Source organism: Cervus canadensis, chromosome 20, assembly GCF_019320065.1.
Source record: "Cervus canadensis isolate Bull #8, Minnesota chromosome 20, ASM1932006v1, whole genome shotgun sequence".
NCBI lineage: Eukaryota > Metazoa > Chordata > Mammalia > Artiodactyla > Cervidae > Cervus > Cervus canadensis.
In genome coordinates this window covers 33,311,133-33,383,221 of record NC_057405.1, presented here as the reverse complement: position 1 = coordinate 33,383,221, position 72,089 = coordinate 33,311,133, and positions in this window count along the sequence as shown.

Genomic DNA, 72,089 nt, shown 5'->3' with positions numbered 1-72,089 from the left:
TCATGTATTAACAGAACTCCTTTCACACCACGATTATAAACCAAACATCATTGATTTGACCAAAGAGTTCCTCATTTCACAGTAAAGTAGATCCAACACAGTAAATAACTATGGAAAATTATGTTACTTGGAGATAGAAACCAGTGAAGATGGTACCTTTGAGTCATCCTTTAGGGGGGATTGGTAATAGCACTTTCATGTGAATTTTGGTTGCTTCTGTTTAGATAAAAACAAGAACTTGTCTGGAAGTTAGAAGTTGGTGGTAGTGTAAGAATAAATTCTGAGCAAAAATACAAAATATTTCTAAAATTCAGGCAGAAAAAGAGGCATACACTGCAAAAGAAAGGTGAGGAAAGATTCAAATAGGTGCTTTGCAAAAGATGAAATTCAGTTGGCAATGTATTGAAAAAGATATTCCTATCTTTGAACTTGGGCTTGGATGTGTGGTTTATTTTGGCAGTAGTATAGGATAGAAGCCTTGCATATTTTTGCCTGACTCTTGTATTTTTACCATTGTCTTGAAAATAAAAAAATACCTAGGAGTGATCAGTAGTCTAGCGAGGATAAGAGATACAAGAAGCAGAAATCTCCCCTTGACTCTATCTCCACTCCCACCCTGTTCCACTCACAAATCTGCAGCAAGAAACAGCTTCTCAGCCACTGTTGCTAAAACCAAGCTACCTAGCTGAAACTAGTATAAATCACCTGACCCTCAGTAACTAATATTTCTGTAAAAATAAATGCTTATTGCTGCATACTGCTGAGGTATGTTATTGTTGTTTATTATGCAGAAATAGCTGATTGACACAAATGAATAAATTTCTTTTGATTATATGGTCAGTAAGTGCAAAGTTACCCAGTGAAGGTCATGAATAGGGTGATGGCTGAAACCAATAATCTACCACCACTACAGGAAAGAGCTTGCATGTATACTCATGTGCACATATAGGTACAAAACAAATATTGAGAAGCACACTCATTGAAAGAAATACTTCCACAAGAGACTCTGGAATTCTGGAAGATGGTTGAGAACCAGAAACAGATATAACTGTACTCTAGAGATTTAATGAAAATCTGGACAAAAATCAATATCTGCTTTATAGACTAGGTGACAAATGAGGTCATTTTTCTTTTCCCTGTCTAGACTCTGAAGGGGAAAGCAAATATGGAGAATGTAACTTTGCCTGGGACATCGCTGTTCCTATGATAGGTGTCATCATCAGTAACAGCAGGAAGACTTCCAAACTGAGTTATTGGTCACTAGGACCCAAGAAAGCCAGATTCTGCACAGTGACTATGGTTTAGAAACTTTAGTGTGAGCAGTCCTTAGGAATTACAGTATATGACTAGAGAACTAAGTAAGAGTGCTAACTTCCTGCTGAAGAGTGCAATGGATACAGAAATATAATATTGGGGGCACAGTTTTAGCCCATGTTGTAACCATTACCAATGAGATTATATACTCTTCTGCTGCCCTGACAAATAAGATTATATATATATATATATATATATATATATATATATATATATATATATACATACACACACACACATAAATACTATAGGTATTTTTCAATCTCATTTTTATTTATGATCCATTTCTTCCATATCATATGAAAAACAGGCAAAATATCACTCTAATTCATTTTGAAGAGAAAGCTCTCTCCTATAATAAAAGCATCTTAGCACTCATAGATTTTATTCAGTTAAAATAGAACTGTAATACAAAACTTTAAATTCTAAGTGTAATCCCCAAACACAACTTATATTGTGAGTAGTTATTTTCTTCCTGGTACACAGTTCCATTGTTCTCATGAAAAGAAAATTTTAATTGCAGGGAAGTAAAATAAATTGTCTTAGAAACAAATGAGTCACCCTTTGAGGAAATATAGTTACTGATGTGTTCAAAAAAACTCCATCTGATATATTCCCTTCATCTCAACCCACATAAATTATAATCTTTCCCCTCAAAGAGTGATTTGTTAAAAATATAGAGAAAGGAATATAATCATGAAATGTGAAAACCCAAGTTAACTATAAAAAAAATCTGCACATTGTCTACACTTTTTCTTGAAACTCCCATTAGAGGAAGTATAAATGCATTATTTACTCTCAAAGCAACATCAAAATAGACCACACATGTAATGGCTGAGCTTGGATGGGATAATTTATATATTGGCTATATGGACTGGAAAATCAAATGAATGTGCCATGTCAGACACAAACAAAAGTGGGCAACTTGATATATATACCATGTGATATGAAACAGAGCAGCTATTTGAAGATAAGGAAAATAATCATTCATCTAAGTAAGAAATAAAATAAACAGTGATGAGGTGATCAGTCGAGCAACAAAGGGAAGTTCAGCAGCTATTCAAGATCTTAAAGGCTTGTGAAACCAGGAAAATGGCTATTACTATTACTTATTATTATTATTTCTTATTCTGTGCAATGAATAATTTTAGGTTTATGGGTAAAAAAAGTGATGAATAAGGATGAAATATAATAGGACAGGACAAGAACATAACTTTTTGCAATCTGCAGCCAAACAAATATAATTCAAGAAAGCCAATAGGTTCCAAGTCAGAATGAGAACATATCGAGCTTGGAGTCAGGAGATGCCTCTTACTGAAAGTAGAATTTTGGTCAGCATGTGACTGCTTGATGTTATTAAACCAAAGTGTAAGCTGATACGAAAAAGTGGATTCAGAATGATCAGCAAAATCCGTTAACAATAAATAAGTGTTGCAATCCTCAATTTTTAAAGTTATGAGTTACTTCAAGAAAAACAAAAACTTCAAATAGTCTTGGGTTAGTTGAAATTTCAAAATCAGTTGAATATTATGTTGACAAAAGAAATCAAACCAAATATGCATTTGTGAATCCCCTTTCTAAGGATTCTAATATACCCCTTTCCAATTTCTATTTCCTAGATTTATTCCTTCCCATTTAGAATCATAAAACTGTACACAAACTCATGAGGAATTGTCTGTGACTGTAAATTACCCATCAAATATTTTAATGAGAAATTACTATTTCTAAGGGCTTCCCAGGTGGTGCTAGTGGTAAAGAACCTGCCTGCCAATGCAGGAGACATTGAGACGTGGCTTCAATCCCTGAGTCAGGAAGATCCCTTCAAGGAAGCATGGCTACCCACTCCAGTACTCTTGCCTGGAGAATCCCATAGACAGAGGATCCTGGCGGGCTACAGTCCATAGGGTCGCAAAGAGTTGGACACGACTGAAGTGACTTAGCACCACACACTATTTGTAAAGCAATATTAAATTAAGAAAAGACTCATACATATATATGAAAAAGAGAGATATAGAAATGGGTATCACTAGTACAACTAGGCATAGAATAGTGAATGAAGACAGTGTTTTCAAAAGTATTATGAAGACCTTTGAGTACTAATATTTGAGCTGAGCCTTGAAGTGTGGATATGATTTGATGTATACAGATTTGGGAAAATGTAATTGGAAAGACATCTCTGAAAACTTTCTCAGAAAAAAACAGAAATGTCAATCACACCCAGGTACATCAATAGGGAACACTATGGAGACAGTTGCTGGAACATAAACTTTGGAAAAAATAATGAGAATTATTTTTGGAAAATAATATTTGAGCCTGATTATAAGGCGAGGGAAAGAACACAGTGGTGATAGAGATTGCAAGATGAATACAAGGCATGAAGGAATGCCCTGTTCATCTTGTTTCTTAGAGCCCAGTTTCAAAAGAATCCCATTTTGATAGTTTGCTCTCCCAACTCTGCTTTCACCCACCATATGAAGGCCTCCAAACCTTGTAAGCCTCTAGGAAATCATTGCTGTTTCTTTGACATTTGTTGGTAGAGATACTGAATGTCAGAGCTGAAAGTTGTCTCATCTGTCATTCAGGTGTCTCCCAATTTTAGATGAAGACACTGAGGCTCAGAAAAATTATCTTATTCAAAATTACACAGGTGATATTGACAATGACCTAATGAAAATCTGAGTCCCCAGCCTTGCTAGTTGAGAGCTCTTATGAATCTTTATGCACCTTGCCTGTCAGTTCAGTTCAGTCGCTCAGTCATGACTGACTCTGCAACCCTATGGACTGCAGCATGCCAGGCTTCCCTGTCAATCACCAACTCCCAGAGCTTGCTCAGACTCATGTCCATTGAGTCAGTGATGCCATCCAACAATCTCATCCTCTGTTGCCCCCTTCTCCACCTGCCTTCAATCTTTCTCAGCATCAGGGCCCTTTCCAATAAGTCATCTCTTCCCATCAAGGAGCCAAGTATTGGAGTCTCAGTTTCAGCATCTGTCCTTCCAATTCAGGACTGAATTCCTTTAGGATGGACTGGTTGGATCTCCTTGCAGTCCAAAGGACTCTCGAGAGCCTTCTCCAACACCACAGTTCAAAAGCATCAATTCTTTAGCACTCAGCTTTCTTTATGGTCCAACTCTTACATCCATACATGACTACTGGGAAAACCATAGCTTTGACTACACAGACCTTTGTTGGCAAAATAATGTCTCTGCTTTTTAATATGCTGTCTAGGTTGGTCATAACTTTTCTTCCCAGGAGCAAGCGTCTTTTGATTTCATGGCTGCAGTCACCATCTTCAGTGATTTTGGAGCCCCCAAAAATAAAGTCTCTCACTTTATTTCCACATCTATTTGCCATGAAGTTTACCTTGCCTGTAGCTTGCCTCAGTCTACATCTGAAGTTATCAAGGAACCCCTGAAGAGGAAAACAGAAAGTGTTTGGAAGGGTGATGACAATGGAGAAAGTCCTTTTAAATACAACACTCAGGGTGTAGATGACACATAGATATTAATTCTAAGGCTGTTAGCTTCTACCCACCTGATGGAGTCGATACAAACATTGATAAGTCATCTCTATTGAAAAGCTCATATTTTTGGAAGGAGGGTTATGGAGGCATTGGCATTATGTTTATGAGGCAACTATGCTTCAACAATCCCTTTAATTGCCTCCCCAATCATTCTTTAACAAAACCAGGAACATGGCGGCCATCTGCATCAAGCCTGCACCACTCATCAATCCGCAAGGATCCATGGGCTGGCCAACCCCAGTGACATGAGTTATAGGTAAGAACAGAAGAACACTATAGCATATAAACTTCAGTTATATCCAACAGGGAAAAGTCTGTTCATAGAGACTCAGACAATGGTTGAATGTAATGCAAACTTCCTGGTCTCTGTATTTGCCAGGATTATTTGGCTTTATGTATTCTGCCAGATCCAAGGTAAACATGGGATAGTACAGGGGTAACCCCCTCTGTACTTTGAACAGAAAGGCAGACAGGCTGCCAAAGCACCACATGTAAAAGGCCTAACTGAGGGGGAGGGAATGATTTAGTCATCTGCTCCTAGAGACTTTCTGTACTTAATGAGAGTGCAAACCTACTACAGTACTACATAACCGAGTCAGTAAGACTTGTGGTCCAAGGCATCTACAGAAGTGACTTTACACAGAATTCACAAAGGTGAAGTGTTCATTGAAAGAGGACTCTATATATAAACCCCAAATTAGCTAGTAGCACCAATGAATGATCTCTTTTGACTCACTCTTCCTTACCCCAAACTGAGCGTACTTTTGTAAGAATATAAAAGATCCAGCACCTACCAAAGTACTTCAGAATCTGACAGCTTTGAGTTTATATTCTGGTTTTCTGCCATTTATGAGCTTTTTCCTCATGATGCAGGGAAAATTACTAAGCCTAATTTCCTCTTCTGTAAAAAGGAGCTGCAAGGTATCTTTATAAACACTGCATGTAAAACATCTAGAAAAAAGTCTCATACATGATAGACACTCAGGAAATTACAGTAAATTGTGGCTCCTTTTATTACTCAGGATTGTATTGCAGCATGGATCCTAGGCTCTTAAATATTATTTGGTCTTCCTTTAACACAATCTGTGTGTAATTGATTAGAATAAATCATAAATCTAGAAATGATAATAACACATCATCTTTATTTCCTTCTCTCTGGGAGGTAGATATTATTAAATTGCTGCAAGTAGATCTACCTTCTCAGTTATCACAATTTGTTACTTTATAATTTGAGAGAAGATGAATGAGTTCAGATAGTGAGAAAGAGAAATAAAGTCACTTGTGGAACTGTAACAATAAATTATTCAAATTCATAGATTCACTTAATCCACTTTTTTTATTAAGAGAAGTAATTAAGAGGCCACAGCTCCTGCCTTTTGGAAGTCACAACTTAGCAGTGGAAGCAGAAAGCTAAACAAATGTGTGTGTGTGTGTGTGTGTGTGTGTGTGTGTGTGTGTGTGTGTTTGAGAGAGAAAGCAGAATGATGTACAAAGTTTTATGAAAACACTGAAGATGGAGCAAGTTCCTGTTCAGATACCATTTCAAACCACCCTTGTTAATATACAATGTATTTTTTTATTTATTTATCTAATTTATTTATTTTTGACTGCAATGCGTGTTCATTGCTGCATTGGGGCTTTCTCTAGTCTCCGCGAGTTCAGGCTACTTTCTCGTTGTGGTCTGCCGGCTTCTCATCATGGTGGTTTCTCTTGTTGCAGAGCACATGGCTCTAGAGCATAGGGGCTCAGCAGTAGTGGCGCGTGGGCTTAGCTGCCCCTTGCATGTGGGATCTTCCTGAACCAGGGATTGAAAAAACTGTGTTCCGTGCACTGGCAGGCAGATTCCTAACCACTTAGAACCTAACGACCATCATCGAACCTCAGATCTGAGGTCCATCAGGGAAGTCCACAATGTACGACTTTTCAAAGAATCTTTTCCTGAGAGAACATTACTATAGAACTTCCAAATAATCAGCTGTGCTTACCCAAATTCAACTATTTCTGTTTCATAAAATCTCAAATTATTCTTACCTGGGGTACTCAGTGAATGATGAAAGAGCATAGTTGCAATAATTCAAAAATATATTGGATTAATTGAATACAAACTTACTAAGGAACTAACAGGACTATTAATAATTTAGTAGCCTTCTTATACAATAAAGGGAGCTCTTGCTGTCTTTTCTGGGTCCCTGATGGATGTCATCTAATCAAATGCCCCTTGAATCAGTGTCATGGACCTGCTTCTCTGAGTCTCTGAGCCATTAGGAGTTCTCACCACTACCGAAAGAGTTTTCTGGCTTACATTTCTGGAATCATGTCAATGACACTGGCTGCCGTGGTTGCTGGCCAGAAGTGGAAACCTCATTCAGAGATCTCTAAGGTGTTTCTCTGGCTCCTATAAGCCCTCTAAGAGATGTATTTGTCCATTCCCTGAAGGAAGGATTCTTTTTCCAGTAAAACATTAAAAAGTCCTTTAGAAAACTGTCTTTTCAGGAAGTTTAGTTAACTGTTTGTCACTGAATCTGTTTACCACTTCAAAACTTCCTAAACACTGCCCAGAAACGGGTGGCCTTAAGTTGTGTTTTACAACCGTACACTGATGGTTAGAATTCGAAATCTTCAAATGCTTTCCTAACCACTAAAGGTGGACTACAGACTCTGAAATATAGAAAGTTCTTATCTTAGGGTCATTCATAGTAGGGAAAACTGTGTAAATTATTTAAGATAGGGATGAATTCATTAAAAAATCAAGTGACATTATCTTTAAAAATGAAACTAAATTAAGAGGACGTTTTGTTTTTTATTTAATTACCTTAAAAATGTAATTAAAACTCTACCTAATTCTTACAATGGAGAAAGAAATTTTAAAAATCAGTCACGTGTTATATGAAAGCTCTGAATGAAAACTTTTTTCATTGTATATTGGTCTTTACAACAGGATCATGAAGAGTACAAACATATTTTAGATCTTCAGCAGTTTCCCTAAGGGCTTCTGCTAGTCATTTGAAAATCAAATTATGCTCTTTAGAAACACCAATCTTACCCTTGTTATTTTTTCTTAATCAATATTAAGCAGCCTAATCATGCTGATTCTGACTTGTCAATGATTTGTCTGTGGTTTACTGACTCTCCAATACAGTATTGGAAAATCAGCATTTTCATCTTAACTGATTTTCATTCTATTTGCATTGTATTATTTAGTGTTAGCAATATCCAAAAATCAATAAGATGAGAAGTAAGAGAGAGTGTTACTTAGCAATTAATTGGAGAATTAACTTTAGAAAGGGTCAATTCATTTGTATGTTCCCATTGTGATGCCCTTTGCCTCATTAATTGTAACTTTTCTAATACATAGGACATAGATAATGAACATTTAGATAACGTGGACCCTTATGTTTTCTTTGCATTGTTCTTAGTAACTGTCAGCCCAACATTTCATCCATGATTGATCTAGGGGATGTCCACGTGTCATCACACAAAAATAAAAATTATTTGATGGCTCAAATTTTTATTAAGGTAGTATTCCAGCAGTGAGAAATTATCATGGTACTTAGGGATCCTCACAATTCTGATCCAAGGCATGCAGCTTATTGATAATATTGCAATTGTTTCAGCAGTGGGGAGTGTTCAATTCAAGCATTCATAGCTGTGAAGTGTCCAGTTTTAGGTATTGTTAACAATTGCCTGGTTCATCCTGGTAGAAATGCGATCAGAGTGAAATTGCCCGGTTGGCACAGTCCCAGTTCAATGATCACCAACTTGATCAGAAAGAGCTCTGATGATCTGAGAATTCAGAGCTCTGGATCCTAGCCCTAACTCTTCCTCTAATTATGAGTAGAACTTCATAGACCACTTTATGACTATAATCATTTCAGTTTCTCTATATGCCAAACTGGATAATAATCTGTTGCTTCCTAATCCATGTAATACGCTGAATAATGACCCTTTATGATGTCCATGTCCTAAATCCCTCAGAACCTGGAAGCTTACACGTTAAAAGTGATGTTCATAAGTGATTAAGGATTTGGAGATGGGGATATTTTATCCTGGATGATCCAATTGGGGACAATGTAATCACAAAGGCCCTTGAAAGAGAGAGGCAGGGAGAGCAGAGTGAGCAGCAGGAAGCAAGAGGTTGCAGTGATGTGAAGAAGGGGCCATGAGCCAAGGAAAGCAGATAGCCTCTAAAAACTAAACATAGTAAGGAAATGGATTCTTCCCTAAAACTTCCCAATGGAAAACAGCCCCACTGAATCTTGATTTTAGACTTCTGACCTCCAGAACTGTGAAAAAAATACATTTATGTTGTTTCAGCTCATCAAGTTTTTTATGATTGGTACATAGCAATAGGAATTAATACAATGTGTAAATAACAAAGAGGATCAATAGCCCAGTAAGGTTGAGATCCCTCAGGAAAGTCAAAAGAAGCATTTCAAAGCAAGATGATATGTTAGGTTATACTCTGTTCATTTGTGTGCATGTGCTAAGTCGCTTCAGTCATGTCCCACCCTTTGTGACCCCATGGACTGTAGCCTGCCAGACTCCTCTGTCCAGGCAAGAATACAGAGTGGGTTGCCATGCCCTCCTCCAAGGGATATTCCCGACTCAGGGGTTGCACCCATGTCTCTTATGTCTCTGGAATTGGCAGGCAGGTTCTTTACCACTAGTGCCACCTGGAAAGCTATAGATAATTAATAAAAGTTCCATAAATTATAAATGTTAGGTAGTTAGAATAGGAAGAAGGAGTCCAAAATGGCAGTGGCTAAAAGACAAAGAAAAGGAAAAACCCATGAAAACAGAACAAAAGAAAATCCACCTACCTGAGTGAGAATCTCAGGTGAAATAAATATGCCCCTTTTCTGGCAATCTACACAGGGCAGGCTCCCCTCAGGGGGAGGAGACAAAATAAAAAGAGGAAGCTAAGACGGGTTGTGGCCTCTCCTTTGGGGTCAGCCCACTCTCACACCTCAAGGGTGCACTATCCTTTGTTAGCCCAATAAAACTGAGCTGTAACTGAGCTGTTTAACACTGGTCGGTCCACTGTTTCAAATCTTTGTTGAGGTGAGACAGAATGGAGGAAATTACACACTTTCTTGACATGAACACTTATGAACTGGGATTGGGTGTTCCTTGGTTTTTACATGCTTTAAAATGAGCGGGATGACTAAAATCAGAGGTGGCATGAACATCTCCACTTTCTTGATTATGTCACAGGCACTCCCAAGTGAGGTGCAATCTACCTTGTCACTCCTGTGACCTTCAATCATCAGCTACGCTCTCCCATTTAGCCTCTTACCTTTCTCCCTTTTTACTCTTCTCCTCTCATACCTCTTGCTTTTTGAAAAGGTAACTGATGCACTTTGTCAGAAAACAAAACCAAATGTAGTAGGGAAGAGCAAAAGCTGACTGCATGTTGGATCTGTTCCTTTTACTTTAATCTTTGCTTTTGTTGTTATAATTACTAAAAAGAGTGCTGTCTATACCTGTACGCATACATAATGGTCTGCCTGGGAGAAGCTGCCCTTCTGCTTAAATGTTAACTAAAGTGCCTTTGTTCAGGGGGGCAGCTCAGACATTTTTGCCCCTACCCACCTGTGAATGGCTGCAGAAAAGAAGAAATTAACAATCCCCTCCTTGATGCTGGCCAAGCCAAGAGACTTTTTGCATGACTAATGGTCTTTTTACTTTACTTCCTCATCTCTTCCTCTTCTCTGTTCTATAAAAGAAACTGGTATCAAGACCCCAATAAGATGGAACTCTAGGGCACTAGCCAGCCATCTTTTTAGACTCCCAGCTTTCCAAATAAAGTTGCTATTCTTTGCCTCAACACCTTTTCTTCTGATTATCTGCCTGTCATGCAGTGAGCAGACCCAGCTTGGCTTTAGTAACAAAAACAAAACATTAAAAAGAACCTGAAATTGTAAAATCTTCAGGGCAATTTGCTCAGCATATAAGCAGTTAGTCCCACATGTAAAAAGGATGGGATGAAAGCAAGGGAGAGCTTGAAATATACTGTAAATATTCAGACTTCCAACTTGGAAGTCCACAAAGGAAAGGCATCTCCCACATTATTAATTTTCTGGTCATCACTTCTTTGGCTAGAAAGAAACTGGTTCTAAAACCAATCAGTCTAATATGGCATAGAAATACTAACAGGACAGGAGTTATTACTTTGAAGGTTATGTATAGTCCCTGAACTTATTAAGTGTGATATTGTGATTTATAATCAGAACTATATACTTGGTCTTCTTCCCCTTTCTGGCACAGAGTTCTTTAAGCCATTGGAATTTCCTAAGTGTTGAGAGCAACCAAGGTGTCTTTTGTTATGTTAATGAGGTGACTTTTGGAAAGCTTTCCAAGGTAACCTAAGGAGTAGGCCTGGTTGCCAGTAAAACCAAACTAGTGATTAGAGGATTGAACTTTCAGCCTCACTCCTCACGTTCCACCTCCAGGGAGAGGAGTGAGGGTAAAGATTGAATTTTAAAATCAAAGGCCAATGATTTAATCAATCACAGGATCGACATGTACAAATTGCTATATTTCGAATGGATAATCAAAACAGTCTTACTGTATAGCAGGGGAACTCTGCTCAATGTCATGTGGCAGCATGGGTGGGAGGGGAGTTTGGGGGAGAGTGGATACATGTATATGTGTGGCTGAGTCCCTTGCAGTCTAACTGAAACTATCACAGCATTGTTAACTGGCTATGCTGTGCTTAGTCACTCAGCTGTATCCAACTCTTTGCAACCCCATAGACTTTAGCCCACCGGGCTCCTCTGTCCATGGGATTCTCCAGGCAAGAATACTGGAGTGGGTTCCTCCAGGGGAACTTCCCAACTCAGGGATCAAACCCAGATCTCCCGCATTGCAGGCAGATTCTGCAGTGACTGAGTCACCAGGGAAGCCCTATATTCTGATGTAAAGTAAAAGTGTTGCAGGAAAGAGGACCCCTTCCAGGGCCTGAAACTGGGCTCTTGTCTAACACTCAGAAATGAATTGTCTGAGGAGACACATGTGCTGACAAGCAAGAGATTTTATTGGGAAAGGGCACCAGGGTGGAGAGCAGCAGGATAAGGGAACCCAGGAGAAGTGCTCTGTCACATGGCTCGCAGTCTCGGGGTTTTATGGTGATGGGATTAGGTTCCGGGTTGTCCTTAGTCAATCATTCTGTCTCAGAGTCCTTCCTGGTGGTGCACGCCTTGTTCAGCCAAGATGGATGCCAGCGAAAAGGATTCTGGGAGATGGTTGGACAGGTGGTGTCTCATTTTGACCTTTCCCGAACTCTTCCTGTTGGTGGAGGCTTATTAGTTCCATGTTCCTTACCAGGACCTCCTGTCATAAAACAACTCATGCACATGGTTACTATGGTGCCTGGTCAGGGTGGGCGGTTTCAACCAGTGTGCTTCCCCTAACATAAGTTTAAAGAAATAAAGGAATTTAGAATGAAAAAAAAAAAAAAAAAGATAGAGTTCAATCATCAAAGGCTGATGATTTAATCAACCATACCTATGTAAACCCAGAAGGACAGAGATCAGAGGTTTCAGGTTGGTGAACATGTGGAGATTCAGAGAAAATGGCACACCTGGAGAGGATAGGACGCTCTGAGCCTCTTACACATGCCATGGCCTATGTATCCCTTCATCTGGCCACTCATCTATATCCTTTATCCTATCTTTAATAACCTGGTAAATGTGTTTTCCTGAGTTTTGTGAGGGGCTTCCCTGATGGCTCATCAGGGAAAGAATTTGCCTGCAATGCAGGAGACACAGGAGACACAGGTTGGATCCCTCCCCTAGAGGAGGAAATGGCAATACACTCCAGTATTCCTGCCTGAAATATCCCATGGACAGAGGAGCCTTTGGGGCTAAAGTCCATGAGGTTGCAAAGAGTTGGACATGGTTGAGCAACAAGGCACACGGAAGTTTTGTGAGAATTCCAGCAAATAATCAAATCCAAGAGGGAGGAGGTAATAGGAACTTCCAATTTGTAGTCAAGTTAGAAGCTGTGGGTAACCTGGGGACCAATCACTTGCAATTGGCATCTGAAATGGGGGGAAGTTTCCCAGGACTGAGACCATTGCTTGGGGGATCTGATGTTATTTCCAGGTAGAGAGTGTTAGAATTGAGTTAAATTGTAGGACACCCAGCTGGTGTCCCAGATTTGCTTGGTGTGGGGAAAATACCCCACCCACCTCATGTCAGAAGTATTGTTGGTTCTGTTTCTCTAGAAAACATTGATAAACACACTGGCTAAATTATAATTCCTTAATTAACAGTGAAAAAGCAAATCATAGCATAATATTGTAACATTCTTATGTTCTATACCACTCTCTGAGCAATTTCAGATGTCTTTAAGATTTCACCAATGATATTATGAAAAAAAAAAGTTAGCAAAACTAAAAAGATTAATCTGTCTCACCTCCGTACCACAACCCAATCTGGTATTTTGAGATCTAATCTATAAAATCCACTTCAGGAAGATTACTTTGATATTACAAGTATCAACATAGAATTACCCTACTATAGTATTCATATACCTCACAATATTTTTTCTTTTTTTTCCAATTATTTTTATTAGTTGGAGGCTAATTACTTTATAATATTGTAGTGGTTTTTGCCATGCACTAACGCATATATATGGAATTTAGAAAGATGGTAACAATAAGCCTATATGCAAGACAGAAAAAGAGACACAGATGTATAGAACCTCGCAACTTTCAATGGGCAGCACTAAATTGCTTGGTTATAGCATATAAGGTGGGCCTTCACCAGTGGCTCAGACATAAAGAATCCACCAGCAATGCATGAGAAACAGTATCTGGGTCAGGAAGATCCTCTGGAAGATGGCATGGCAACCCACTCTAGTATTCTTCCCCGAAAAATCCCATGGACAGAGGAGCCTGGTGAGCTACAGTTCATAGGGAAACAGAGTCGGACACAACCGAACACCCAAGCACAGAAGATAAACTGAGATAATAAAAAGAATTTAAGACTCCAACAGCCTCATGTTTTAAAGAAAAGCTTTGCCAATTGTTTCCAATATATGTAATTCATGTTTACTTTATGAACATCTAAATAGCATGGCAATGAAAGTATCTTAATAGACACTTATTTAACTTTCTCATTATTAAAAGAAGAAAAAGCAAACTATATGTTTTCTCATTACAAACATAGCTACCATCTTCCTACTGAAGTCTGTTCCCTCTTCTGGTTGTTCCCTGGGTTAGGTTACTTAATATTTGTGGGTTCCAAGGAAACTTTTCTGCTTTCTCTTGGAACATTGGCCCCTGTGCTACCTTTGGGATGTTTTGTTGTTTTGTTTTCCAGTCCTGAGGCAAGAAGCGATGTTTATTCTTTCAGGTCTGAGTTTGATTCTGACCATGTAAGTGCTCTAATCCAATATCAAGGCATAACATCTTCCAGCAGTTACTTTGAAAACAAAACCTGCTTTTTCATTAAAATCCATTATCACAGCTAAACAAAAATAATTCAGTCTGACTCTGATATGCTTACCTCAAAACTTGATTGTTTCAGTTAATATGTTGTCTAAAACTTAAATGTATGAAGAATACAGTTTTCAGGAAAACATCTGTGAAATGTATAATGCTGCTTATGTAGTTTATATAAACAACCAAGAAGAATAAGGTAATTTTGTTCCAAATGTCCAAGGACTATCCAAAAGGTTCTTATCTCTAAATATTGCTGTTTTCTTGCTTACCCATTTACTAAAATTTATGCGTATGAACAATAGAGTTTTCTGGAGAACTTCATGATTCTGCAAAAGCTGAATGAAAGTTAGGCAACAAATAGTATACAGTGAGTTTGCTCCAAAAACAAAGCACTATACCAGTTACAATATTATTGAATAAGATTAAGTTAAGAAAGAAAAAACAAAAGAGGCATAAGAACTTGGGTCTGCCCTCCTTTCACCAAATATGAAGATTAAGTGTTAGGAAGTAGAATATTTTGAGCAAGTTAACAGGTGGAAATGTATGATAGTGTATTAAAGATATGATATAATTCTAAGGATTTTTCCTCACTCCATATAAACATAACCACAAAATGATACAATGATTACTCTCATTTTCTGGATGATGCAACTGAGGTGGTAAAGTTATTCAAGGACATGTAGCTGGTGAGTGTCAAGGCCAGGATTTGACCTAGTCCTTCTGTCCTCAGAGTCTCATTCTAGATGGGGCTTGCGTGCATGAAAGCTAAGTTGCTTCAACCATGTCCTACTCTTAGACTCTATGAACCCTAGCCTGCCAGGCTCCTCTGTCCATGGGATTGTCCAGGCAAGAATACTGGTGTGGGTTGCCATGCCCTCCTCCAGGGGATCTTCCTGACCCAGGGATTGAACCTGTGTCTCTTATGTCTCCTGCATTGGCAGACAGGTTCTTTACCACTAACATCATCTGGGAAGCCCGGATACGGTTTATACAATTCAGTAATGTACAAATAAAGGAAAAGGTAAAGACAAGTTTTCTTTTATTTAAATTTGGATGCTAATAAGTTTATTTTCATAAAACAAAGTGAGACAAAAATTAAGTAACTTCCAAGTCATAAATATTACCAATTAGACCACAAAAACTTAGCAACAACACCTGAGCAATGGCTCAGCAGATTGGATATGCCTGGGAGTCATCTGCTTAGCAACTAGAATAACTTTCACTGTTAAGGGATCTTTGTGGTTCAAGGCAGATACAACAGGGTGGGGACGGCAACAAGGTGAGTGTTTTCTTTAAGTAAAATGGAAAACTTCTTAAAAGAGATGTCTTGGCGGTTAATGGGAGGAGTCTTGCAGAACCAGAGCCTTCTCTTAAAGTATCATGCAATATTAACCTCCCTCAGCAGCCAGGCCTCTCCATTGTCCCCTCTAAGATGTATGGATATTCTTGAGCCCTCTCTTCTCATTGTTAATTCATGTCCAGAATCTATAGCAGTCTTTATTTCATAATGAAATGGTATTCTCTGGCTACTACAATAAATAAACTTCCTTGGCTAGAATGGAAAATAAGAATTCCATGTTAAATAATAGAATACAGAATTCCATGCTAAAGTAAACCGTTAGAATAAAATTCTGTCCACTGGGGAAAAATTCCATATGGAATAAATATGAATTGTATGCTTAGTCACTCAGTCGGGTCCAAGTCTTTGTGAACCTTTGGACTGTAGTCCACCAGGCTCCTCTGTCCATGGGATTTTTCAAGCAAGAATACTGAAGTGGGTTGCCTTTTCCTCCTCCAGGAGATCTTCCCAACCCGTGGGTTGAACCTGGGTCTCCTGTGTCTCCTAGATTGCAGGCAGATTCTTTACTCACTCATATTTAAGGAAGCCCTTAAATATGCATTAGCCTGAGTTATATTCTTCAAATCTTAATTATTTTATCACACACTGCTTGCTTAACTATGCTGAAAATACTCATTGTATCTCAACCTCGTGCTAAGACTTACAAAAATAAATAAATAAATAAGTAAAACAGAAATGCCATGGTAGCATGAATCATTTCCTACAATTTTAAAAAAGTCTTTTATCTGAAAAAGACTGAACCACAAACTCAATTCCTTAAATTGAGAAACACCTTCTTTCAAAATAATGAAATGAGGTGACAGTGATGAAAAGATATGACAAAGAACATGCAAAGTGGAAACAATGCTTTGGGTTTTTGGGCTTTGGGGTTTTTTTGTTGTTTGTTTGTTTGTTTGTTTAGTTTGAATGTTTAATAACTGTCTAGATATACTCACTAGAAGTAATCCATCTGAGAGCCTGATTCTTCTATGATTTCAGCATAGAATACAAAGTTTGAAACACAAAAGTTGCTTAGTAAATATTTACTAAACTAAATGAATGGCAAATGTTTTTCCCTCAAATATAGGGCATCACTCAAATTCACTAGCAAAGTATGTAAGTTTTACCCAAATGGAAAGTGAGATCATAATATCATAGAATTTTAGAAATGCATGGAAGTGCATGAGGTTTCTTTCTTGGTGCCCAAGAAGAATTTAGGTTGTAAGGGAGAAGGTACACAATGAGATTATCCTAATCCTGTTCTCAAGTTCCCCCTCCCCCAGTCATGTGCATTTTTCTGGTATTTTAAAATTCAAAGTTTCCTTTCCCTTCATATTGGAATGACCATCCAGTCTGTTTACCAGATGCTTCTTACACCAACTCTTGTCAGATCTCAGCACAGAAGTATCATCTGTTGGATAGGGCCCCTTTCTGTTCTTCCTTTACACATAAATTAAAAATTCATTGTGTCTGAATTGTAAGAAAATTATAGTTCAATTGCAAAGAATAATGCCAACTTCAGAAAAAAAAGTTTAAATCAGAAATTAAGTAGAAACTAATATTCTAGAGCTTTAAAAATAGAGAATTATAAGTCAAAGATATACTACTGTTATCTTTAAATGTAATGGTTTTATTGAAGGATGTTAAGAGGATGATCAAGGACCTACAGCAAATACAGCAACCCTTCTGACTGTTTTTGTATCAATAGGTTCATTCCTATAGGATTTGCATAGCTTTAAATGCAACCATACTTGAGACAGGTCATATCTACAATTTCCTTATCATTTAAAACCTAGTCAGGATTACTAATCCCTTGACAAGTCTGAGAGTCAAAGCAGCTATCCCATCTATAGATATCAACTGGATTTGAGCTCTTTCTCTTCCATAAAGGTTTTGTACAATTTTATGGAACTTCTATATATTGCAGTTACATGATTGCTTTATACTTCCCTTTAGCATGGGTCTTCCATGTAGTCAGGAAAAGCTTCTGTTTCCTCAGTTCCCATTCAGAGCTTTGCATGAAGCCAATGCTTATTTTATGTCTGTATATTATTTTATGTTTGTATGTTTGTATATTAAATTTTGCCTTGAGCCATCTTTACATTTGCTAACAACACTCTTTGGCCATATTAGAATAAATAAGAAGCAAGTAATAGTCCATAGATGGGAGCTAATTAGTTGCAGAAGTACTAATATTCTAAAATAAGCTGTAATGTAAAGCAGCATCCATTTTGTTGGTTTTCTCTCTCTAGATACAATTAAAAAGAAAAAGAAAAGACAATTAAATCTGGTATTTTTTCTCAGGCTGCATTGTTGATCTATGAAGCTCCATTCTTCTACCAGCAAGCTTTGCAAACCACTGGTTTCTGGTTTTATTTAATATGTCCAAATCTGATTTAATAGAACTTAGAGCCATTCCAGCACATCAGGCACAAAAAGTCCCTTTGATCTTTTTACCACTTTTAAGAAACATCTGCATCTTTGTAAAGACCTTGTAGGAAGAGCCAAAGTTGGAGAACAGATACAGTCTCATGCAAGAAGATAGAAAGAATTGTTAGAGAAACCAACTCTTCTTGTTAGAGTCCCAGAGACCTGAACAGAGGGCTGGCAGTAACTAGGGCTATAAACACTGAGTTGTTTCCAAGAACTGGACTTGAGAAGTGACTGATTCCTTCATTCTATTTTATAAGACAGGCTGATATCATTCTAAAAGAAGGACAGAATGGTAAGATTAGTTTTAAGATTATCCAAACATTTGCTTCCCAATAAGGAAGTGACAACCCAAAAAACTTCCTATTTGAACTTTACCCTTTTCTAGTTTTTTAAAGTAAATTTTCAACCTTTCTTTGTCAAAAGCTCTCTGTTGTGTTTTATTCCATCTGGGTTTCATTTCCAAGAGAAAAGACTAGCCTGCATAAATACCCATATATCTCGGTGTGTGGGGGTAAACACGGTCAACTGCAGCATCTGTCTCCCCTATAAGGTTCTAAGCCCACTAAGTGCTTAGAAAACCTCTGCATATTCCCTAGCTCCCTTCGCATGTTTGAACTGAACTGAACTTTTTTGTGTTCCAGATAAACGTTGGAATGTGCCATGTAAAGTACTGTTCAAACATTTCTTTTGAGCAGAGAGTTGCAAATGACAAGCTGAAGAATCCGAGACTAGCTCAGATGTGCTGGATAAGAGAAAGCCCTGAGGGAAACTCCAAGACCTGGGAAGAGTTAGCCTCTATCTCCCATCCTACTGCTGGTCTGTTTCCTTTCCCACGCAGGTGGAAGCAGACCTCTGAATGAAAGAAAAAGCAAAGTGGCAGATGATAGACAGCAGAAGTTTTCCATCACAGCCTCACCCAGGTTTCTAGCACATGTTGTAGATTGAGTGTTCCATGAAGCCCAAGAGGCATGAACTGGACCTTGAGCCAAAACTCCTCATGGCTTATTGAAAACATTTCCAAGTTTTGGAAACGTATCCTAAGAGGAATTCTATCATTTCTGGAAAAGCCAGGCAAACTAATAAGTTCTTAGAGCCTAGTGGCCTTCCCTCTCCCCTTTAGCAAGAAAGACAAAGCAGTCAGTCCAGACAATACACATTTGAGAATAAGTCGCTTTCAGAATTTAAATGAGAATATACAAAGTTTTATAAAATATCCTAGAGTAGTCTGGATTTTCATCTATATAGATATACATGTATATATATTTACGTAGTTAATGCAGCACAGACTGGGAAGCAAAAAAAAAAAAAAGTACAAATTCTAAACTATGCTCCCCTCTCAAGGAAGGTTACTAAATAGTCACTGAGATGTCTCCAGATTCTAAATTACATTGTTATTTCATTTTATGTTTATCAAATTTATTGAAATATATTTTAGGAATGATAAACTGCATATATTTAAAGTATACCATGAAATGAGCTTTGACAGATGCACACACCCATGAAACCACCAACACACTCAAAAAGCAGAATATTTCCATGAACTTCAAACCATTTTTGGTGCTCCTTTGTAGTCAATTCCTTTCTCTACCTTCAACACAGCCAACCCCTGATTTATTTTCTGTCAATTCGTATTTATGGAAATGGAATTATGAGGTACGGACTCTGATGTCTGGTTTTACTCACTCAGCACAATGATTTTTGAGATTTGTCCATGTGATTGCATGCACTAGTAATTTCTTCATTCTTATTGTTTTGTTCTTCTAATCACATACTTGCTGATGGACAATTAGGTTATTTCTAGTTTGGTGCTATTTTGAATAAAACTGCTATGGACATGCACGTGCAAGTCTCTGTGTGTTTCTTCTGTGTAAGTACGTAAGAGTGAAATAGATGGGTGATATGCTAGTTGTATACTTAAAATTTTAAGAAAATGCAAAATTGTTTTCCAAAGTGGCTATCCAATTTTATATTTTCCTGATGACTAATTCTATAGTCCACATTCTCATCAACACTTAGTATGATTAGTCTTTTTAATTTCATTCATTCTAATGTGTGTGTAGCTCTCATTTCTGTCCGTATTTTTCTGATGACCAAGTTAAGCATCTTCTCATGTGCTTATGACCATTACTTTATCTTCTTTTGTGAAGTGTCAATGAGTTCATTTTTTATCATATTTATAAAGTTGTTTCTGTTTTTATTGTTGACTTGTAAAAGTCATTTATGAATTTTGGTTATGAGTCTTTTGGCAAATACACATAGTGCAAGTATTTTTCCCAATATTTGGCATGTTTTTTGTTTTCTTAACCTGTCTTTTGAACAGAAAAACAAGATTTAATAGTAAAGCTAAATTTAATGTATTATTTCTGGTTGATGTTTTTGCACCCCCAAATTGCAAGGATTTTTCCCCCTTTTTTCCTTATAATAGATAAAAATGTTTTCCAAGTAGTATTGAGAATTCCCAAAGACCTTTCACAGAACTTCCCTCAATTTTAGCATCTTGTATATTCATATTACAGTTATCAAGACTAAGATGTTAAGACTGGTAAAATGCTATTGACTAGACTGGAGCCTTATTTATATTTCATCACTTTTTATACTAATGTTAATTTTCCTTTTTTAATTGAAGAATAGTTGATTTATAATAGTATATCAGCGTTAGTTATACAGCATAGTGATTCTTTTCTCTTTTTTTTTAGTTCAAACTAGGGATTGAGCTCATGGCCCCTGCATTGGAAGCACAGTCTTAATCACTGGATGGCCAGGGAAATTGCTCAAAAATTTTATATACTCCACTTAAAGTGATTATAAAATATTAGCTATATTCCTGTGCTGTATAATACATCTTGTAGCTTATTTGTTTTATACATGTTAATAGTAGATTGTCCCTTCCAATTCCCTACCCCTATCTTGCCCCTCCCCCCTTCACTTTCCAAGAGTCACTAAGTAATATTGTGTGTGGGTAAGTCTGTGTACATGTGTATGTAAATGTGTTTCCTCTAGAGTTTATAGTTGTTACTTGATTAAAGGTCAATCTATTATGGCTTTTTCTACCACATTAAAGGTAGAAATAGCCCCCAAACACTATCATTTAATATAGCAATAAACATGTGTGTTCTTTTGCCTAACTAAACTGTTTCAAATGCTACTTATTACTTGCCTTTATTCATTTTCCTATAATGTTAATATTTAATTTAAACCATGTGTTGTTTTATTTACTAATATGTAGAGAGGACTCACTCTACATATGTTCCTCATGGCTCAGTGGTAAAGAATCCACCTGCAATGCAGGAGACTTGCAGGAGATGCGGGTTCAATCCCTGAATCAGGAGGATCCCCTGGAGAAGGGCATGGCAACCCACTCCAGTATTCTTGCCTGGGAAATCCCACAGACAGAGAAGCCTGATAGGCTATAGTCCATAAGATCACAAAGAGTTGGACATGACTGAGTGACAAAGAGTACCCACAGCTTAGCAAGAATTTTCAGTTATACCATTTTTGCTGTTTTCAAATAACCCATGAAAAAGTGTGGATATTTTTAATGTTAGAGAAAAGAAAATTGGGATTTCAAAGAATAGAAGATAACAAAAGATCACACTTGATAAGGATTCATATGTGTGTGGAGAGAGAGAAAAATTGTGCATCTTTAGAGCAGAAACAATGTAAAGAAACCTTAAAGATAACTGTATCCAAGGATTTTCTATGAAAGACTGAATAGATGTTTGGCAACTTTCAAAGTGTGCAAAACTAGTTAATGATGGAGCCAGAATTTCTTCTTGGTCTCAAGGATCAAACTAGTAGGAAAGTTGGCATAAAAAAGCCAAAGTTTGTATTGTAGAAGGAAGGACTTCTAGCAAAATTTCACACTAAAATGACAAGCTAAAGAATTGTACAATCTTTATTAGTTTACAGACATTTAAGCAGAGACTGAACTTGTCAGGGAAGCTGTAGGATATATTGAAGTATTTATGGGTAATTGAACTAGACAACCAATAATGTTTCTTCCAGACCAGAGCATTCATGACTTGACAATTCAGTGGCCATTATCACTGCATCTGAAAGGGCCATTATTTCAGTCTGACTTTATCACCTTGACACATTCGGGTGTATGTCCTGAAGAAATAATTTTTAAATTGTGAGGTTAATGTTCTTAGTACATGGTGCTTGCGGAGTCTATTGAAGCTAAGAAAATATTTTAGAATTCCTGTCCATAGCAGACAAAAATTTCACAAGATGAAATCATTTCCATAAAGTTGTCATTTATTCTTCTTTGCAAAAAATCGCCTAAAGTTATGCTTTAATTATAATTAAAATCAATTGTTATATTAAACAATCCAAATGATTTTCTTCTTATAAATCAAACACATAGACCTACACATGTATATAGAAAGAGAGAAATATGGATTAAAATTTATCCTTGGAAAAATAGTTCTTTGAATTTATTAATATAAATGTGATTTGAAATTAAAATTTTCAGTCAAAGAGGAAATATGAAAGCTGTAACTTTGTTGTAATAATCTACAATTCAGCTTAATAGATTCTTGAGCCACCCTCTTTTCCAGTAGGACAGTTATTCTCTAAAGTGTAGTTAAGAGACCCCTAGAAATTCCCAAGACCATTTCAAGGGTTCTGCCAAGTCAAATAACTTCCGTGATAATAAGGAGACCTTGTTGCCTTTTTACTTTCACTCATGTGTAAGTGTACAGTACATTTTTCCCAAAACTACATGTTATGCAGGACGTGTGCTTTTAATGCAAATGGAATACATGCTTGTGTGGAATATTCCTATGTTTTCTGAAACCTTGTGCGGAATATTCCTATGTTTTCTGAAACCTAGTAATAGCATATGGAATATTCCTATGTTTTCTGAAACCTAGTAATAGCATATAAATATTTGTATTTTCATCCATGCACTTAATTTTTCATTAGTACTCACACTATTTTATTACTATCACTCATTCACCAATTATACTTTTATTCTTTGTTAGCTCATTATCATCCAATGAATCTTACTTTGAAATGCTAAGATTCCCCCTATACCTATATGGAAATAAAAAAAGTAGAAATTATCTGATTTTTATAACTTTTTAAAAAATGTTTTAACCTTTTAGTTATTATAGCTCCTATTTTACAGTGTAATTGTTTATTTTGAAATAGAGCAAATATATACTATAGTTGGGGTTTCCCTGTGGCTCAGCAGTAAAGAATCCACTTCCAATACAAGAGAAGTGGGTTGGATCCCTGGGTTGGGAAGGTCCCCTTGAGAAGATCTCTGATATTTTTGCCTGGGAAATCTCATGGGCAGAGGAGCCTGGTGGGCTACAGTCCATGGAGTCACAATAGAGTAGGACAAGACTAAGCAACTAAACTACAACAAAATGTTATATCTGAGGAACGATTATCGGATTAAAAAAGAAGACTCATTCTCTCGGCCATCTACATCTAAAAATGCTGAGAAAAATAACACTCTCGTGTTAGATAGTTATTTGACTAACGGAAGGGAAGAATTTTCTCTAAAGAAAAATTACTCAAAATTTTAATATTCAATGCCACTTGTGCTTGGGGCCAAAAAATCACATAAAACAAGCTCTTTCCAGTTGCTTATTTAGTATCCTTAACAGATAAATATAAGCAAATGAGCGAGTCCAGCCATATCTGTAGATTCATCCACTTGCAAGGGAAAAGGACAGTTCTGCAGATGAGATATTATCTTATCTCCATGTTTGCAAGGAAAATTTTAATTTGACAATGTCTTCTAACACCAAAATTAGCATTGATGTCAATGCCTTTGCTTATTCTTCATCAGTAAGCCTTGAGCAATGTCAGTCGTCCAAAACTCTATTAAACCTTACTTTTGTGTGCTCTTCTCTAGCCAATGGAACACGATGACATTCCCTGAAAGATGCTCAGGACTTCTGCAAGTCTAGTTTAAAAAAACTGTAAGAAATCGTTTTCATCACTTTCAGGGACTCATGGAAGTACTGTGTTGACCTTTCCAGTGATAGTAAAAAAGCATCAGTGAGTAACACTGCTAGTGCCTTAGCACAAATCAAAGTAGTGGTACTCAACTGTACTACTGGTTTTTGTGTTCTTCACAGATGTGCTCTTCCAAGTAAAATAAAATAATAATGATAATGCCAGTATTAATTAGGGATGTATGGTTTCTTGGCTCTCTCTGAGCACCTAGGATAATGAAATCTGGGGCTTGCTTTCTCCCTTGGGATACTTAGTGGATGTTTGAGGGTTTTCTTTTGAGAGCTTTTTGTTTGTTTAATATGGTAAGTCTTTTTTAAATACATATTTATTTATTTGGCTGCACCTGGTCTTAGTTGTGGCACTTAGTTGTGGCACATGGGATCTTAGGTCCAACACGTGGGGTCTTTTGGGCTTTCCTGGTGGCTCAGTGGTAAAGAATCCGCCTGCCAATGCAGGAGACACAGGAGACCTGAATTCAATCCCTGGGTAGGAAAAATCTCATGGAGAAGGACAAGGCAACCCACTCCAGTATTCTTGCCTGGGAAATCTCGTGGACAGAAGAGCCTGGAGGGCTACAGTCCATGGGGTCGCAAAGAGTCAGACATGACTTGGCAATCCACAACAACAACCATGAGTCGTGGCATAAGGGATCTATTTCCCTAACCAGGGATCAAACCTGGGCCCCCTGTATTGGAGTTCAGTGTCTTAGTCATTAGACCACGAGAGCAGTCCTGGAAGTGGTTTTAATTTGGGAAAGAGAAGTGTTTAGGAATGCAAAAGCATGCTGCTGTCTTTCCAGAATTCCTCTTCATAGTTGGTAAAAATACGAATGACTAAATCCATTAATCTTTTTCTGGATGGCTAATTTATTAAACGGAGAAGGCAATGGCACCCCACTCCAGTACTCTTGCCTGGAAAATCCCATGGATGGAGGAGCCTGGTGTGCTGCAGTCCATGGGGTCGCTAAGAGTCGGACAGGACTGAGCGACTTCGCATTGGAGAAGGAAATGGCAACCCACTCCAGTGTTCTTGCCTGGAGAATCCCAGAGACAGGGGAGCCTGGTGGGCTGCCATCTGTGGGGTCGCACTGAGTCGGACATGACTGAAGTGACTTAGCAGCAGCAGCAACTTATTAAAAATTTTTCTCACCGAAATTCTATACTCTTCACAAGTATTGTTCTAGGTTTGCAGACTTCATTTCTGCTTGTACTTGTTTGTTTGTTGATTTATTGATTTTTAAATTTATTTCCTTTCAAAAATATTTTATTTATTGTTGTCTCTCTCCCATTATTTGGTCCATAAGAATGGAGTTGATGTTTATGTTCTATTTGTTACCCCACTGCCACCTGGGAAGCCCGCCTTCTTAAATATGGCTCTATCTATCGGGTTAAAATCATGTAAATCCATATTTATAGGATACATGAATAACCTAGAGACATTAACAATCGAAAATGATGAACCCATTTGCAGGGCAGCAATACAGACACAGACATAAGAGAACAGACTTGTGGATACAGTAGGGGAAGGAGAGAGTGGGATGAATTGAGAGAATAGCATGGAAATGGGTATTACCATATGTAAAATAGATAACTCATGAGAATTTGCTGCGTAAAACAGGGAGCTCAACCCAGTGTTCTGTGATAACCTAGAGGTGGAATGGGATGGGAGATTGGAAGGGGTTTCAGGAGTGAAGGAACATATGTATACTTGTGGTTTTAATTACATTTTTAAGGGAAAAAAATGAAAATTTGACTACAGTTGTTATTCACTGACATTTTCTTGTGTCCAATGCCTTGTTTTCTTCTCCTAGGGATATAAAAACAAGATTCAGACTTACCCTGATTAGTCCTAAACAACTGTGGGTCACCTTTGATCTGATTAAAAGCTCTTTCCATTTTATAAAGACTTTGAAAAGTCTCTTCCTAATTCACAGTTAATTGTACTTGTCTTCACAGAAGCGTGCTGTATGTGATGGACCTTACAGAAGCATGGCCAAGAGGAGCTACCCCTCGCCCAAAGTCAGGGGTGGCGACCGAGAGTGCCAGGCTGTGATAGCATAGGAGAGGCTGAGAGGAGCTACCCTACGTCTGAGGTTGGGGCGGCGGCCCAGAGGAGGTACCCAATGTCCAAGGTAAGAGAAACCCAAGTAGGTGTTGTGACAGGACATCAAAGGGTAGGCACACTGAAACCATAATCACAGAAAACAGCCAATCTGATCACACGGACCACAGCCTTGTCTAACTCATTGGAACTAAGCCATGCCGTGTGGGGCCACCCAAGATGGTCGGGTCATGGTGGAGAGGTCTGACAGAATGTGGTCCACTGGAGAAGGGAATGGCAAACCACTTCCGTGTTCTTGCCTTGATAACCCCATGAACAGTATGAGAAGGCAAAATGATTGGACACTGAAAGATGAACTCCCCAGGTCAGTAGGTGCCCAATATGCTACTGGAGATCAGTGGAGAAATAACTTCAGAAAGAATGAAGGGATGGAGCCAAAGCAAAAACAACACCCAGTTGTGGATGTGACTGGTGATAGAAGCAAGGTCTGATGCTGTAAAGAGCAATATTGCATAGGAACCTGGAATGTTAGGTCCATGAATCAAGGCAAATTGGAAGTGGTCAAACAGGAGATGGCAAGAGTGAACGTCGACATTCTAGCAATCAGCAAACTAAAATGGATTAGAATGGGGGAATTTAACTCAGATGACCGTTATATCTACTACTGTGGGCAGGAATCCCTTAGAAGAAATGGAGTAGCCATCATGGTCAACAAAAGAGTCTGAAATACAGTACTTGGATGCAATCTCAAAAACGACAGAATGATCTCTGTTTGTTTCAAAGGCAAACCATTCAATATCACGGTAATCCAAACCTATGCCCCAACCAGTAATGCTGAAGAAGCTCAAGTTGAATGGCTCTATGAATACCTACAAGACCTTTTAGAACTAAAACCCAAAAAAGATGTCCTTTTCATTATAGGGGACTGGAATGCAAAATTAAGGTCAAGAAACACCTGGAGTAACAGGCAAATTTGGCCTTGAAGTACCGAATGAAGCAGGGCAAAGGCTAATAGAGTTTTGCCAACAGAACACACTGGTCATAGCAAACAACCTCTTCCAACAACCCAAGAGAAGACTACACATGGACATCACCAGATGGTCAACAATGAAATCAGATTGATTATATTCTTTGCAGCCAAAAATGGAGAAGCTCTATACAGTCAGCAGAAACAAGACCAGGAGCTGACTGTGGCTCAGATCGTGAACTCCTTATTGCCAAATTCAGACTTAAATTGAAGAAAGTAGGGAAAACCACTAGACTATTCAGGTAGGACTTAAATCAAATCCCTTATGACTATACAGTGGAAGTGAGAAATAGGTTTAAGGGACTAGTTGGGATAGACAGAGTGCCTGATGAACTATGGATGGAGGTTCATGACATTGTACAGGAGACAGGGATCAAGACCATCCCCATGGAAAAGAAATGCAAAAAGGCAAAATGGTTGCCTGAGGAGGCCTTACAAATAGCTGTGAAAAGAAGAGAAGCAAAAAGCAAAGGAGAAAAGGAAAGATACTCCCATTTGAATGCAGAGTTCTGAAGAACAGCCAGGAGAGATAAGAAAGCCTTCCTCAGCAACCAAGGCAAAGAAATAGAGGAAAATAACAGAATGGGAAAGACTAGAGATCTCTTCAAGAAAATTAGAGATACCAAGAGAACACTTCATTCAAAGATGGGTTTGATAAAGGACAGAAATGGTATGGACCTAACAGAAGCAGAAGATATTCAGAAAAGGTGGCAAAAATACACAGAAGAACTGCACAAAAAAGATCTTCACGACCCAGATAATCACGAGGGTGTGATCACTCACCTAGAGCCAGACATCCTGGAATGTGAAGTCAAGTGGGCCTTAGAAAGCATCACTATGAACAAAGCTAGTGGAGGGGATGGAATTCCAGTTGAGCTATTTCAAATCCTGAAAGATGATGCCTTGAAAGTGCTGCACTCAATATGCCAGCAAATTTGGAAAACAATAATGGCCACAGGACTAGAAAAGGTCATTTTTCATTCCAATCCCTAAGAAAGGCAATCCCAAAGAATGCTCAAACTACTGCATAACTGCACTCATCTCACACACTAGTAAAGTAATACTCAAAATTCTCCAAGCCAGGCTTCAGCAATATGTGAACTGTGAACTTCCAGATGTTCAAGCTGGTTTTAGAACAAGCAGAGGAACCAGAGATCAAATTGCCAACACCCACTGGATCATTGAAAAAGCAAGAGAGTTCCAGAAAAACATCTATTTCTGTTTTGTTGACTATGCCAAAGCCTTTGACTGTGTGGAACACTATAAACTGTGGAAAATTCTGAAAGAGATGGGAATACCAGACCACCTGACCTGTCTCTTGAGAAACCTGCATGCAGGTCAGGAAGCAACAGTTAGAACTGGACATGGAACAACAGACTGGTTCCAAATAGGAAAAGGAGTAGGTCAAGGCTGTATATTGTCACCCTGCTTAATTAAATTATATGCAGAATACACCATGAGAAATGCTGGGCTGGGAGAAGCACAAGCTGGAATCAAGATTGCCGGGAGAAATATCAATAACCTCAGATATGCAGACGACTCCACCTTTATGGCAGAAAGTAAAAGGAACTAAAAAGCCTCTTGATAAAAGTGAAAGAGGAGAGTGAAAAAGTTGGCTTAAAGCTCAACATTCAGAAAACTAAGATCATGGAATCTGGTCCCATCACTTCATGGGAAATAGATGGCGAAACAGTGGAAACAGTGTCAGACTATTTTTTTGGGCTCCAAAATCACTGCAGATGGTGATTGCAGCCATGGAATTAAAAGACGCTTGCTCCTTGGAAGGAAAGTTATGACCAACCTAGATAGCATATTGAAAAGCAGAGACATTACTTTGCCAACAAAGGTCCATCTAGTCAAGGCTATGGTTTTTCCAGTGGTCATTTAACGATGTGAGAGTTGGACTGTGAGGAAAGCTGAGCGCTGAAAAATGGATGCTTTTGAACTGTGATGTTGGAGAAGACTCTTGAGAGTCCCTTGGACTGCAAGGTGATCCTACCAGTCCATCCTAAAGGAGATCAGTCCTGGGTGTTCATTGGAAGGACTGTTGATGAAGCTGAAACTCCAGTACTTTGGCCACCTCATGCGAGGAGTTGACTCACTAGAAAAGACCCTGATGCTGGGAGGGACTGGGGGCAGGAGGAGAAGGGGCTGACAGAGGATGAGATGGCTGGATGGCATCACTGACTCGATGGGTATGAGTCTGAGTAAACTCTGGGAGTTGGTGATGGACAGGAAGGCCTGACATGCTGCGGTTCATGGGGTCACAAAGAGTCAGACACAACTGAGCGACTGAACTAGCTGAACTGTACTGTACTTGTCTTCACATGCATATCTTTCTCACTCCAACATATCCGTAAGGACATCAGACTATAGTTAATCTGCTCCTTTTTGTGTCTGGCCATTCACCTTATTCTCTTGCTTGTTCGATCATCCAGCGGATGTTGACAATTTGATCTCTGGTTCCTCTGCTTTTTCTAAAGCCAGCTTGAACACCTGGGAGTTCATGGTTCGCATATTGCTGAAGCCTGGCTTGGAGAATTTTGAGTATTACTTTACTAGTGTGTGAGATGAGTGCAATTATGCAGTAGTTTGAACATTCTTTGGGATTGCCTTTCTTAGGGATTGGAATGAAAAATGACCTTTTCTAGTCCTGTGGCCATTGTTGTTTTCCAAATTTGCTGGCATATTGAGTGCAGCACTTTCAAGGCATCATCTTTCAGGATTTGAAATAGCTCAACTGGAATTCCATCCCCTCCACTAGCTTTGTTCATAGTGATGCTTTCTAAGGCCCACTTGACTTCACATTCCAGGATGTCTGGCTCTAGGTGAGTGATCACACCCTCGTGATTATCTGGGTCGTGAAGATCTTTTTTGTACAGTTCTTCTGTGTATTCTTGCCACCTTTTCTGAATATCTTCTGCTTCTGTTAGGTCCATACCATTTCTGTCCTTTATTGAACCCATATTCACATGAAATGTTCCCTTGGTATTTCTAATTTTCTTGAAGAGATCTCTAGTCTTTCCCATTCTGTTATTTTCCTCTATTTCTTTGCCTTGGTTGCTGAGGAAGGCTTTCTTATCTCTCCTGGCTATTCTTTGGAACTCTGCATTCAAATGGGAGTATCTTTCCTTTTCTCCTTTGCTTTTTGCTTCTCTTCTTTTCACAGCTATTTGTAAGGCCTCCTCAGGCAACCATTTTGCCTTTTTGCATTTCTTTTCCATGGGGATGGTCTTGATCCTTGTCTCCTGTACAATTTGTCATGAACCTCCATCCATAGTTCATCAGGCTCTCTGTCTATCAGATCTAGTCCCTTAAATCTATTTCTCACTTCCACTGTATAGTCAGTCATAAGGGATTTGATTTAGGTCCTAAAAGCAAGAGAGTTCCAGAAAAACATCTATTTCTGCTTTGTTGACTATGCCAAAGCCTTTGACTGTGTGGAACACTATAAACTGTGGAAAATTCTGAAAGAGATGGGAATACCAGACCACCTGACTTGCCTCTTGAGAAACCTGCATGCAGGTCAGGAAGCAACAGTTAGAACTGGGCGTGGAACAACAGACTGGTTCCAAATAGGAAAAGGAGTAAGTCAAGGCTGTATATTGTCACCCTGCTTATTTAAGTTATATGCAGAGTACATCATGAGAAAGGCTGGGCTGGGAGAAGCACAAGATGAAATAAAGATTGCTGGGAGAAATATCAATAACCTCAGATATGCAGATGACACCACCTTTATGGCAGAAAGTGAAGAGAAACTAAAAAGTCTCTTGATAAAAGTGAAAGAAGAGAGTGAAAATGTTGGCTTAAAGCTCAACATTCAGAAAACTAAGATCATGGAATCTGGTCCCATCACTTCATGGGAAATAGATGGCGAAACAGTGGAAACAGTGTCAGACTTTGTTTTTCTGGGCTCCAAAATCACTGCAGATGGTGATTTCAGCCATGAAATTAAAAGACACTTACTCCTTGGAAGGAAAGTTATGACCAACCTAGACAGCATATTAAAAAGCAGAGACATTACTTTGCCAACAAAGTTCCATCTAGTCAAGACTATGGTTTTTCCAGTGGTCATGTATGGATGTGAGAGTTGGACTGTGAAGAAAGCTGAGCACTGAAAAATTGATGCTTTTGAACTGTGGTGTTGGCGAAGACTCTTGAGAGTCCCTTGGACTGCAAGGAGATCCAACCAGTCCATCCTGAAGATCAGTCCTGGGTGTTCCTTGGAAGGACTGATGCTGAAGCTGAAACTCCAATGCTTTGGCCGCCTCATAATAGTTGACTCACTGGAAAAGACCCTGATGCTGGGAGGGATTGGGGGCAGGAGGAGAAGGGGACGACAGAGGATGAGATGGCTGGATGGCATCACCGACTCGATGGGCATGAGTTTGAGTAAACTCCGGGAGTTTGTGAGGGACAGGTAGGCCTGGCATCCTGCGATTCATGGGGTTGCAAAGAGTCGGACACGACTGAGCGACTGAACTGAACTAATTCACCTTACTCACCTTCTGAGTATCTTCATGATTTCTAGTTTGTAACAGAATCTCCTGATGGGTGTGAAGAATGGTTTAGAATCATTTTGTTGATGAATATAGTTCCTCTTCTTGTGTCAACCGACTGTTTTGACTTGTTTATATACACCCCTTGATCCACAGTTTGGAGAACTACAAATATATTATCATACACTTGTGCTTACACATTCATAAAAATACTAAATGGTAGGGGCTTCCCTGGTGGCTCAGATAATAAAGAATCTGCTTGCAATGCAGGAGACCTGGGTTCAATCCCTGGGTTGGGAAAATCCCCTGGAGAAGGGAATGGCTACCCACTCCAGTATTCTTGCCTGGAGAATTCCATGGACTGTAGAGTCCACGGGGTCACAAAGAGTCGGACACAACTGAGTGACTTTCCCTTTCACACCTTTCTCTGATCGCTCAGCAGGTAAAGAACCCGTCTGCAATACAGGAGCCACAGGAGATGAAGATTTGATCCTTGGGTCAGAAACATACCCTGGAGGAGGAAATGCAACCCACTCCAGTATTCCTGCCTAGAAAATCTCATGGAGAGAGGGGCCTGGCTGGCTATAGTCCAAAGTGTCACAAACAGTCGCACACGACTGAATAATAGAATCAGTCATACTAAATGGTGGGGATGACAATCACCAAAATCAAACTCAGGGTGATTTCATTTATTTATTTATTTTTTATCTGTATAGTGATGCCGCTTTAGGTCACACTGGATAGGGATAATTACACTGGTGAGGCTCTTGAAGAGCACAGGTGATTTTGCCCTTCCACATTCACAACACGACACATCATGTTGCATAAGTATGGCTATACTGGCTGATGTATTAATAATTTCCCGTGTAGTTGTTTACTTTTTATTACTCTCATCATCATCACCACCGTCATCACTATTTACAGCTATACCTATTTGCTATTTCTTTGCATTATAAACACAGCATGAATTTCATTGTCTCATTAAACAGAATGATATAAAAGTGTACCTACATTTACCAAATCCAATATTATTTTCCAAGCCACCAAATTCGTTTCCATTCTTAAAAAGGGAATTCTGATGTTTAGAGCGGAAAGGTAATTTTTTCTTAATGGCCCACTGTGTGTCAGTGATGGAGCTGGTAATAAAACTCTAGTTGTCTGAATCTCCAACTCAGTGCTCAGTTGAAATTGTATTCTTCACTCAATGAAAGCTAAATGAGGAAAGAAAAGTTACACACTGATTCCACAGGATATGTTGTGTCAGACTAATATCATTCATTTCACTCTTTGCAACCCAAGCATACTTCAAGCACCATTTACTAAATGACCTGTGAAGGTCATTTTGTTCAACAATACAATGTTTGAAGTTTTTAAGTTACCCATATTTTGAAATATTAACAATATATTTTGTGAGCTTACTCTCCCTCTCATAAAATTAATAGATCACTTACCTACTAGTTTTCTAATAGTTATGAAGATTTATTCATTCAAACTAATAATAAGTCCTGTATAAGTAGTGAAGAAGGTGTTTTAAAAAGCTCCCTGGTATTTACCAAATAATACCATTGTAATTTAATATAGACTCCCATTGGAGGGCTTTCCTAGTGGCTCTGTGGTAAAGAATACACCTGCAATGCAGGCCATCCCAGGAGAGGTGGGTTGGATCCCTGGGGCAGGAAGATCCCCTGGAGGAGGGCATGGCAACCCACACCAGTATTCTTGCCTGGAGAATTCCATGGACAGAGGAGCCTGGTGGGCTAAGTTCATAAAATCTCAAGGAGTCAGACACGACATGCACGCATTTCATTCAGGATGGGGAATACATGTAACTCTATGGCTGATTCATATCAATGTATGACAAAACCCACTGAAATGTTGTGAAGTAATTAGCCTCCAACTAATAAAAAAAAAAAAACCAGTGATATTGGTATTTATTATTATTATTTTACTATTCAATAGAACTGCCATATGACCCAGCAGTCCCACTGCTGGGCATACACCCTGAGGAAACTAGATCTGAAAGAGACACGTGCACCCCAATGTTCATTGCAGCACTGTTTATAATTGCCAGGACATGGAAGCAACCTAGATGCCCATCAGCAGACGAATGGATAAGGAAGGTATGGTACATATACACAATGGAATATTACTCAGCCATTAAAAAGAATTCATTTGAATTAGTTCTAATGAGATGGATGAAAATGGAGCCCATTATACAGAGCGAAGTAAGCCAGAAAGATAAAGACCAATACAGTATACTAACACATATATATGGAATTTAAAAAGATGGTAACAATAACCCTATATGCAAAACAGAAAAAGAGACACAGATGTACAGAACAGACTTTTGGACTCTGGGAGAAGGCGAGGGTGGGATGATCTGAGAGAATAGCATTGAAACAAGTACACTATCAAGGGTGAAACAGATCACCAGTCCAGGTTGGATGTATGAGACAAGTGCTCAGGGCTGGTGCACTGGGAAGACCCAGAGGGATGGGATGGAGAGGGAGGCGGAAGTGGGGATTGGGATGGGGGACACATGTAAATCCATGGCTGATTCATGTCAATGTATGACAAAACCCACTGAAATGTTGTGAAGTAATTAGCCTCCAACTAATAAAAATAAATGAAAAAAATAAATAAATAAAGGTAAAGTTTTGAGCATTCAATTCAAGTAATTAGTTAACAGAACCAAGTTTCAAATTCCACTCTGCAGATCAACGTGTCCTGTATTGAAAATAAGGCATTATTCTAAAACTCCTCAATTTCAAGCCTAATAACAAATATGAAACTGAATTTAAGAAAGAGAAACTATCATCATCATAAATATCTTCTGTGTGATTCAGAATACTTCGCTAGAGACACAATAAAGCATGTGTAATTTGTTCACATGCTAAACAGGTATGCTATTTTTCATCAAAATAAAAAGAAACGTTTATTATTTAAGAGAATTCTAACCACTTTGAAAGAGTTTAATAAATGCTTTCTAAATTTTTCACCTTATTTTAATAAACATAATATGAATCATCATTTAAAATAGATGTTAAACAGTGTAGAGAATTACCTCAGTTTATTACTTTTGTTTGGTTAAATATTCATGAAGACAGTCACTCTCTACAGAAACTATTATTAAAAAATATTGAAAATAGCACAAGTATTGAAATATTTAAAAGTAACTCAAAAGACTTTTATGCTCAGGAATCATAAATCTTAAGAATAGAAAGGAAACATGTTAAATAAAACTCAAAACCAGATACGCATAGTGTTTGTGTGCATTTCACACAGGACTTAGTCTTTCACTCTTTCTTGTAAAAGATTTTTTATAACAACATAGAAGAAGTATATGCATGTATGCATATATATATATATGCACATATATCAATATTTATATGAAATGAAAACTAAAACATTTAAATGATGAAATTGAGTTTCAAGAGTACTCTAACAGATGATAAGTTCAAATAATATAACAGAATAAGAAGAAAAATCAAGTCCTAATTTGGGAGTAAAAGAAACCAATCCTGCAAGGAAGACATGAGATAGACCTGGCTTGACAACCGTTTAAGTAAAGCAATTCAGATTCATCTGACCATAATTCTATAAAAATAAAAAAAGTGATGTGTGGTTACAAAAGTTCTATTCGTATGCATCTTCAGACTTTTATTTTAGAATTATTTATAACAATAAATGAAGACAACATAAATATAGAAATTTAGGGAAATACATTATTATACATCAAGAAAAAATGGGTGTATATCACAGCACAGAAATTTTTTTTCATCTTTTTAAAATTTATTTATTTTTTAATTTAAGGATAAGTGCTTCACAGAATTGTGTTGGTTTCTGCCAAACATCAACATGAATCAGCTATATACATATGTCCCCTCCCTCTTGAGTCTCCCTCCTACCTCCCTCTCTCTAGGTTGTTACAGAGGCCTGGTTTGAGTTCCCTGAGTCTGAGAAAAAGAATTTTTACTCACAATAAAATGTTCTATAAACAGAAGGATATATGTTTGATACTCAGCTATATTTTAGTTAATGTATAAACTTATATAGAAATCATACTAAAAGGAAAAAATGCCAAACATTTAAAAGAGGTTTCCCCACAGTATCTGAGATTGAGTATATTTTCTTTAATTTCCTTTTAATTTTTTTTAACTTTCATAATATACTTCAAAAACACCTTCCCTTTTAGCATCAAAATATTGTTTTAAATAAACTAACCAATGCTTTGAACTGATTTTGCCTTATTAATATTTAATAGCACCTATAAATTATTGTAGGAAGATAAACTAGATTTAAAAATCTCTGCAGAAAAAAAATCTTTATGCAAATAATGTGTTATGAGGTAAGTAAAAAACAATTATCTCCATTATTGTTCATTGAATGTCTGTGTACACAGCACTTTTTCTACCATTTTCTTTCATCAATTAACCATTTTCAAATCACTCAGGTCTTTTGCCCAAATAGTATCTGGACAATAGTTTGCTAATTCTCCAACCCTCTTTTCTATGGGAGTGATCCATAATTGACCAGGCAATTGGAGAATCTTCAGTGGGTTTGCTGAATGAAAGGTGCAGACAGAAGAGACTATACTGCTTCTGGGGTGGGTGAGTAGGTCCAGTTGACGTGAAAGAAAGAACTTTGAGCAGCCTAGGGTAACATCAAAACCTTGAGTGTCATAATTGGGCACTAAATCCCAAAATAACGAAGGAGGAGGTCCAAAGACCAACCTCATTTACATCACAGGTCTGTTTGGGGTCAGCTTTGTGAAGTGTTGATTTAATAATACAAGTGCTAAGACGGGGCAAACATGGACAACAAACCTTGACAATTACCTCCAGTCCTCAGATCCATTAAAAAAATGTGCTTATTGACTGATAGTACAACAGTTGCAGAGCAGAAAAACATTTCTGAGGAGTCAATCCTAGAGGAAATCAATCCTGAATATTCATTAAAGGACTGATGCTGAAGCTGAAGCTACAATACTTTGGCCACCTGATGTCAAGAACCAGCTCATTGGTTCCCACTGATGCTGGGAAAGATTGAAGGCAAAAGGAGAAGAGGGTGGCAAAGGATGAGATGGTTAGATAGCTTCACCGACTCAATGGATGTGAATTTGAGCAAACTCTGGGAGACAGTAAAGGACAGGGAAGTCTGGCGTGTTGCAGTCCATGGGGTGGCAAAGAATCAGAGGTGACTTAGTCACAGAAAAACAACAACAAAGCATTGGTAGGTGAGTTCCAGGGACTACCTAGGTTATATTTTACAGTTGTGGACATATGGATGCTATCAATAAATTAGATTAAATGTATTTTTGAATGCATTTTTGAAACAAAGAATAATTTCAGATAATTGATGCCATGGATCTGTCCAAGATTCACACAAATTTGAAACTAATATAAAATATAATGGAAGGAACTTTTAACTTCATAGGTTACATGGCAATATTAGGGATGAAATTCAATTTTTACATTTTCAACATACAACTTAAAGATTTATGTCCAGATATAAAACTCCAAAGCTTTAGAAGGTATGCTTGTTAAATAAGGTAGACATTTACAACTGGAGGAAAGAAATCATTTAAATAATTACATTTTAAAATGCATAGCTTATTTTATCATATGCTAAAGATTAGTTTCTAAATTATTGAAAAAATAAACACAGAAGATTTTATTTTATCTCTTAAATAAGGTATATCTTATGTCTAATAGAAATGTCTGTTTTTCATAAAAATCATGAGGCTCAATGCTTTCTTATATACATTCAATCTTTCTTTTCAAATTCAAACAAATTTGTCCAAGTTCTTCAAATTTTTAATAGTATAAAATTAATATATGTGCATACGGAAAATCTAAATAGTATGTAATGTAAGCTAACTTATTTCTAGTTTCTTGTATGGGGCATACATCAGTCAAATTTTAATAATTCTTAAAAGACCAATTCTATTAATCTTCTGCCTTTTTCCAAAAATTCTCAACCATGACTTAGGTCTTCATCACTGAACAATAAATAGAAACTCTAGAGAAGACTTACAGAAATGATGTAAAAATAATAGGAGGTTGGGGTAAAGGATCTGAAAGCTCATGACATTCTCAAACTCATGGTCCCATTTTAGCTTTCTCATATGGAGTGGGGCACAATAGCTAGTTGGTATTCCTTAGAATTATAGAAGTAGAAAAAGCATCAAATTCTCCCTAAATAGACTTGCTCCTAGTCTTTATCTAAAAAATAAAATAAATAGAATCATCTTTCTGACAGTGCATTTCATCATATCACTAAGTCATATTTTGGGTTACCAACAACTCAGAAAAAAATCCATAGTAGAATAGGGTTTGAGGTTGAAAAAAAATTGTGGATTCTGAAGACAAACTGTCCATATTCACAACCCAGCTCTGCCTGTGCCCCTTGGGGCAAGTTGCTTGAGTACTCTGTAACTTTGTTCTATTTAAAATGTAGGTAATAATATTGCCTATCTCATAGAGCTATCGAGAGAATAAAAAAAATATTACATGTCTGGACATTGCCTGGTACACAGTACATGCTAAAAATGTGTGTTTGTTATTATTATTGTCATCTTATCCTTTAATTAAGTTATCTGAAGATAGAAAACCTGAGTTAGCATGACTTTATAACTAATTTATAGCCTTCTCTGTGCATCTTTTCTCATCAAAGACATACATTGGTAATATTATAACACAATATAAATGTTAAACTAAAATTGATTTTACTTTTCTCTTGTAGGACTTTAAAGAAACATTCACCTCATTTTGATGAAAAGAGCATATTTTTCCAGGTGTGTGTAAAAATGAATTTCCTCTTTTCCAAGAAGAAAATTTTACAAAAACAGGTTCCTGTCTCTTCAAGGAAAGGAAAGAAAGTTTTCTTTAGATAATGGCGTAGAGCCCAGTTATAGTGTGTCACTGAAGTTCTACCTGATAGGCCACCAAATGCTCCTGTGTGGGTAAATAAAAGAATAGGGATTTGATGTGCATCTTAAAATTGGCACAGGCTGAGAAGTTGGACAGGGCTTCCCAGATGGCGCCAGTGGAAAAGAAGCCCCTTCCAATGCAGGAGACATAGGAGACCCAGGTTAGATCCCTGGGTCCAGAAGATCCCTTGGAGAAGGGTATGACAATCCACTCTAGTGTTCTTGCCTGGAGAATCCCAAGGACAGAGGAGCCTCATGGGCTATGGATTCATAGAATCACAAAGAATCACAACTAAAGTGACTTAGCACACACATGGCACATGAGGTTGGAGAGCCTTGGGTAGACAAAGAATAGCAGATTAGAAAGTAGGTGCATGGAGAACTCAGTAATATAATCCTAGAGTACTTTCTGGAAGGGATCAATAAAGTGGAAAATGAAAGAACATTGCAAGGATATTACTTCACTGTCTATGAGACATGTTGGAGGAGACTGTTTGACAGCTAATCTTTGCATAAATTGTATGGGAACTTCTAGTGGTTGCCTTTAGCATATGAAACATCTATTTCCCCCTCCTTCAATCAAAAGTACCTGACTTACCTTTGGAGAAGTTTACTTCTCCCAACAGTGTGGCAGTAATACTGTTGAAATGAGCCTGAACAGACTTAATCCAATCAATTCATCTCATCACACAGGCCTTGATATTTAATTTAAGGATGAACCTAAAACACAGTTCAAGCCAGGAAAACCACAGGGGTGTAGCCTTTTTCTTCCTCTGCATGAATTGCTGAGCTAATACGAGATATAGAACTACAGTCTTCATAAAAGAAGATCCTGGGGGCACCATGTAGAACTGAAAATGAACATTAGTACTATGGAAGATGGAGCAAAAAGACAAGAAAAAAATCAGATGACTAATGACTTATTCACTGTGTCGTTATATTAGCATCCTTTATCTGGATGGCTAAGTTATAAAGGCAGTAAATTCATTTGTGATTGTTGATTATACCAGTTCATGTTGAGATTTGTTATTTGCAATCAAAACAGTCCTAAACAACACAAATTTCACATCTACATAAATGAATTTGTACCACTTAACTAACAAGTATTTAGGCAAGTAGAAATTTTGTTCATTGTGAACCGTGAATCCTGAATAAGCTGACACCTCTGCTGAAGTATTTCACAAATGTTCAGTCTACCCTTTTCTGGCAACTCCTCAAGAATCTTTGTGGAGTTGAATGAAGCATGCTCGATTAATCAACACTGGGCTCGGAGAACTGAAAAACATTACTAGAAAACATTTTTTCAGTCACTTTTAAGCACTGTAATTTCTACTCTAATAGCCACAGCAAAAACATAACAGCTCCATCTGGATATACTCATTTAAAATAGCACTTCTCAAGTCAAACACACACACGCACACACACAGGCACATCAAACTATTCTATTGTGTCAAAAGAAAGGCAAAAAAGTCACTTATGCTCCAATGACCATCCTCAAATCTTAGTCAGATATGGCCATATCAGTCTTTATCTGGTATTACTTGGAATAGGAATCACTGTTTGTTTCCCAGAATGATAGGAAAAAATGATGTCAGTAGCAAAATTCCATCTGTTTGGCCATGTGGGGGCTATTAGCTCACAAGATAAGCTCCCCCAAAGGACTCTTCATGTTCATGTTCTTCTTTTCATGTTCTAAAATATGAATTTTAAATTCACTATTTAGCATTTCCAATAATTCTCTGAAATGCAGGAATAGTTTCCTAAAATTCCAAATTGTTATAGCTGTCAGTATAAAACCTCAGTAGATAGACATGTTCTTTCATTCTTAACAGTTTAGTATATTGAATGAATATATGAAACCACCACATGACATTTGTAACAATAATTGCATAACTGTGACAAAATCAAATCTTCCATCTTTAAATATCTTAGGACTTTTAAAAGATTATAAAGAGTGGAAATGGAAGATATTTTTTCATATCACACAAGACTTTTCACAGATTAAATTGTGTGTGTGTGTGATATTTTTGTCATTGATTTTTTTGTTTTTTATTCACTGTTATTTCTCCTTCTGGGCTATGAACTATTAAAAGGGCAAGGACAAAAAAAAAAAAAGGCAAGGACAAATTTGTTAGGTTAATAAATGGAAGTTTCTTAATATCTGTTTGTTGAATTTATAGATGAAGAAGTTAATGAGTCACTAAATGAATGGGTAGGTGAACAAGGGTCATCCTATATTCTACATTCATCAATAAAGGCAAATGCCTCAAAGACATTAGTGCGTTTATATTCTTGTTGAGTAATCTCCATTTATTAGTTGACAAATATTTACAAATATTTACTGATCACCTACTCTGTCCAACAGAATAATGATGTGCAGACACCACACACAATAGTATAGTCATTGACAACTCACACTATTCTGGGAGAAAATCAGGCTTCAGAACCACCCTTAAATGAGCTTAAGCGTTGTACTAAAAATAAACAAGCCTAGCTGTTTCAGCTTGCCTGGGTCTAAGCTGGTTTCTGGTACTTGGATTTTCAGTACTAACTCTGGGAAAGTCCTGTCGAAAGAAAATGCACCAAATGGAGTTAAATAATCAAAGAACACCTTATTCAAGACTACTGCAATAGGAGAGAGAAACTGAACCTAACTTCACTGAAACAAAGGTGAAAAGGTTCTTAAGCTCTAGGGTGAGTTAGTGGAAAAGTATTGGAAAATACTAGTGGGGAAATGGGTTAATAGGGTTAGATCATTTGTGTTTGCTAATGGTGGTTTATTGAAGTTAGGCTCTTGCCTCCCATGGAAACTAGGAGGTAACAAGCTACCTCTCATGGTGATTTATAATCAAATGATTTATATCAAAGAGATGACTCCCAGGTCCCACAGAAAGACATCCCTGTGTTGTGAAACTATCAAATGACTGTGAGAAGATTTACATCACAAAGGGGCAGAAAATGATTTACAACTCCAAGTTTCCTAAGGTAAATGCTCTAAGAAAAGGGAAATCAGGGGCCAAGAGTCAGGAAGAAACATCTTAAGTTCAGCCAAGCTGAGACTAAAGCCCTCATGAACAGTCTCAAGCAAACTGAGAGAGCTGATCACCTACTGGGTGTTAAATGTTACAAGAACTTCACTAAAACTTTTCTATAGCTGAAATTTGGAATATTTACATTTAGCAAATTCTCATGTAAATCTCTGACTTCATTAGCTTTCACAGGCCTACCAAGGAAGTGATTTTTTTTTCCCTTGAAAGATAGCTATCTCAAAATGTGATAATGATTTTTGTTTTCATGAAATTGTTCTTAAGAATATATATTTTTGGAGATTTTGTTGGATTGTATAAAAATGAAGACTTCATATTCAGTGAAAAGCTTTAAATAAATCACCAAAAAGCATTTGAAGGATGCTTTCCATGATGTTTCTGCTCTACCAGAACCCTTAGAACATCCCACAAAAGTCTTTAATTTATTTTTACATACTTTACTAACTCATCTTCAGACTCATGATTGTTTTAGACACTGAATAAAATCAATAACAAGATTTTCTATTTTTGAAACCTTGAATTATAAGAATTCTGCCACATTGTCAACTCTAATCATTTAACTGATGATAACTTCATGATAACTTGTATGTGGCTTGAAATAGATTTATTGAAAGAAGCATTTTTGCTGCAATGAGAAATAAATCTTACAAGTTTCTAGATTAAAATGAATTAAAGTTTTACATAATAACACACCGTAATGTTGAGCTATGTTGTTCATTTCCTATATTTTTAGTTTTTAGGAAAGTTTTGAGCCCATATGTTGTAGATGCTAGATTCTAGAAATGCGCTGAACCAAATACAGTACTAGAGACAAAAAGAAAACCATTTTCCAATGCCTGGGGCCAATTCATTGTTGGCTTGAGTCAGAGTGAAATGGGAAAGAGTCTAGATATTTTTGTAAAGAAACAAATAATAAATCGTCAATGTCAAAATGAGGTCAATGACATTCAATGTTTATCATATTAAAAGAAGGGCCATCACTTCATCTGTAGCCTAACACCACATTAATTTTCTACAGAGAGCAAAAGAATGAGTTGGTAATTCCAGGAGGGTTTTACTTTCCTGCTAATTCCAGGAATTTTGCTTGTCTGTGATGACTGTGTCTCTGTGTGTGACAGTAACACTTCTAAGAAGCTATCCAGACTAAATAAAATTAGGAAAAGGTTACAACTTAGGTGTGTGACATTGGATTTGAGAGAAAAATAGAAACTTGATCTTACATAACAAAAAAATCGGGGTGAGTAAGAATACATCTAAGTTGTGAACTTACTTTGGTAAATTTTTAGGAAAGGAAATATCATGTTGGAGGTCAAGACTCAAATGAGAGTCTTGTTTTTTGTTTTTTCTTTTTTAATTATGTGTTATCTCAGCTCAGTTCAGTTCAGACGCTCAGTTGTTTCCAACTCTTTGTGACCCCATGGATTGCAACACGCCAGGCTTCCCTGTCCATCACCAGCTCCCAGAGCCTATTCACACTCATGTCCATCACGTTGCTGATGCCATCTGACCATCTCATTCTCTGTCGTCCCCTTCTCCTCCCACCTTCAATTTTTCCCAGCATCAGGGTCTTTTCAAATGAGTCAGTTCTTCTGATCAGGTGGCCACAGTATCAGATCTTCAGCTTCAGCATCAGTCCTTCCAGTGAATATTCAGGACTGATTTCCTTTAGGATTGACTGGTTGGATCTCCTAAAAATATTTACTGACCATCTTCTAAGTGACCCAGGATTGATAGGTACTATACAGATAGGAATGGTCTCTGAGGAAGCAACATTTAATAAATGTTAAATATGCATAATTTATACATATGTATAATTGCTCCAATAAGATTGAAACTTAATTTTTGTTCTTGTAACATGGGTTCAAGTGAATTTGTCAGCAGAACAGTCTTCTTCCATGCCATCTTTCTGAACTAAATTGAGAGAGTCTCTGCTATTTTCTAAATATGGCTTCTAGCTGGCTGAACTGGAGAAAAATTAGTAGTGGCAGGTGAAAGAGAAATCCAGGTACATTTAACAGGCCTGGCTTGAAGGTGAGCCAAATCTCATTTATTCAACTTGCATTGAATAGAAGTGGTCACAGGACCCCAGCTAGATGCAAGGAAACCTGGGAAACTCTATTTTGTATTTCTCATCTGAACTTCATAAATAAAAAAGGAAATGTGTTTTTGGTGGACAGTTAACCATTTCTTCCACAGTCTGTCTCTCTCGCTATCAAATATTACTGCATATCCACTCCCCAAGAAGGGAATTCAAAATCCAACCCACTTGCTGCATACAGTAGAGAAGCCAGGTGCTAAATCCTCATGTAGACATGGCATGTTCACTCATATTCCCTTGGCCAGAATTAGTCACATGGCTGCACTTACCTGCAAGAGAGATGGTAAATGCATTGCTTCCTTTTGAAAACTATGTTTTGGAGAGGGGAATACATGCTTTGGTTTGTGGATCACCAGTCAAATCTGCTGCAAGTTGTGCTTTGATAGGTGAGGAGTAGAAGATATTTTGGGAAGATTGGGTTGGCCTGATTCTCATCTGAAGGGACATTTCCAGAAAAACAAATTGATAGAAGATGTCTTAAAGTGGAAAGATACTGTTTTGTTGATTTCAGCATCTCATAGTAGGTCACTCTGATGAAAAGATAGTGAGGAAAGATGAAAAGATGATGCTAGAGAGCTGACTAGAGACAAATCAAGAAAGGAGAGTTAACAAATTTGAACTGCATTCTAAATGTGGTCGTTTAGAATATGTTTTAAGTAAAATAATGAATTCTTAAATATTGTAAAGGCTATATCAGCATGTTAAAAAAAAAAACTTCTCTGCTTGCTATATGGAGAATGGGGATAGGTTTAATAGTAGAAAGGAGAGATGATCATAGTAATCTTGATAAGATACTAAGGGATGTGAAGAAGAACTAGGGAAGAATCTAGCACCATGTGTCTCATTAAGCCATTACTTCGGCCCAACATGGATCATGTGGACAGTCATACCTCTGAGAGATGTGAGAAATGGTTATCTAAAAACACAGGAAGTTTACTGACTGAAATGACAACCTTGGAGGCAAGGATCTCATTTGGACAAAGAGTACAACCTGTATATTCTCTTACTCTTTCCACATATACCTGATAGATTTCTTTCCTTTGATTATCCTTTATTTCTTCATATTAAAAATCTGCTCCCTAATTATTCCAACATTTTATGATGAAAAGGTATAAGTATTAATATTTGTTTCTTAACCAGAACTTCCCTTTAATATAACAGGGATTAGAGATCTCATGGAGAGTGTAGGTAACAAATGTTTTCATGTTTCTGGATGATTAGGGCATTCAGAAAAAAGAAAACTGCAAATTGAATTGAAGACTAAGTCTTGAAAGGTTAAAAGATGACTGAAAAGTGAGCCATCTCAGAGAGATTTAAAGGATTTACCTCCTTGGTGTTTGTTTACATTTCAAAGGATAAAACCCAGAGCTGTCCTTTTACTTTGTGAAGAATTTTAAGCCATTAGGGAAGGAAGATTTCTTTCCCTGTCTCAGGAACAGAGGAGTACTGTGTAACTCAAATAAAGTTACACATTCATAGTTTTGGACTTCCTCTTCTATAGTATGAAAAATCCTTTGCATGTATTACCATATGATCATTTTGCCTGATTGCTACAATCCTGAAGAAAGAGTAATAGCACATGGAGAACTAATACAGTTGTTGCTATACGTGATATTTTGCCTCTGATCCAGAACACTACTGTTGGCTTTCAGGATAGTATAAGAAAATATAAATATTTAAAATGTATCAGATTGATCAAAGACAATCCTTTCAAAGAATATGTACCACAGATGGATGGAAAATCCCTGAAGAAGAAACAAGAAAGAGTGGCATGCACCTCTAAGAACAGCATCTGTAAGAATAAAGTTCAGAACAAACTGAGACTTGTAAAAAATAATAGGAACAATATTAAAGGATTTGTAGATATTCCTTAAGCAAGAAGATCAGGAGTGAGTGAAAGGGAAGAGACTGTAATATTAACAGAAAACAGACAGTAGTCTATTAATAAGGAAAATAACTTTTTTTCACTAAAACAAATTATAGTATACCAAATTCACTCACTGCCTGATTGCTTGATTAGGGTAATAAACCAGATATAATGGAATTTATCTAGGCAAGGCATTTTTATTGTTACAGTAGTTTTATAAAAATTTTTAAAGAGCCTAGAATTCTAGAGTTATTGGGTAAAAGTGTGCCAGATTATAAAACTTTGCATTGTATTAATGATTAAGAGTGTCTTGTAGATCAATGGAAAGTTAGCCACTGGTTTGTCACAAGATTGGATCCCATTTTACATTTTAATCAAACTTGGATAAAGATATATGTACTTTTTTGAAACTAAGATTATGATTCAAAATTATCTTAGCTAGGGAGGTCATAAAGCAGAAACTTATATGTAACTGCTAAGTTCTCACTAGGTTTCAGGAAGCTAGCTACAAATTGAGGAGTGCTGAATTAACAGAAGTTTAATTTGAACCTATCTTCGACATTGGAACCTAACATTTATCATGAAATCTAGATGCTGAGCTTAATGACTGTGCCAGGGGTTTTAGTCTCAGTATCATCACTTAGTAGCCAAGGAGAGTAACCTGAGAATAGCAGCCAGGGCGTGGCCAAAGCATAAAGCTAGATAATGGGGCCCACTTGAGAACTAAGGCCTTTTAGTTCAGAATGTACAACAGTGGACAGGGAGTCTCATCTACATAAAACAATATTATATTGACATTGAAAGGTCTTGTGTGTTGGAAAAACACAAAAATGAAACACAGACATCAAATGGTGTGTATTAATTAATTGCATTAATTAAATATTTTCAAAAATAGCAGAAGTGAGAAAAATCATGGTGACAAACATTTCAAATCTGTTATCTTAATTGCTTGAATTAATTTTAAACATTAGAAGTATTGCCTTACGGACAATCAGTTTTTGCTATGGGAGAAAGTTCTAAGTGTTATGACTTCTAGATGTTAGTAATACAGAGGCAATTTTGGAGTAATAAGAGAAAAACTTTTCAACTCTGAAAAGGATTTCCTTAGATAATGGAGAATGCCAAATCCCTGAAAATTGTTCACACCAACACAGGAAAGTTATGTAACTAGAGATGGAATTGCTCTGAGATAACCTCCAAGACCTTGTCCAAATACAATTCATTATTTTATTAGCTCAGGCAAGTCTATGTGCAGAAGAGGTCAAGAAGATAGCACTATCCAAATAATATGAGAATATTGAGCAAAATTTGAAAAGGATAATGTTAGAGTAGAATCTGGAAATTGTGTCTCTGGGAAGATTTTTAGGAATGCAAGAATCAATGGAGTCTAAATAAATTTTGCAAAAAAAGCACTGGAACTTGAAAAATAAAACTATTTGAAAAGAAGGTAAAATTCCAAAATTAGTGCTTTCCCATCATGACTGTAGAATCATGGGTCAAAAATTTCAAATCATTAATATACCTAAAATGTCTGTATCTTAATATATCAATGTATCACTTAATATATCACAAAATTCAAACAAGTGAAATAGATTTTGCTCATATATATTCATGAATACATATATAAACTCTCACATATACATATGGGATGTTACTCTGCCATGTGAAAGTAAGAAATTCTGCCACAGGTGACAACGTGAATGGACCCTGACGTCTATGAGGTTTATGCCAAGTGAAATGTCAGGCCTAGGAAGACAAGTAATGCAAGGTATCATTCAGATATGGAGTGATTCTTTTTTAAAAAGTCAAACTCATAGAAACAGAGAGTAGAAAAGTGACTGCCAGAAGGTGGGCTGTGGGGAAGTAGGGAGAGATTGGTAAAAGGGTTTAGCTTTTAGCTAAACCAAGCTTTTAGCTTTTAGCTAACAAAACTTTTAGCTCTAAGGCGAATAAGACCTGAGGATCTAATGTATAACGTGGTGACTGTAGTTGATAACATGGTATTTGTACAATTTAAGTTTGCTAAGAAAGTAGAACTTAAAGATTCTCATCCAAAAAGGAAAAAGAGAGATAAGTGTGAATTGATGAATGAACTAACTAGTGGGGGGGGGGGAATCCTTTCACAATGTATAATCAAATTTCAAATTAACACACTTTAAGTATCTTACAATTTTATATGTCGATTATTGCTCAATAAAGCTGAAATTTAAAAAACACCATGAGCTAGAAAATTGGTATAGTGATCGATTAGCAAATGGGTGGTTACTGAAGACGAAGGAGTGGACAAGATTGTCGAGAACAAATAAAGACTGAAAAGAGAAGACCTGGAGCCCATCCCCGCCACATCCCAACAATTTAAGACACAGGCAGAGGAAATATTATCTGTAAAAGAGCTCAAGAATAAATGGACCAAAAATTGTCAGAAGTTAAGAGGATAGAAATTGGTTGTGGCTGAAAACTTTAAGTAATTTGCTAAAGGTACTGTGTTAGTTTTCTAGGACTACCATTACAAAGTACCACGGGCTGCATGGCATCAACAACAGAAGTGTATTTTCTCACAATTCTGGAAGCTGGTTGTTCACGTTTAAGGAGCTGGCAGGGTTGGTTTCTCCTGAGAACTCTCTCTCCTCCTATTGCAGGTGGCTCTGTAGCTGTATCCTCACAAGGTCTTTTATGCATGCTCATTCCTGGTGTCACTTCGTCTTCCTATCAGGAGATAAGTCATACTAGATTAGGGCCCCATCTTTATGAGACTTTTTTAAACTTTAACTAACTCTTTAAAGACCCCTCCTCCAAATATAGTTACATTCATACAAATATGAATTTGTGAGGGGCCCAGTGCAGTTCACCACAGATCCCTAGAGGGAAATGATGACTTTGGGGTTCACTTGCCGATTCACCTAGTCCAGTAGTCTTTCCATGACAGCACACTCCTTCCCTGTGTGATATTTGAATTGGAATTTATTACTAACTCCATCTAGGAAAGTGTAAGCTGTCTGTTTAATTTGTTCTGAATATGTTTACACCTAAGAGTAATTATCACAGCATGCAATTAATTGATGTATTAAAGGACATATGTGAAGAAAAAGCTCTATCCATCCATTTCCATGTATGTTAGCCTTTCAATTCATTATGGATGGCCCTTGCTAGTCATCTTTACTGGGATGTACACCTTTTATAAACTGTATTGGATATAAACTGGGGTCTCTTAGGAGGAATAAAGTCAAGGATGTTTAAGAGGAGGGAAGTCAAAACTAAAAATACAGCTGGTAAAAAATAAAAGTGGAGAGAAGATATATCTGCAAGGATCATCTCTGCTTTATCCATTCTCCTCTCCTTTATTGTTTCTCAGTCCTTCTGCTTCACAGAAAAGCAATGCTAGAGATTAATGGAGAAGTGGTAAGCTAATCTATAAAGGATTGATGACAGGAAAGGAAGGAGTGGTCCCATTCTGTGATGCTAAAGACTATCAACAAAAAGCATTGACAGCTGATACCGTGAGGCACAGAGACAGATATCAAAATTAAGACAGTAAAGATATCTTTCTGTGTCCTTAGTGGAAATTTCCTTTTTGATTAGCTCTTCCTTTTCTTATGTCCTCCGTTTCCTTTCAACAGTCACTTTGATGAAAATGGGAAGAAAGGAGCTAAATTCCTTGATGGAGGAAAGAGCTTGCAAAGAGATTTCTAACACAGATGGAGATGAAGGCCAGAGGTATCAAGGAAGCAGTCAATGTTTCAGATAATAATAGAAAGCCACATGTAAAGCATGGCCAGGAAATGACTTGATGTATTCGAGTGTTCAAACAGTCATTTTCTTATTAAGAAACATGGTCTTTTCTAGCCACAGGAAAAGCTCCTTGCTACTTTTGCCTGCTGGAATGTAGGATACACATTTCATTGGTCTCTGTTCCTGAAATCTGTGGCTTGAAACTTGGAGAGCAGAAAGGTCATTAGATTTAGCTGGCCTAAAATAATACTCCATGAACCAATTCCGATTGTCAAGTAAAACCATTGGCTTCGGATCTAAAAACCTGTAATTCTTTGGAATGAATTAATTGACATCTTTTTAAAATGTTAAATTTATTTGCAGCATTTAGGAAAATGTGTAGTCTCCATGAACACAGGACTGTGTTTTAAGTGAAAGATTTTACTTTTAAGCCTGACATTGAACGTTAAAAGACATTTTGCCTTTTGTGTTATTTGATAAATTTGACATGATTACCAGAAGCTATCCCCCATCCATTACTTCTGTCAAGGCATGAGATTTTAATATTTGGTTCACCAAGCAAAATTTTCACAAAAGGAGTTGAAACCAACCCCAATGTTGAGACATTCCTACCTGCTTCCTTATTCCAATGTATTCCTGGATATGTATGGCAATCACTCCTCCCCTTTACCTGTAAACCAATGAGATCAGAATCGGTTTTAAATTTCTAAATTAAGAGAATTGTTGGATGTAAGGAAAATAGTGTTTTATCTATGGACCATTAATGATGTTCAGGACAGATTTTTTTCATACTTGATTTCTCATTGGTGTATTTGTAATATGTGTCGGAGCTGTATGCTGAGGACAGGTAATGGGGAACCATGGGCCGGTGCTGGTGGGGAGCTCCCTGCTCATTTAAAAGACCTTTAGTTGATCTTAGATGCTTCAGACTCACCATATTTCAAATGCAGTGGCCATTCTTTCTACCTAGTAAAAAATATTTTCAATAGTCTGTAGATAAACCATGGGGTCTTGATGTAAATATTTCTGTCAGACAGACTTGGGGCAAAGAAGACATAGAACTTGACTTCTTGGAGCACCTGGCCAAAGGTCATCCTTTGGTTAAATGCTGTTGATTTTGCCTATCGTAGGACAATTCACTCTTTGATATTTCTTAGGTCGGAATGTCCTCATAGATGTACATATGAATTATGAGCATAACTAGGAAAATCACATATATTAATATTAGGGAATATATATGAATTTGTTGTTATTGTTTGTTTGTTTGCTTGCTTGTTTTAGTATATTTGTTTTACTCCTCTGCTCAGGGAAAGACCTAAAGACATTTGTGCTCAAGCCTGGCTGGCTGTCAGCATCACCTGGGAAGCCCTTAGAAACTCTGATGCCTGAGATCCACCCCCAGAGATTCCGATAGTATTGGATTAAAGCAATGGTATTCTTAAACTCCCCAGGTATTTCTAGTGTGCACCCGGGGTTAAGAGCATTGCCTTTGGCCACTATGCAAAGTCAGACCTCTTAGGTACCATGGTAATGCCTACTTCTTGAATTTTTATTTTAGGCTTAGAGCTGCCTGAGTTTGAGTTCATGTTCAGCTGCCTACTACCTGGGAAGGGCCTTATTAGTTTCTAACACTCAGATTATTTTCTGTTACAGATGGAAAATAATAGTAGCTATTTCATGGGACTGTTGGTAAGATTAAATGAGATTCTGCAATTTAAAGTTGTTGGCTAAGGGCTTAGCATAGAGTAAAACCTGAATATGTACCAGTGTTACTCCTGCTACTGCTGGTGCTTAAATTTGATTAAAACTTCATCCTCATAGAACACAAATATTTTTGAATTGTTCTCTTAGGGTAATGTTGCTCAGTAAAATGGAAGCCAGGTCAAAATGGAGCAATCATTTTCCGCTTTGCACTACATATTTTCAGTGTATTTTTCTGTGCTGCACTTTGTTCAGTTGATTCAGTCATGTCCGACTCTTTGAGACCATATGGACTGTAGCCCATAAGGAATTCTCCAGGCAAGAATACTGGAGTAGGTCACCATGCCCTCCTCCCGGGGATCTTCCTGACCCAGGGATCAAACCTGGGTCTCCTGCATTGCAGGCAGATTCTTTAGCACTGAGCCACCAGGGAAGCCCCATGTTTGTTTATATTATATAGTAATTCTGAGGTCAGGGTTCAAGTCCAATTCTTCTTCATGTTTACAAAATATCTAGCCCAACCTTTTTTACAGAAAGTAATCACTCAAGACAAATAAGTGATTAAATGAATCAACATGTTATCAGTCTAAAAACCCAGGCAGATCACATCTTGTTTCGCTGACTTCTAGTATCAGTAAAAGCATCACATAATGAAAAGTTTTGTTAGCTCTTAACATTCAGAAAACTAAGATCATGGCATCTGGTCCCATCACCTCATGGGAAATACATGGGGAGACAGTGGAAACAGTGTCAGACTTTATTTTTGGGAGCTCCAAAATCACTATAGATGGTGACTGCAGCCATGAAATTAAAAGACACTTACTCCTTGGAAGGAAAGTTATGACCAACCTAGATAGTATATTAAAAAGCAGAGACATTACTTTGCCAACAAAGGTCCATCTGGTCAAGGCTATGGTTTTTCCAGTGGTCATGTATGGATGTGAGAGTTGGACGGTGAAGAAAGCTGAGCACCAAAGAATTGATGCTTTTGAACTGTGGTGTTGGAGAAGACTCTTGAGAGTCCCTTGGACTGCAAGGAGATCCAACCAGTCCGTCCTAAAGGAGATCAGTCCTGGGTGTGCATTGGAAGGTGTGCTGAAGCTGAAACTCCAGTACTTTGGCCACCTCATGCGAAGAGTTGACTTATTGGAAAAGACCCTGATGCTGGGAGGGATTTGGGGCTGGAGGAGAAGGGGACGACAGAGGATGAGATGGCTGGATGGCATCACCGACTCGACGGGCATGAGTTTGTGTAAACTCTGGGAGCTGGTGATGGACAAGGAGGCCTGGCATGCTGCGATTCATGGGGTCACAAAGAGTTGGACATGACTGAGTGACTGAACTGAACTGAACTGAACTGATCATCCTATATGGGGCTTCCCAGGTGTCTTGTTGGTAAAGAATTTGCCTGCCAATGCAGGAAACGTGGATTCAATCCCTGAGTTGGGAAAATCCCCTGGAGAATGGCTATCCACTCCAATATTCTTGCCTGGCAAATTCGAAGGACAGAGGAGCCTGAGGAGCTACAGTTCATGGGGTCCTAAAGAGTCAGACACGATTGAGCACGCCTGCATGGTGATTTTATATTGTGATCTTTCATTGTTCCTTAGCTGAAAGCTTGGTGATAGCATGAACTCTGTCACTCTTTTCCCTAGGAAAATTTCTCTTATAGTAGAACCTCAGTAAACACTTGTAACAAGATTGCATGAATTTACAAATAAATACTGCTGATATAAGCTCTTCCTCCTTCACCAAATGTTTTCTGAATTTACTGGTCCACATGAGTATTTTTCAAGCTCAGGACAATTCCTTTCTGCATTGCAAAATTCAGTGTATCCATCCATGGTGTCGCTGCTTCAGAAGCAGTGTGTGTGTGTTTGTATGTGTGCATGTTTTATTTCTTAAAATAGATTATATCTTCCTCCAGGGAGGGGACCAAAGACTGTCCCTATTTACATGCTCCAGGCTACCTATGCAAGGTCTGGACATGCAGTGAATGATGATTAATCAAAATGTTTGCTGATTGCTCTCTTCCTGAGCAACAGAGACAAGCATGTTGTTATTGTTATCTTTTCCATTTTCCATTTCAGTTTTGTTTTATAGGGAAGCCTAAGAAACCCCCTTCCATGGGGAAATCTCATACAAATTAAATCCTCATATCTCTGGGCCAATGTGGGTGATGAAGGCTGCTTTGAGGGGAGGGAGGCCCAGCCTGCCTCCAGGCTCCATCCTGCTCTGCGGCTCAGAGACCTCGGCAAGGAAGTAAACAGGGTCTAAATGAATTCTGCAGATGATACTAAAATGGGAAATGTTGGAATAATAACATGGGCCCTCACAAGGAAAATAAAATAAGGTTCAACTTGGAAAAAAGAACTAACACACCGAGGGGAAAAATAATTCAAAACACAGATTCAGCAGGCAGGACAGACTTGGAAAGCAGCAGACAGCAGGCTCTCCTTCTACGGTCCAAAGCCAGGGTTGACATTTCAGTGCATTCACTCATCTTCCTCTCCCTCATCACCGAAAGGTTGACACTTCTCTATGGTTCCGATAAAATTTGAGGCCGAAATCTTCGTATCCCAAACTGAACTCTTTTGATGTAGGCAGGCAATTGTAACTAGAAAAGATTTGACATAAATAAGAAAATGGACAAAGGAAAAATCCAAATATTTATTTACAATGATAGCTTCTCAGAGCAGAACAAGGACAGATTATCTGAACAGAAACAGTAGGGCAAAGTACACTCTGCAAAATGTTCATATTAATATTCCATCACAACTTCCACCACTTTAATGACCACAGCACAGAGGCTCTTGCTTTATAAAGAGATGAATTAAGAATGCTGTTCAGTGGTTCAGATGGGTAACCATTTTGATTTCTTCCTCAATCTCCACAGTGTTACCTTATTTGTAGCATCATCACCGGCCCTTTTATGGCCTCCTGCTCTCAGTTGTCAGTTAAAGCACTTTTGCTTCTACTAAGGCAGAGTGAGAAAACAGATACTTCTGTGGTTTGCGGATATATTGGTCTTATTAATAATTAAAACACTTTGTAGTATAAAGTTGTTTTAACGCAATTGCACATATAATCCTCAAAAAATGGATTACAGTTTCAAACACTCTATTTGACCCCTACTATTTTTTATCATTTCAGCTCACCACTACTAGCTCTCTCAACCCTAGATTCCATTCACACCAACAATTAAAAGGAGTGAAAGAATCTCTCCCAAACAGATTTGGAATCTCATACAAATTCGGATTAGCATGAAAACCAGACACAAAGAAGGGACAGGCTAAATATTTTAAGATTTTCATCATTAAACTCTTGCCTGATGCTCATTTGCTCCACCCTGATTTCTTTTAAACCAAGGGTATGAAACTACAATTATTTTTCAGGTTTCTAAGAAAAAAAAATTGTTTACTATCATTATTTTAATAAGTAAGAATCCTTGTGTTTTCTAGGGGTGAGTAAATTCAGACAAAATGATAACAATGTGCATTTTAGACAGGAATTTATCTGCCAGTTAAAAAAATTTCTGGACTTCTACTTCTCACCAAAATAAGGTCAGTTAGTCAGTTCAGTCCCTCATTTGCATCCAACTCTTTGTGATCCCATTGACTGCAGCACGCCAGGCCTCCCTGTCCATCATCAACTCCCAGAGCCTACTCAAACTCATGTCCATTGAGTTGGTGATGCCATCCAACCATCTCATCCTCTGTCGTCCCATTCTCTTCTTGCCTTCAGTCTTTCCCAGCAGCATCAGGGTCTTTTCAGAGGAGTCACTTCTTCCCATCAGGTGGCCAAAGTATTGGAGTTTCAGCTTCAGCATCAGTCCTTTTAATGAATATTCAGGACTGATTTCCTTCAGGTTGGAATGGTTAGATCTCCTTGCAGTCCAGGGGACTCTCAAGAGTCTTCTCCAACACCACAGTTGAAAAACATCAATTTTTCGGTGCTCAGCTTTCTTCACCGTCTAACTCTCACATCCATACATGATTACTGGAAAAACCACAGCTTTGACTAGACAGACCTTTGTTGGCAAAGTAATGTCTCTGCCTTTTAATATGCTAAGTTGGTCATAGCTTTTCTCCCAAGGAGCAAGTATCTTTTAATTTCATGGCTGCTTTCCCTATTACCTGAAACAACCAAGAATACACAAAATACATGAGAAAAAATTTACAAGACACTACACATCAGGGAAAGAACACTGATCTCAAAGAGATGGGGAAAAATGAGACCTACAACTGTTCTGCCATATTAACTTGAGAGACTTTTCAGGCTGCAAAGCAGAGAGAAGGAACCCATACAGAGACTGGTAAACTACTTAAGATAAGAAGACAGTGGAAATTCTGGGGAGAGTAAGGCAGCTGGAACACACAGGAAACAATATTTTAGAAAAAAAGGGAGTCAGGGAGAGTGATCTCTAGGTTGGAAAGGGTCCATCTTGACTATCCAATTGGGTGAAAGTGAAAAAGTAAAAGTGTTAGTCGTTCAGTCATGTCTGACTCTTTGCAACCTCATGGACTGACTATAGCCCAACAGACTCCACTATCCATGGGACTTCCTAGGCAAGAATACTGGAGTGGGTTGACATTTCCTTCTCTAGGGGATCTTCCCAACCCAGGGATCAAACCCAGTTCTCCTGTGTTGCTTGTCCTAATGGTGGGGAATAATTAGCCATAGGCTCTAACTATCTCTAGTTATCTAGAGATAACTGTTCTAGTCTCACCTAACCAGTCTTAAAACTAGAACAATCATTTTTTCATGTAACTTAACTTTATTTTAAAACAAAGATCAACACTTGTGACAATGCAAAAATATTCAGTGCTCAACAGAGTAAAATTTACAATGGTTAGCATTCAATAAAAAAATACTAGGTAATGATAAAGTTGTAAGATATGACCCATAACAAGGGTTGATTAATCAAAGACAGCCCAGAACTGATATAGATGTTAAATAGCAGGTAAGAATATTAAGTAGGCAGTATAAAAAAGCTGCATATATTAAAAAAAAGTTAGAAATATGGAAGATCTAAAAAAATTAAACTTCTTGAGATGAAAACTGCAATGTATAAGACAAAAAATACACTGGCTAAGATTAATGGCAGATTAGACCTTAGATAATGCAGAAGAAAAGATAAATGTATTTGATGGAACAGTAATAGAACTATCAAAGATGAAACATAGAGAGATGAAAGCATCAATGAGTTGCAGGACAAATTCAAATGGATTAATATGTATGTGATTTTCACTCTGGAAGGAGAGAGAGAATGGAGGGAAACAAACAAAAAAAAAATTAAAAAACTAATGGACACAGATTTTTTTTTTTTAATTTGAAAAAAATCTATAAGTTCAAATATCCAAGTAGGTCAATAAACTTCAAGCACAAGAAATATGCAGAAAATTGTACTGAAACACATCACAATCAAACCATTTAAAACCAGTGTGAGAAATAGAAAATCTTAAATTTAACGAGGGAATATTATGTACAAAAAATAAAAATAAAGGTGAAAACATACATCCTATTGTAACAATAGAAATGAGAAGACAGTGAAGCAACATTTTAAAAAAATGCTGAATAACAAAGCTGCCACTCAGAACCAAAGGGAAATCAATGAAAGTTTTTATGAAAAGAAAAATAAGCTAAATAAAGCCTAAATAAATTTAGTTCTTTGATAAAATCAATGAAATTAATAAACATCTAGCCTGAGATATCAGGAAAAAAGAAAGAGGATACAAATTAGCAATGCCAGGAATGAGAATGGAGACATCAGTACAGGTTCCACAGATATTAATGGATAGGAAGAGACTATGGACAACTTTATGTCAGTAACTACAACAAATTAAATGAAAGGGACAAATTCCTTGAAGGACACAAACTACTTTATTCAGCTCACTTAAAGCTAACTCAAGAAGAATTGGATAATCTAAACTATATCTACTAGAAAAACTGAAATTTAGTTGGAAAAAAAAAACAAACTCTACACAAAGAAACTGCAAGAGTACATGGCTTCACTGGTACATTCTACAAAACAATTGAAGAGAAGGCATTATGTTAAGTGAAATAGGTTAGACAGAGAAAAATAAATTGTATGTGGAATCTAAAAAAAATTAGAATTTATGTATTCTTAATATTTTTTTCATTTTGAGTGAAACTAGACATATCAGAAAACTCAGCTAAAAGAACAATAACTGGAATTTTAAAGAAAAAGCTTTAGAATCAGATATATCCAACGTGACTCTTAGCTATGTGACTTTGGGGAAGTTATTTCTTCACTCTGTGTTTCAGTTTCCCCTCCTGTAAAACATTGATTATAATCAAACTTAGCCAAACAAAATTGTTATATAAATTGAGGAAATCAGAATTGAAACAGACACATGTACCCAATGTTCATTGCAGCACCGCTTACAATAGCTAGGACATGATAGCAACCTAGATGTCCATCAGCAGATGAATAATGAAGTTGTGGTGCATATGCACAATGGAATATTACTCAGATACAAAAAGGAATGCATTAGAGGCAATTCTTTTTTTAAAAAAAATTAAATCTGTTCTAAATGAGGTGGATGAGCCTACTATACAGAGTAAGTCAGAAAGAGAAAGACAAATATCATATTTTAATGCACATATATGGAATCTAGAAAGATGGTACCAACAATCCTACATGCAGGGCAGCAAAGGAAACACAGACATAAACAAGAGACTTTAGGACTCAGTGGGAGGAGAGAGTGGGATGATTTGAGAGAAACATACACATTAGCATACATAAAACAGACAGCCAATGGGAGTTTGATGTATGATGCAGGGCACCAAAAACCAGTGCCCTGTGACAATCTGGAGGGATGGGAAGGAGAGGGAGGTGGGATGGGGGGTCCCGGAGGAAGGGGGCACATGTATGTCTATGGCTGATTGATGTTGATATATGGCAAAAACCATCACAATATTGTAAAGTTATTATCTGCCAATTAAAGAAAAGAAAATATGTAATGAGTATTTAGCACAAGATATGAATAGAGTTTACACATATGGTTCTTGTTAGTATATTGATGTATATATCCTGGATCCATCTAAAACTCTCCAAAATCTATGGATGTACTTTGCATCATTGGTCTCTGAGGTCTCACAGGAGATGCCAAGAATCTATTAGTGGAAATTAGATGTAAAGCTTACTCTTCCTTCTATCTTTGATGATATGGCCACATCCACTTGAGATATGAATTGTTATGTTGATGAAGGGAAGCAAATGCTGGGAATGAGTGAAATGTTGAAAAGAGAGAAGAGGCCTTGTGGGACTACAAAAGTATTTGTCAGAATGCAACCCTTGCAGCCAAGACAATAGATACCTCTAGTCTCATGTGTTTGCATGCATGAGAACATCAGCCCTAATTCTTTTCTTCCACTCAAAACTTCTAAAAAATTGGAGTAGTAAAAAGATGTATCCTTGAAACTCTCAAATTAGGTGTAAATTATTTTCTTTGCTTTCTCATCTGATTTTTAAAAAAAAATTTCTCCAACTAAAGAAAGAAGGCCAACAAAAAGATTTTTATTGTTATTATTATTACCACTATTACTATTACAGGTTAGTTATTGATTATCACCATGAGTTAGACATGACGCTAAACAGTTTTTGTTACTCCATTTGTCTTCACAAAAATTAATCCCATAGAGTTGTTAGCCTATTTCTCATTTATAGATTAGAAAGCTGAGGCTTGGAGATATGAACTAATTTGTCCAAAGACATACAGCTAGTAAATGTCATATATAGGCTATGATCTCAATTGTCTAAGCATAGAATCCATGTTTTCCTGCCATGGAATGCCTTCAAGCATTCTGTCTCTGAGGTTAAGATGGTTTAAAAATCAAGTTCTGAGAATCATATCTTGATTTTGATATTACTTATGTAATGTCAAACAAATTAACTAAACTCAAGTTTTCTCAACTGTCCTATTTATCCTACTGTTCTGTTACAAGGAAAAAATGCAATTCAGTTCTGTAAATTACACTTTTAAGAATTTACATGTTACATATGGTGTTTTCCTTACCATCATGATTATGATTTTATAGCCCATATTAGTTAGTGTTCAGGTAACTTCAGAACAATTATTTTAGTAATTAAAGTAAGCATCCTGTTGAATTTAGGTTAGAACTTAAGAATAATCATGGATTTTTAATGTTGTCTTAATTACCCAAAGAGAGATTCCAGTTTGACCACAAAGATCATAGAAACATAGAACAAGCTTTAAGACAGTCAATGTGTGTCTTATCAGGAAAATACAGGCAATCAATTTATTACCATTTATCTCTTACTCTAGCCTCGATGGCAGTTTGAAACTTCTCAACAACAAATCTTAACACATTATTGACCAGAGACACATATTAGTACATCTTTGGTTCAGTTCAGTCAGTTCAGTTGCTCAGTCATGTCCAACTCTTTGTGACCCCATGAATCGCAGCACACCAGGCCTCCCTGTCCATCACCAACTCCCGGAGTCTACCCAAACCTATGTCCATTGAGTCGGTGATGCTATCCATCCATCTCACCCTCTGTCGTCCCCTTCTCCTCCTGCCCCCAACCCCTGCCAGCATCAGGGTCTTTTCCAATGAGTCAACTCTTCACATGAGGTGGCCAAAGTATTGGAGTTTCAGCTTCAGCATCAGTCCTTCCAATGAACACCCAGGACTGATCTCCTTTGAGATGGACTGGTTAGATCTCCTTGCAGTACAGGGGACTCTCAAGAGTCTTCTCCAAAAGCATCAATTCTTCGGTGCTCAGCTTTCTTCACCATCCAACATTCACATCCATATATGACTACTGGAAAAACCAAAGCCTTGACTAGACGGACCTTTGTTGGCAAAGTAATGTCTCTGCTTTTTAATATGCTATCTAGGTTGGTCATAACTTTCCCTCCAAGGAGTAAGCGTCTTTTAATTTCGTGGCTGCAATTACCATCTGCAGTGATTTTTGGAGCCCCCCAAAATAAACGTCTTTGGTTACACAAATGTTATTGACTAGAAATGTTTCAATATTCACTTACATAACAAATCACCAGTCACAGGCATTAGTTTCTGCAAATATCCCCCAGTCGATAATGTGTTAATAAATATAAAAAAAGATATACCTTATTATGATAAGAAGACATATGATATGTGTATATTGTAACTTTCCTTAAGCACAGAGAATCAGATTTTTAGAGTTTAGGTCATGTGATTTTGATCAGATTGAGGTATCTGTAGAGAAATAGTAGGAGATGAAGTTACAAATGGATTTTAAGAACAGGTTGCAAGAATCATTAGTGCAAGTCTAAAGAATTTGTAATTTGCAGTGTGACATTGGGAAACCAATAAGTATATCTAACTAAAGGAGGTATGTGTTAGAAATCTGAAGTTAGGAATACCAGCAATACATCAGAAAATTTCAAATAGGGGAGGAGACTGAAGGCAAGAACAGTCCAAGTCACTATTTAGATAATGGTGGCAGAAATGAAACCGAAAAGAAATGAATTAAAAATGACAAATCATAGTCAACTTTGTTTGCTGAGGGTTGAGTTTGCAAAGGAAAATTTGAATTTCATAATCTGAAAGAATAGGCATATGAAAAGTAGAAGTTCAGCATTTATCTGAAAGTAAAATCAGTTTTGAAGGGAATGTTTAAGCATAGAGTATGTGAGGTCATTGCAAGATAACAAGAATAATTAGCTGAACAGAGCTATATAAAAATAGAGCTGGAGCCCAGGAGAAACTTTAGGATTAGGCTAATAGATTTGAGAATCATTTACCAACAGAAGATATATTTTCAAAGAATTAAAATTGAGAGTAAAGATTAGAGACTTGAGTCAAAAAATAACTTGTATTTCTGTATAAGAGAGATGAATAAGCACATAACATAGAAAAGCAAAGGCCAGAGAAGTAACCAAAGAATGCCATATTTTATATATACATATATGTATATATAAAATATATACATATATACATATATAATATGTATATAATATATGTGTGCATACATACATGTTCAGTCACATCCAACCCTTTGTGACCCAATGGACTGTAGCCCACCAGGCTCCTCTGTCCATGGGACTCTACAAGCAAGAATACTGGAGTGGGTTGCCATTTGCTTCTTCAGGGAATCTTCTAGACATTGGAATCTAACCTGTGTCTCCTGCATTAGAGGTAGATTCTTTACTACTGGGCCATCAGGGAAGTTCCACATTAAATATATGTTGTCTATTAAATATATACAATTTGAATATATATATTTATGACTATTATATATATGAAGACCTAGAAAAGTAAGCTAAAAATGCAGATAGAAAGGTGGATAAGAATTGTATTCTTTGTCTTCACAAATTTTGGAATCAGAACTCCAAACCAAAAGGACAAAGACTAGCAGAAAATGTAAAGAAGAATTTTTTAAATTATTAAAAGAATTGATCATGAGAAAGTGCAGAAAGAAATATTTATTAATGGTTCATCATGTCTGGTTTATTCTGGTTTATGTTTTGGACCTTGGGCTGCAGAATTGAAAACAGAATATTCATTAAAGGATGTTTCTTTCAAGAATAATTCCATGGACCACAGAACCATCCTATAAGTGACTCAGAAGAGATATTAATGGAGAAATTGACTCAAGATAGATGAGCCAAGTTTTCATTACAGTTGAGGAATTTCCAAAACCCAATTACCACAGCCCATAAATATTTCATCCAAGTTGTTGGGTGTAGTTAAAACAGTGAACTGAAGCAGCAAAGACATCACACCTTACTGGTAGGGTTTGAGGCAGAATGATACCATGACAATGTGCACGAAATGTGCATTCGAGGCAAAAGTTAGATCAGAGTTCAAAGTCAGTCTCCACTACTTACAACCAGTTTTCATTTAATTCTTATTAAAATAAGAGAATTATGATAGAAAGTAGCTATAATAACTGTTTTATGATTATGACATTGAATGACATAATCATAATGTCATAATGACATTCTATAAAATGGAACATAGAAATCAAGCTAATCTTAAAGCTTGAAAGCAATGAACCAAAAGCAGATCATGTTATATAGAGGAGGACAACAACTTTGCCTAAATTAAGTCATAATTTTCATATATGAATGTGTCTTATATGTCTTTGAACTGAGAGAGAAGACCCGGTGATATTCAACACACAATTTGGAGGTTTACCATTAAAGCTTAAGTACATACAAGTGATGTAATAGAACAATTTCTATTCTAGGAGATCAAAAACATGTCATAAATTAAACAAGGCACTGTTGTTGCTTATAAGGTCAAAATAAATACATAAAAATTGACTATACAGCACTGGAGACTTAGCTAAGGCTGACAGTTGAAGGAGGTTATCAAAATCTGAGTGTCAGGAACAATGAATATCTTTAAGATTTTGCCTCGTATAGTGGTTCATTTTATAAAAAGAAAATTTATATGCCTAGAATTCCACCTGAGTATATAAAATTGGGAAAATTAACGCCTCACATCAGAAAGAAAAGAAATGATTCAAACTGGCCACCACAAAGCTGACGATGAAAGGTTTGCTTTCAAGTTTGATCTCTGTCTTTTGTACTCTGGCCTCATAAACATTACAGTAGCACCTCCTGGGTAAAATAAAGAAATTTGATTTAGAGTCCACACATTCTTTTCCCACTTAGACGCACATTCAATTGCTCCTTGGAGGATATTATATGACATCGAGTGTTCATTGCTGCAATATAAATGGGAGAAAAGTGAAAGACGGGAAGAGCAAACTAAAAAAAAGAAAATTTATGTGTTTAAAGTTCAGGTTTAGCGCCTCAGTAACTATAGTTTTAGCTCTGAAAACAAATCTTCAGTGGTCTTGCTGAAACATGGCTCAAGGATTACACATAATATTTATCTTAAACTTTAAAAACATGCGTGCACACACACACACACACACACACACAGTTGAATTAACTATGAATTATTTAAATAAAGACCAGAGAAAATATTGGTATTTGAAAAGCATATAGATACTAAATTCTAAAGAGTTAAGCTATGGCTATATAAAATAAGAAATTTGGGATTAACATATACACACTACTACATATAAAATACATAAGCAATAAGGACACTATAGCACAGGGAACTATACTCAATATCTTGTAGTAGCCTATAATTGAAAAGAATATGAAAAAGGATATGTATGTGTATAACTGAGTTATGTTACTGTATACATTGGAAACCAACACAACTCTGTATAATAAATTTAACTATAATTTAATGAAGAAAAATAATATCACTATGTATTCAAAAAGAGACATTTATTTGCTGTACCACCTATTCTTTAAACTTCTGGTATACAAAGACCAGAGAGATATCTAAATTTAGTTATATATCAAATCCATGGACATTACAAAACATTCCATTGCCAGCAATAGGCATTTATATCTCCAAATACTTTGTGGATGAGGAATTAGTCTTTGCTGCCCACTAATGCAGCAGGTAAAAGACACATATGTCTTCTCCATATGCAAAGTTTAGGAACAGAGTTTCACAGATTGGTGTGCAAAACTAATGCTATAGACAGTTGGAGATGAGCAACTCCCTCTATAAAAAAATTATATTTTTACTAATCAAGTCATATACCTTGCTGAAGAGTTTTATGATTTAATATAATCTGTTTGGGCAACTTCTTATGTAGTAAAGGTAGGGTATCATTGAAAAGACCTTGATGCTGTGAAAGATTGAGGGCAGGAGGGGAAGGGGGAAACAGAGGATGCAATGGTTAGATAGCATCACAGACTCAATGGACATGAATTTGAGTAAACTCCGAGAGGTAGTGAAGGACAGGGAAGCCTGGTGTGCTGCAGTCCAATGGGTTGCAAAGAGTCAGAACAACAACAAATCTTTGGTGGTACCCGGTCTGCAAGATTTCCTCTCCAAATGCTGGAAATGTAAATAAGTATTATTAATTTACAATGGGGCATAAACGCATATAAGATTAAAATGTATGACAACCTGTATTTTTTTCTAGGGCTACCATAAAAAAGGTACCACAACTGGATGGCTTAAACAACAAAAATTTATCATCTCACAGTTCTGGAGGCTAGAAGTCCAAGGTTGAATGAACTGTTGGCAGGATTGATTCTGTCTGAGGGCAGTAGGCTGCAGGCATCTCCTGGTTTGTGTCTTTACATTATCTTCACTCTGTACATATCCCTGTGTCCAAATTCCCTCTTCCTATGTGGAGACCAATCATATTAGATTAGGGGTCCATCCTACTCCAGTATGGCCTCATCTGAACTAATTACAGTTTTATTTCCAAATAAAATTACATTCTGAGTCACTGGGGTTTAAAACTTCAATTTATCAATTTTGAGGGGGATACAATTCAACTTGTAATACAACCATAAACATGAAGTTAAAGAGTACTGAAACCTATACAACATTTCTTATTACCCTATTCTTCTAGGTCGACAACAGTCATAATTTATATGTTCTTAGATTTGTATGTTGCCTGTGGAAATTATTAAATCCACAGAGAGATTTGTACTGTTAAAAAGAACAGGAGCAAGAGAAATCCTCAAAGACAAAAACAAGCTATCAAGATAAGATGTGTTAGACTAGTTTTTATTTAATGGCTCCCAAAGGCATGTTAACAATTACTCATCAAAAGCCTTTAGTAGCACTTGGGATATCTCTAAGATAACTAATGGATGTGTAAACCTGGGTTTGGCTCAAGCCTGTTGCTGACATGCTCGTCACTTTTTCAGCTCTCTATAGCACTAGCTAACTTCACTAAGGTTTAGTAAATTCTAGTAACTACTATAGTTTCTTGACTTGGATTTTTCTCACTACCACTGTACAAAAGATGTTGCTATTATACTTTCCCTACCTCCAATTAAGGCAATATGTCTTGGAGAGGTTCAAAAACTCAGTCATGGACGCATAGCTTGTTCGGCAGTATTCAAAACTCCTGAAATGCTTCAGATGTTAGATATTACAATATTTTAGACAAAACTAGGAACATATACATTCTTTTCTAGATATCTCTTGATTGAGCAAAGTATGCAATCCAAAGCTTACTTTTCCAGATTGCAATAGTCCAGAAACCATCTTTCCAAACATAACAGGCCAAAAAATAGGGCAAGTTAATTCCCCAAAAGTGGTAAATTTCATTTTCCCTTTCAAAGTAAATGACTAAACTACCCAAACCTACGTAATTCATGTGAGTGATAAAATCATATTACATAAACTACAGCTTAAAAAGGCTAGAATATCAAAAGATAATTCTTTTGAATGACAAGGGTGGGTTGGTGGCTATGGTAGAGATTGCTTGCTAGTGCTCACCCATATCCAGCTGTCCTCTCTTACCGTTTTCTGCTTTCAGGTATGAGATGAGATGCTGTTTTAAGTTTTAATCAAAAAGCTGGGAGGAGAAATGGTTATATCACTTCCGGGCTAAAGCACATAAAGCTCATGCTTAACTCTCTGGAGCTCATATGCCCTGGGAGCTTTTTCCCCTATCATTCTGGACCCTGCATTACCGTTTGAAAAGTGGCTCTAGTGTAATATCCGTAGAGGACTTTGTATGTGTCAGGCCACTAAACTTCTGGGGTATCACCAGTGTGCATGCCTGAATAGTCACTTCAGTCCTGTCCAGCTCTTTGTAACCCTATGGACTGTAGCCTGCCAGGCTCCTCAGTCCGTGGGATTTCCCAGGCAAGAATATTCCAGTGGGTTGCCACTTCCTCCTTCAGAGGATTCTCCCCAGCTAGGGATCGAACCCATGTCTCCTGCATCTCCTATATTACAGACAGATTCTTTACTACTGAGCCACCAGAGGCATAGCATAATCTAATCTACCCCAACTAAAACAGAAAACACCAGAGTTTCGATTTTATTTGTCATTTTTAAGCTTCCTTAAGATTTGTCAGAAAATTGAATAATTCCACCTGGACAGTCATAGAGGAACAACACACAGGTGACTTAAAGAAATCAAATTGGCAACACAAAAAAGGAAAACAGAAAAGGTCTGCTTGCATGGTATGAAATCCATTCTTCACTTCACAGCAGCCTTAAATGTATGGGACAGATGGAAGAACGAAGTGCCATCAGAAAGTTGCCAATTTTGACATTCCTGGGACAAAACTGCTTCCAGAAGGGCATAACTCCACAAGCAAAATCTGGAGGATTAATTCACTTCATCACCCTCATCAAACGTTAGAAATCATACGATGTTCACTGGGATAAAAACTGATGGAGAAAACAGGGACCATGCTGATGCTTTAGTGCAAAGGAGGCCTTTTATTTTAGCTTTAGAATAATTCTTTGCACAAAACCACAAAAAAGAAATTTTTTGAATTTAAGAAACTGATAGTTGACTGATTCAGTTGTTCTAAAACTATATAATCATCTATAAAGACTATAAAATTTCAGATATTATGATCTTGGACAGAGTATATTTGTAACAACCTGAATATTTGCTGAAATATTTGAACTGAATTCTCAACTAACATGGCAGGGTCTGGAGGTTTGACTGCCTTTGACTCTTAGCTATTCTGCTTAATAGGACTAGGACTTTGGACAAGTAAAATGTTTTGCTTCTTATAAAATGAGAAGTATTTCCACATTATATATTGGGGTAAGGTTCAAAGGAGGCTTCTATATGACTATCCATTTACCACAGGGTTGGATGCATAAAAAGTAAACAATGAAAAAAAAAAAGTAAACAATGCTTTATAATGAGTAGTATTAGTGTAAAGAATGAACATAAATAAAATTAAAATGTCTTACAAATGATTTGTAATCTGCAATTTGAGCAGGAGTAGATATACTGTACTGGTGAACAGTTTAGGCTTTAGGGTTTGTCTACTGGGCTCAAATCTCTGTAATACAACTTTTCATCATTGGGTGAAAAATTGAATCAACTTGGGTAAATTACTCAAAAATTGCTCAATTCTTCAGTTTCTTCCTTTGTAATCAACATAGAGGAATATGAGAAATAAATGTGAAAACCATGAAAGAGCCTTTAATCACCAAATTACTATTTCCAAAAGTTGAGGGCTATTGTACATACATCATTGATATTTAAATTGCTTTTATTAAAACTAAGTACAAAAATGTTTATTTGATTTTATGTTATGCTATTTTATGTTATTGCTTCAGTCATGTCTGACTCTTTGTGACCCCATGGACTGTAGCCCACCAGGATCCTCTGTCCATGGGATTCTCCAAGCAAGAATACTGGAGTGGGTTGCCATTCTCTTCTCCAGGGGAAATTCCTGATCCAGGTCTCCCACATTATAGGCAGATTCTTTACCATCTGAGCCACTAGGGAAGCCCGATAGTATATTTTAGTTATTCCCAAAGATAACTAAGATATAACATTTGATAATACATAAAACCAGTACTCAAAATAGATTATTTCAAAATATTATGGAAAATTACTATATGCTTTAATACTTAACAGATCGATTATAAAAAGAAAGTTAGTACTTTCTATATAATAGCTAAAATTTTTTTATGGCTCTTAATTAAATGAAGTGAAATCTTTTCACAGTAAAAGCCTTATTGAACACATTAAATGGAATGAAATGACAGTTAAAAAATTTTTTTGCATTGTTCAGCATTTCAGATAGCTACAGAATGGTGTTGAGATGATACACACAGCTGAAATAAATGATATTTTATTTGGGGAAGAATTTTTTTTTTTTAAGAATAGAGTTCGAAGCACAGTGCAGGGGTGAATGCAACACATCTCGCCGTGATTTTTCTCTTTGTTTAGGCCAGATGCTGTTAAAGTCGAGAAAGAAGCCAGAAATCACATTTCTAGTTTGCTACTAATCTCTTTTACTAGGGAAAGACTCTCTAAGTGCCCAGGTAAATGTGTACATGCTACTTGAGTCCCTGCTGCCTCCGTTTAAGAGATGCTCATACAAAAGAAAAGAAAATGCTTATGAACATAGAGTTGTCTTTGCCCGTGACCTCAGTTGAGCATCTCTACATAGCCCCAGGAAGGAAGAAAGAAGCATCACCAAGACGCAAGGGTGATGAACAAGATGCAAGAACAAGATGCTCTTGTTCACTGTGACCCCCAGAGTGTCTCTCTTCTATGCATCTTAAATAAAACAGTAGTTCTTTTTTTTTTTTTTTATTAGTTGGAGGCTAACTAATTTAGCCAACATTTCAGTGGGTTTTGTCATACATTGATATGAATCAGCCATAGATTTACACATATTCCCCATCCTGATCCCCCCTCCCACCTCCCTCTCCACCTGATTCCTCTGGGTCTTCCCAGTGCACCAGGTCCGAGCACTTGTCTCATGCATCCCACCTGGGCTGGCGATCTGTTTCACCATAGATAGTATACATGCTGTTCAGAACAGTAGTTCTTTTAATTGCAGAAAACAATCAAAAATATTAATGGATTTCTTAAAATCCATTTCATAGCTGACTTGTTTAATGATAATGGGCCACGAATAAACATGCATATGCTAAGATCAAGGCTGCCCTGGTTTCTCATGCTCATTGTCAGGGGTCCTGAATATCAGCTGGTTTCCGCAGGAGTCCACCCCAAGGGGTAACTGGGAGTCAATAGCTGTTGGTAAACTGGTCCTCAGCCCCATAGAGGACACAAGTGCTGACCTTTTTTTATTGGAGTTTAACTGTTCTACAATGTTGTGTGAGTATCAGCTATACAACAATGTCAATCAGCTATATATACACATATACCATCCCTCTGGATGCTCCCTCCCACCACCTCATCCCGCACATCAAGGTCATCACAGAGCACCGAGCTGACTTTCCTGTGCTATGCAGCCGCTTCTCACTAGCCATCTATTTCACACATGATTGTGTTATGTATTGGGCTTCCCTCGTGGCTCAGCTGGTAAAAAATCTGCCTGTAATGCAGGAGACCTGGGTCCAATCCCTGGTTTGGGAAGATCCCTTAGAGAAGGGAAAAGCTACACACTCCAGTATTCTGGCCTGGAGAAGTCCATGGATTCTATTTTACACATGGTAGTGCATAAAATAGACCATAAAGGAAGTTGAATGCTGAAGAACTGATGCTTTTGAATTGTGGTGTTGGAGAAGACTCTTGAGAGTCTTCTGCAAGAAGATCCATCCAATCCATCCTAAAGGAGATCAGTCCTGGGTGTTCACTGGAAGGACTGATGCTGAAGCTGAAGCTCCAATACTTTGGCCACCTGATGTGAAGAAATGACTCATCTGGAAAGACTCTGATGCTGGGAAAGAAAGGCTGAAGGAGAAGGGAACAACAGAGGATCAGATGGTTGGATGGCGTCACCATCTCCACGAACATGAGTTTGGGCAAGCTCCAGGAGTTGGTGATGGGCAGGGAAGCCTGGCGTGCTGCAGTCCATGGGGTAGTAAAGAGTTGGACACAACTGAAAGTGAAAAGTGAAAGTGCAAGTCACTCAGTCGTGTCCGACTCTTTGCAACCCCATGGACTGTACAGTCTATGGAATTCTCCAGGCCAGAATACTGGAGTGGGTAGCCTTTCCCTTCTCCAGAGGATTTCCCAACCCAAATATTGAACCCAGGTCTCCCTCATTGCAGGCAAATTCTTTACCAGATGAGCCGCAACACTGAACTGAGTGTATATATGACAATGCCACTTTCTTTTGTCTCACCCCACCCTCCCCCCCATCCTGTGTCCACAAGTCTCTTCTCTACTTCTGCATCTCTATTCTTGTCCTGCAAATAAGTTAGTGTACACCATTTTTCTAGATTCCATATATATGTGTTACTATATATTTGTTTTTCTCTTTCTTTCTTCACTTTGTTTGACAGACTCCAGGTTTATCCACTTCGCTTCAACACCTGCAGTCAAGAGCAGATCCACCCGAGGGACTAACTACGCAAATCCATCTTCCTTAACCTCCTTAACTCCCGCTCCAGGAGTTACAAAGGCATCTCACATGTACATTTTACCCTTCCTCCACCCTTCTTTTAACTGCCAGCTCCACCCAGATCAGCCTAGTCAGTGGTGTGGCACTAACCCCTTCAAACTTTTAGGCCTTTTAAAAGTTGGGTTCCAGAGGTGGAGGGCAGCTCTCACTTTCTCCCCTTTTCTTCTGGCCTTCTCTTCCCCTTCTCCTACCCTTTAGCTCCTCCGAATCCCTTCTACTGCACCCTCTGGAACACATAACCCAGCGCTATGGGAATTCCCTTTTTCCCACTTCTTTCTATAATGTTCTCTGCATGCTCTGATGCTAATACAAACCCAGCTCTTCCTTTATGTCCCCAGCTTCCCTACAACTTTCCCTGCCATACAGAGTTTGCTAGCACCTCAGTGCTTGCCCGATGGGACCCGGAAGTGGGGTTTACATCCTTGCTCTTCATTGCTGCTCTCAGATCTTTCTGCCTCCCTTCCCCCTAAGAACTAAGCTTGCTTTAAATATCGTATCATTCATTCACACCATCTACAAGACCATTTTTGCTGTGTGTCATTCTTCCATATTTTTCTTTTCTCCCGTATGTTTTCTCATGATTTTACCTTGCAGCTCATTATTATCAGCCTCTCCAACGTTACTCCTGCATGTATTTTTGTAGGTTCAAGATTTAATCCATTGCCCCATCTAACATCTCATCCTCTCTTTTCCATGAATTCGTCTTCTACAATGATCTTGTCCTCTACATGTTCACAATGACCAACTTTTGTGGGTCACCAATTCCAATAACTGTGGTTCCTTTATTATCTGAGTTGCATGGTTCCCATTCACTGACCACTGATTTCTACCTCTCTATCTCATTTTCTATAATACACTGACTCCAAAATACTTAGAATGCACTGGGATTGCCAATCCATTGATTCTACTGCTTTTTCACTATCCTTCATCTTCATTTCTTCTCTATTTTTTTTATTCAACTTAATTCCTATAGCTTAACATAATCATTACCTGCTTATATCCTGAATAGCCTCCCCTCTCTTACTTGCTTAGCAAAGCCAAAAACCTCATTAAACCTAATTCCTTACCTATTCTCACTCTACATGCATGTTTAGAGGAAATTTCCCAACTGTGCTGACTGTTCTCATTGTAATATCTTATCTATGAACCTCAAGGGCACATTGATTGCTGCAGATTGTCTCACTATATGTCCTTAATCAATTCATGCTGTCACATGCTACTTCAGTAGTCTGCTTTCTCTTTGTCTCCCCGAGAGGACTGTATCATATCTTTTGCTTCTCTTGTCTATAATTCTCAAAGTAATTATAAAAATTAATATAAAAGTGAGAAAGTGTATTAAGTACAGAAAAAACATACAAGAGTCTTATATCAGAAATAAACAAAAAGATTCATATTTAAAGATACCATTTACAAAAGCAACAATAGTTTAGTATATCTAAGAACAAAGTAAATTTAATCATAAATTATCACCAGAGATCTAAGGTATTAAAACTTATGAATAAAACCTAGCTAAATGGAAAGATATACAAATAAGTTGGATGTTTGTATAAGCGTATATGCTTATACAAATATTCAACATGTAAAGGCATCAGTTCTCTTTACATAAATCAGTGGACTTAATGCAATTTCAATTAAAACATCTCAAATAAGGCATATATTTGTGTGGTGAGTATAAGATGCCCTGGAGAAGGGAATGGAAACCCACTCCAGTATTCTTGCCTGGAGAGTTCATGGGGTCGCAAAGAGGAGGATGCACTGAGCAGCTAGCACTTTCACTTTCACTTTCACATCATGTAATTTAACAAGCCAGTATTTTTATGATAAGATAAAGAGTCAAATCACAGTGAAAGAAGAGAGTGACTTGTTCTTCCAGAAAATAACATTTTTTTGGTAAGTCTCTGATATTGGTGAATGAATAAAATTGGTACCTCTTTCTATAATCAAAAGACAAATGAAGCAATTAGGACAGGATAGAAAGTTCAGATATAGGTAACCATATCTTTGCAAATGTGATTTCTGACTAAGTTTACATTACAGATCATCTGAAAAAGAATGGACACAATTAAATAGTGAGGTAAACATTTTTTATCCACATGCACAAAAATACAGAAAATTTGATGTCATTTAACCAATATATGAAAATATAAATACTTGAAACTATTAAAAGAAATGAGAATTATTTTTATTATGAGAGGAAGAT